Genomic DNA, 72,089 nt, shown 5'->3' on the forward strand with positions numbered 1-72,089 from the left:
CAAACAAACAAACAAACATGAGGTGGAATCTGTATCTTTGAAACATTTTTCTTAAATTTGATTTCTGATTGGAGTTCAGCAATCGTGTTTTGCTTCTTCTGCAGGTTGGCTGGACAGGTAGGGGCCAGGTCTGCTGCTACTTAGCCTGACTTTCTGTCCAAGGTCACGGACCTGTGATGAACTCTTAGGTCTGCGAAAGGAACTGTCTCCAAGCCCTGCCCACTGCCTTGAAGCACTTCAGAAACTTGGTGACACTTAAGAGGATTTCCAAATTCAAGTTAGCTTGTCTCTTCGAGTTTTTACACTTTTTACTTCTCATACCTGGGCAAATGGTTTTGTTTTTTTTTTTGTAAGTGGCAAAATATCTCACAAATGCCGGTGCTTTGAAACATTAAATAAGTCTTAAATTCTTTGGAATTTCAGGTCTAACCTGCAAAGCAACCTTTTCTTAAAGAAAAAATATAAAATATTGATAAATTAAAGGAAGAACACGAAAAATGCCTTTCTTCTAAGTGACAGAAAAGACTACCTTGAAACACCCATTTTGGCATGTACAGATTTTTTGAGGGGGGAGCCTGGCAGTGTTCACAACACACATTGAAGTGCCTGCTAAGAAAAGCTGAAGATACACCCTGCAGTTAAGAGAAGTTCTTGCCTTCAGCTAATCTTAGCATAGAGAACAAAAAGATTGTAACATAAAGCTTTGGCCATTTCCATTCTACTATATACATTTTAAAAACTACACAGTCATAAATTAACACAGTGATTAAATAAGCTCATATAAAATGTAATTTAAATTAAAAAAAAATCACAGCACATTATAGAGAAAAATAGGAACCAGTTTCACAAAAAAAGATTATATATACTTCTTTACCCTGTGGAAACAAATTTACTACGAAAACACAAAAACTTCGTAAGTAACCGTCAGAACAAAAATCATTTCTTATTCCATTCTTGCATTTTTACACAACCCTTCACCCACCTGGGGAACATTTTCAGAAATTAAGTCTTCCTTGAGCAACAGAGCAGTTCTTCTGAGAAAATAAACCCCAAACCAAAGTGGGGGTGGGGAGGGGGACATCCCAAACATACAAACTACAAAATAAATAAGAATTATAAAGTTTTTTTTTAAAAGTAACCTTAACAATTATCAAACTAGTAAGTTCTGCCTTATCACATAGACTCTCTATACAACATAACCCTAAAACTTTATACTATGAGGTATTTGGAGGAATTGGTAAAAGTGATGCACGGCCTGCCTGGGAAAGGGACTTGGTGAAGTTGGGGGGAGCTTTGAGAGGGAACCAGGAGGAGGAGCTTTGGTTTATCAGCAAGAAATTGGGGGAAAAAAGTCATCCTTTGGTATCAAAGAAAGTTTCATTGCATGGTTGCACGGAAAAAGCACCACGGTGATTAATTATTCCTTTTTTTTTTTTTTTTTTCATTAGTGGCCTTTCTAAGAGGCTGAGGTATTCTAAGAGTATAAGGTGAGAGAGGTCAACAGCGGTTTAACACTTTGGTTCAAGCAAGGCACTCGTCCTAGGAGTTTACAAAGTTTGCAACATGTTTGCCTAGAGATTTACAAGTAGAACTAGCAGTAGTAAGAGTAGTATTTCCTAATGTTCTTGTTGTCATTATCGTATCGTTATTATTAAGAATGAAGACAAGTTTACACACTGAGTGAAGAGTGAGGTGGGGACAGGAGGTGGGGGCGGGGGGAGGGGAGGAGTTCCCTCTGCAGACCAAGGCCGTGCACGAAAATATCTTTGGTATTCTTTGGTATCATCAATGTGATTAAAATCACCAATGGAAATCGAGTGAGGTAGCGTCTTTGGTTCACACTATAAATAGTAGATCTTTACACTTTTTTTTTTTTTTACAAGTGGAAGTAGCTATTTCTTACCTTCTGCTTCTTTGTCCTTACTATTTAGTAAATAGTTACCAAATGTACTGTAAAGCTAACCACACCACAAGAATAATCCAGAAGGCCAATCGAGTCTCAAAACGGCCTCTGGTGTTTGAATGCACCCTAAACTAGATAGGAAAGGGAGAAGTGCTTTCTCTTTGTTTGCTAAATGCATAGTTTTCATCCTTTATGTACAAAGAAGGGAGGCCCTTTCTTAGGGAAAATGTCTTTATAGCTCGTGTGAAAATGTCCTAGGACTCTTTGGTATAGCAAAGTCTGCATTTAACCTGCAAAGACCGGTCATTCACCTGGGGTCGCAATAGGAGTGGCATGAATCTGGAAGTAATATAGAGCTTTTTTTTTTCCTGGAAAATTAATTATGCTTTTTGGGGGTAGAGTGAGTGACATGTTCAGTTGGAACTTCTAAATTTCCCCACACATTTTCTTTGGTTTTCTTCTTTTGGGGGGTGGGGGTTGTCTACTCCAGCTGTATCCAGGAACTGGAATACTCAGTGCTTGACAAAAAGAATTCTTTTACCTGAACATTTACTGACGTCTGGGCTCTTGGGGTGTCCAGACATCATAATTCCCACTCTTTCTCTTGGCCCTTTTTCAGGGAAGCTTCTAGTCATGAGAGGACCTGAATGATTTATGGCCAAAAACAGTCTAACTTCCTTTCCACCAAAAAACAAACAAACAAACCCAAAACATGCTATTTGAAATACAGTTTTGGAATAAACATGCCTACAAAGAAAAGAGTGCAGTATCTTTTTAGGTGATTTCACTAAAGAACTGAGAAATGATAGGTGAACAAACTGCACTGTTGAGTGTGGTAGGTGGAAGACATTTGAGACGTAAATTAACGCCAGCCTAAACAGGAATAATGGAAGCATTTTCTATGTGCCAAGTCAGAAGCAAGAAGGAATCAGTCATACATGATGTAATACATGTATTGCTTGTGAGAAGCTGAGTTTGTCCATTAGGATTTCTAAAAAGCAAAGCTTGTGAGTATGCCTAAATAGTCAAGTAAAAAAACTGCTTTTCAGGCTCTGATTTGTGCATCTGTTTATGAGAAAATATATCTCTAGGCCCTGAAATTGCATAATGGGTGCAAATTCAATGCTGGTATGAAAATTATCTTTGGTGTTAGCAAATAGGATAATTGGTTATTAAAAAAAAAATTATGGGGAAATCCATGGCCATCCAGTGGTTAGGACTTCATGCTTTCACTGCTGGGAGCATCGGCTCGATCCCTAGCTGAGGAACAAAGATCCCAAATGCCACGAGGCTTGACCAAACAAAACAAAATATTGTGGTGGGAATATTAAAAGTGTAGCAATATTCCTTGAGACTGTGTCTACACAGTACCAAAATAATTGGCTGAAAATGTAAATTGTGTTGGTCAAAAATGTAACCAACTAATCTGAGTGGGTAACATAGGGAAAATAAAGTGAAAGACATGGTTGTCTGAATTCAACTTTCGTTTTTCCTGGGGTATTGAATTTGGTAAGGTTGTGTGTAGACACAGCTTGAATTTCCCTGCATTTAAAATTCTCACGTTTTAAATAAAAAAGGCTTTCTTCCCTCCTAAGTGATAAATATATTGTATTGTATTGCCCCCCTCTTTTTCTGGAGACAGAAAAAAATGTTCATCAGTTTTTTTCTTTTTCACTTAGGTCATTGACAAGATTATATTTTTAGCAAATCTGAGAGGATGGCCATTTAAATGGTTTCTTTTAAGAGCTGAACTACTATAATTGTGCCATATTTAGAAGGGGGTTTAAAGATGGAATTTGGGGTGAGATTGAAAAAAAGACAAAGACAAAATGTGTCAAGGCAAATGCACAGTTTCATCCAAGGAGAAGTATGTCTTGGTTTCCTTTTCTCATCCCACAGCAGACATGAAGCAGACACAGATGGCTTGTGGGTTCCTCTCTCCAGGTGCCTGCCTCTTCTAGACCTGGACAAGATGCTCATATTTGATCCTAAGAAGTTAGGTTTTGTGTCAAAATGGTTCAATTTTTAATTTAGCATTTAAATGAGTCTCAATAAATAGCTTATTATTAAGATAATATTTAATTTTATATTTCTAGTTAGGTGTGGTGATTAAGAGTACCCAATTCTTTAACCTACTAGTACAAAAGGTATCCACTTACATGGTTACAGTTCAACTGATCCCGAGAGAATTTTTCTGGGAACCAAGTGATTCACTTGGGTACTACTAGAACAACTGTATTACCTTGGGTGGGTTGTTTTGTTTTTTGTTTTTGTTTTTTTTTTTGCCTTGATTTCTATAGCCCTGGTTTAAGTGACTTGAAAAAATAGAAATTTAAAATTTTGTATTTGAAAAATTTCCAGGTCTAGTTTTTAACCTGTCCCTATTAGAGAGTGGAATCTATGTTACAAAATTTCCAGCTTAATGCAGTAGCAAGAAAGAATGTAGTATGTTTTGGAGGCTATGCTTAGTGAAATAGATAGCTTAATACTTATGGAACCCAAGGTCTTACCTTCCACTAGAATTCTTGCTTTCTCTATGCAGTTCCACAATCTCTTGGTTGCACCTGTTATTTTTATTGGTGTCCAAGTCACAAAAATGTCTGAGAATGGCAATCAAATCAGCTCGATTATATTTTCAGAATATAATGAACTAGATAGTTCATTTTAATAATAAAGTTGGTCTGTTTATTTTGTGTGTTTGTAAAGTATTTTAAATAGGTATTTGGCGTCAAATGCATAAGGCAAATTTTAGTCAAATTTACCTAAGTATGGGGTGCTTCATTCAGTGGCATTTTACCAAAAAGAATGACTTTGAACAAATTTTCTAGTTTAGCTACCTGTCCTGTTAAACTTAAGTTTTCTAAGTTTGCAAATGGGTCCTACTTCGAAAGAATCACCAGGTTTTCTCAGCTATGAACAGAGCATGGAGTCATGTCTATATGTTTACTTAAGTGACATTTATAGATCCCAAAAGGGAATGTACCATATGGATGTACGTGTATACTGCACTGACCTCTCTGTTATGATATAAATTGCTTCCCTGAAGCTACATTCTTTCTTGCCAGTTCTGAAAACTAATATTTCAAATGCTTCAAGAGTCATAAACAATAGTCATGATTCTACGTGGTATGTGTATTACAGCTAGATCAGTTCATACGTATAACTTTACATAGTATCTTGTGTAAAAATAGCTTTGGTTATTAAAATCATTGCAATAAAATACCTGCACTATAATATTAAGTGTGTTCTTTGGTACCTAGGTGATTTTCTTTCTTTAATGGATGGACTCTTGTTTCATTTCTTAAAAAATATCTGAACATTCCTTAACAAACAAAGAGAATGCACTGGTTTAGGTGTCATTCAAATTTCTTTGCTGGGTTTGAATCTGCATTTAGGTTGTGGGCCTGGCAGGTTCAAACGCTAGGCTAGTTGAGCAAAATCAAGCTCCTAATCCCATGAACTCAGACAACCCCACATTATGTTGGTTGCACTCCTACAGCACAACCCTTCCTGAAGACCAGCCCTGCCTAAGTCCCTAACCACTGGTGGTGGTGGTATTGGTGGTGGTGGTGTGCATGTGTACGGGTAGGTGTATTCACGCACACACCCACACACAGTACTGAGACACCATACATCTTCATGGCGCGGTGGAGTGGATGAGAAAGTCTGATCTCAAAGGTGTCCACTCAATGGCTCAAAATCACTATGCTCCAAACCACAAGAGAGCCAAGCACAGCGAGGATGATCACGGACTGAAGCTGTGAGATCCAGTGGTGCCTTCCCGCTCATAGTTTTTCTTGCCAAGTTGTCACCTGGCTGAAGTGTGTGTCTCCGAACAAAGTTAGAATGCAGGTGAGCTATGTCTTTGGTTTCTTTGGACTATAAATAACACTTTTTTTTTCTTCAAATATTTCTAAGTATAAACCTGCTATCTTGAGGTCCTGGTCTTTAAAAATTTTTTCTTTTTATTTAAAGCTTTTCCACCGAGGTTTCAGTTTGTGGTTATTCCTTCATGCTTTGGTACAAGTGCTTGATGAAGATGAGTTGCCTGAATTGGAGCCGCCCTCGTCCTGCCACTTGTCCAGACTCCTCCTCCTCGCGTTCATGAAGAAGTTGCTGACGGTGCTCAGCTCCAACCCCAGCTGCTGGGAAATGGTGATTTGCAATTCTTTGGATGGACGCTTATTTTCCTTGAATATTGCATGTAGAGTTCGACGCTGGACATCAGTGAAGACCAACCTGGGCTTTTTGGGTGTGTTGCCTCTATCCTTCCCGTGTTCTTGCTCTTTCCTTTTGCATGCTGCAAAGAGACACAGAGGCTGTTAGAACAGACCAGCTGGGAGACTCGAGAGTAGAAAGGCCCAGCCCATTCAATCTGTTAGGCATTCCTCACAGCCACTTTCTATCTGCTGACCTCCATCATGGGCTGGGAGGGAAGTGTAACAAAGGCATGGAGAATGATGAGGAAATAGAGTTTTGTGAGTAGTGGGCATGGGTCCTGGCTTTGACGAGTATCTGTGTTTTGTTGGTGGTAAATCAATTAACGGAGTATGGACCTTGATTACTCATCTGTGGAATGTTGGGTTTTAGATAGATGAACTTATTATTTGAACTTTTTTTTTGTTTATCACTATCTGTAAAGTAGATGTAAGAACATCTACCTTACTGGATTGTGGTAAGAATATATGAAATGGTATGTAAAAGTTAACGTTAACTAGAGGGCTTCACAAACACAAAGTCTTATCACCTAGAAGTGGGTGTTGCCCTCAAAGCATCTACGGTCTGCTGCTAGTGGAATACTAAGAACATAATTGAGGGTCTAAAAGCCAAATAAAAAGGTATTGCCTTTGTTCCCCTTCTGATTGTTTTTGTTTCCTAGGAAACAAACTAGGAAAGAGTTAGTGTGTAAGAAAACTCCATAGTGTCCTACCATGCCCATCAAACAGTTTCCCACTGATTCTTTGGTGGAATCAGGACTTGGGGAGCAGGGATGAAGTGCACTTCATCATCACTGGGGCTAAACCGTGACATTGGGGTGTCCCTGTGCCTCCTTTTTGTTCTTCACAAGAATCTTGCTGTTGGAGTTGCCCTCTTCCCTCGCCTCATCTCCCACCGAGAAGGCCCATTTCCTGCCCATGCCCATACAGGCAGCTCCTGTATCATGAAGCTGCCTCGTGGCTGCTAGAGCTATTCTGGTGCATCATCCCAATGTGGTCCTCAGGTCCCCAGGGTTTGGTGCTGGATCGGGGTCTCCTCACCTCAGATGCCACACTCCGGTTTCTCAGCTAACTTGGCTCAGTAGCTTCCACCTGCCAAAGGGGCACTGAATTGCTAACGATCCCCTCCCCTCCTTCTCCCGCCCACCTCCCCCATCAATGAATCCCCGCAGCCATCCCCAGATAACCACGCAACTGAAGTGAAAACAGTGCTCTCTGGCTATGCTTTCACCTTTAAGCAAGGGTTGGTGCTGTAATCCCAGTCAGTTTTCGGCCCCTTGCTGCCACCTCCCCAACTCCCACCCCCACTCCCCTGCCGCCCAACAACTGTAGAGGTTCCAGAGCAGCCTCGGTTATCTTCACAGCTGCTAGTACACACTGTAAGGTGTACACTTGCACCACAGCAAAAGGCAGACAGGGCGTCTTCCCGGTGGAGATGGGGCCTGCCTCTCTCTCCTGTCGCCGTGGCCGGCTGCCCTACCTACTGCTGTCCCCTGCTCCCTCTCCCGTCTGTTTGTATTCCAGGCTCCTAATTCCTTACTAGGTGGTTCACCACCTCTGGCTAGGTGCAGCCTCTGTGCTCTCCCCAGTTAGCCCTGCCCTTCAGCCTGCCCCTACCTTTTGTACCCTGCTGTTCCACAAGGTGGATTCCCCAAAAGCTTTAGGAGTCCATTTAGCACAAATCAGTTGAGCAGTCAGAGCAGCTAAAAAGCTATTGGGTACAGGTTGAAAAAGCCTCCAGTCTTCAGAGTGCAATCTGGGAGTCTCCAAGTTTTTTTTTTGTTTGTTTTAATTATGTGCTATTTAGTAAAGAATGCTTTGAGTATTACATTCCCTTATATTATTTCTTTATACATGATATGCACTATACAACTGTGTTACAGACGTTATAAAGCAAACACAAAATATAGAAAATTTTAAAGGGGTAAAATAACATAAATAGATATAGAAATTCTCCTCTACAGTTGAATCAGCTTACTCAGGCCCCAGAGTGCATTTGCCTCACTCCAGGGACCACAGGTCCAATATATTAGGAAATATAAGAACAAGAATTTCAGAATGGACACGAGGGATTGTTGTTTAGTTGCTAAGTCATGTCTGACTCTTTTGCAACCCCATGGACTATAGCCCACCAGGCTCCTCTGTCCATGGGATTTCCCAGGCAAGAATACTAGGGTGGGTTGCCATTTCTTATTCCAGGAGATTGTCCATACCCAGGGACTGAACCCATGCCTCTTGCATTGGCAGGCAGATTCTTTACCAGAGAGCCACCTGGGAAGCCTGGACATGATGGGAGGCCTCTCTTTTATGTCCTCAGTTATGAAAGAGAGATTTTAGGCTAGTCAGGTCTTCTGGTACCTTTTATAACACATTCCATAGATCACTGGCTATGTCCTTTGCCCACCATGACAGAAAGCATCTACATAATGGGAAAGATTTATTAGACACCCAACTCCCTCAGAGCATTGAGCTGTATATACTGAACTAAGTGAGAGAGTCCTTCCCCTCAGGGAACCCACAGCCTTCACTGGACAACCAGATTAAGTCCCTGAAAAAATAAGCTGACTAGACTAAAGTCAAGTCTAGTTAGTTTGTGTCAACCCAAGTAGACGCATCTTTGCATAATACTGATGCGCGCGGCTGGTTGATTCATTCACTTACATTCAAAAACGAATATAACACAAGCCTTTCTCTTAAGGAAGTCAATCTAATGGTTATGTAACCTAATAACTGCAGGAGTATGACAAGAGCCTACAGGATATTATCTCTGCTTGAGGATATTATCTCTGCTTGAGGATATTAAAGCAGGCATCACACAAGAAGGATACTTATGCTAGGCCCTAAAGGATGAATAGGAGTGCTAGTGAAAAAGTGGGAAAACGTCATTCCCAGCAATGGCAACCCACTCCGGTACTCTTGCCTGGAAAGTCCCATGGATGGAGGAGCCTGGTAGGCTGCAGTTCATGGGGTCGCTAAGAGTCGGATATGACTGAGCGACTTCACTTTCGCTTTTCACTTCCATGCATTGGAGAAGGAAATGGCAACCCACTCCAGTGTTCTTGCCTGGAGAATCCCAGGGATGGGGGAGCCTGGTGGGCTGCCATCTATGGGGTTGCACAGTCGGACACGACTGAAGCGACTTAGCCGCAGCAGCAGCAGGGGGAGTAGCACTTGTGAAGGACTCATAAGTGTTAGGAGACTGGTGGTGGAGCAAGGTGCATGCAAGGAGGAAAGCTGTGGGGGCCAGGCTTCACACATAGATCGAGATCAGATATGAATTATCTCGTAGGTAAGGTTTGAGTAAGGCCGCTGTGCAACTGAATTTTAGTTTAGAAAACCCCCTCTGGCAGTGTTGTGGCGGGGGGGGGGGTGAGGTGGAAAGCAGCACTTCAGGACATGTATGCTGACATGTGCTACTTTGACCTCCTTTAGGACACTCATTCTTGCACCTGTTGGAAGATGCTGGTGACTCTCAGCTGAGATCCATGCTGGGAACTGCCCTTGGCCAAAGGTTATGCCATCCCAGAGAGAAGCTGAGGGGCTAGACACATCCAGGGGGGGATTGGGGGAGTAGGGGATGGGAGTATGAGGGCAGAGGTTGAAGACAGTGGAATGAATTGGTTTAAGGCTCCTCCACACCAAACCCTTGCATCTAGTAGGGACAACTCTGAAGCATTATCCAGCTCCAGAGCACCCTGTAGGAGGGGTTGGGTTAATTTTTGCAACTTTGTTAAAGTTCAACTCCATCTGCCTGGTTGTACTTCCTCCACGCCCTTCCCTGCTCAAAAAGGGTTAATCTCCATAGCCCTCTTTCTGCAGGCAAGTCTCAGAGTCTGTTTCTCAGAAAACTTGGCGTAAGCCAATTAGAAAATCAGTGTTATGAGGACCCCAAGATAGACAATGGCAGTTGAAGATGGAAAATAGGAAGCAAATTTAAGAGCTTCTTGGAAGGGAGAACCAAGAGGAATTAGTAACAACACCTTGCTGGGAGGATGGAGTTCAGAACATCTCCTAGGCTTCTGATTGGATGGTAGTAAGGGGGCCATGAGGAATGCAGATGGAGGAATGAGTTTTATGAAAGCAGTTGTCACTTCTATGAGGGACAAATCCATCTGAAGTGCATGTTGGACATCCTGTTAAAGATCTCCAATAGGTGGCTGTCCAGCAGATGGCAGAATACATGGGGCCTGGACCTCAGGGGAGAGATCTGCGTTAGGAATATAGACTGGGAGTCGTTAGGGCTCTAGACACTTCCCTGTGCAGAAGCTGGATTGGCCGAGTAAGAAAGTAGAGAGCTCTGTAGAGTGAAGAGTGGACTAAATTACACAGAACACATACCTATGTAAAAATAAATAACTGAGCATCGGGTGCAGACTCTACTTATTTATCATTCAAAAGGCAAAACTAAGGGAAATCGCAAAGAGATATCTATTTTCAACCTAACTAGGGTAACTGAGGGCTTTCCAGGTGGCTCTAGTGGTAGAGAACACACCTGCCAGTGCAGGAGGCATAAGAGACTTGGGTTTGATCCCTGGGTCTGGAAGATCCCCTGCAGGAGGGCATGGCAACCCACTCCAGAATTTTTGCCTGCAGAATTCCCATGGACAGGAGCCTGGCGGGGTAGGTCCATAGGGTCACACAGAGTTGGACACGACTGAAGCGACTTAGCATGCACACACACAGGGTAACTGAATGACTTCAGTGTGGTCCTTATCACTTGGAAGGACTTGGCTGAAGCTACTCCAGAGCACCCTTTCCCAAATGGCATCAGAGGCATGATATTGTCTCAAACATGAGTTACTTGAAAACATGGCTTGCAGGCCAAGTACTTTCAGAAAAACCTACTATACATAGCCTCTTCTTCAAAATGCATAATATGTGTTTAGCACATATAATTATGTTTCTCAAATTTATTTAATTCCAGAACTCTGTTTGGTAGAGACTGTCTGTCTATGTCTTATGCAATACTAATTCTGGGGAAATGCAGTTTGGAAGTTCCTGCCCTGAGCTTTCAAGCGTTGCAAATGTCACTATGTCAGAACCTGGGAAGTGGGATTCTCCTGGGGCAAGGAGCCTGGCCAACTCATTCTGTCTCTCCAAGGCAGGCTGCCATAGTGCTTGGATGTAAGGGGAGCTCAGTACTCATATGGGTACTGGATGCGGTGACTGTGATTAAATGTGTGTGGTTATATCTGGAAAGAGCTTTGTACAGAAGTTGGAGTGGCCGAATAAGAAAGTAGAGATATCTATAGAGTGAAGAGTGGACTAAAGCTTGCTGAAGGTCAGTGTGTAACCTCAGTGAGGTGCCCAGGAGAAGCAGCCCAGAGAAACAAAATCATGCTTCTAGAAGAGTGTATAGCATTATAGCTGTGAGACCTGTTAAGAGAATATAAATGAGAGCAATGTTTTGGCATTTCCATGGAACTCATGTCAGGGTACATGTTGTTGTTGTTGTTTAGCAGCCTAGTTGTGCCTGACTCTTTTGCGACCCTATGGACTGTAGCCTGCCAGGCTCCTCTGTCTATGGGATTTCCCAGGCAAGAATACTGGAGTGCGTTGCCATTTTCTTCTCTAGGGTATCTTTCTGACCCAGGGATCAAACCCGCATCTCCTGCATTGGCAGTTGGATTCTTTACCACTGAGCCAGCAGGGAAGCCCCAGAGATTACCTAATATACGGTTGAAAACCAGCAATTGGTCCATAAAAGTGTGCAGTGGATAAAGAGAGAGAATGAGAAAGTGGGAATAAAGTCTGACAGTAGGAACCACTGCTTAGGGAACAGTATTGCATGTGTTTTATAGGAAAATTATATTTTTGTGTGGGTATATAGTTTTCACTAAAAATAGAGTAGTTATCACAGAACTGGACTAAAGGGAAGAAGATTCCTATTACATGCAAAAGGCAGTACTGAAGAGGAAGAAGACTCATCCCAAGTCACCTCCATGAAGGTGGGCAAGTAGGTATGTTTGCAGGATGCAGTGGCCAAGTGTAATGGGGCTGTCTCAGGTGACTTTGATCTTCTCTGGGAGCCAGGTCATCTACAGTCAGTACTGTGTGGGAGACAGAACCAGGTGTGGAAGACAGTAAAAGGCAGACAGTGATTTTATGTATCACAAGATTATAAAGAATTGCTTTTTTTAAAGGCAATGCATGAGGACGTGGGCAAAGGACAAGCTTTCATCTCAGGCATGCCTGGGGTCTATGCTTTGCCCAGAGTTGGCAAGAGAGAACCAAAGGTATTTCAAGAAATATGAATTCTGAAAGATGTTGAAAGGCATTCCATGAACAATGAGTTTTGAGGTCAGGCAGTTTGGGAAATGCTGAGTTAATGATTGAGCAAGCTTCTTTAATGCAGGACTTCTCAGATTAAACATGCTAATATGCACTGATGGTTTCTAGCTTATGGGGGCTCTCAAACTTATTTGATTAAGCAATTCTTTACTCAGAGATTCTCTCAGGAATGGTGTTGCTTAGAACCATGTCTCTCAAAATCTGGTTGCCAGACCCATGCTGGTCTATAAACTGTTACTGACCTGTAGCAAGATCAGAAAATTGAGAATAAACAATTAGAAAGTTTTATGGCAGTTTGACATTGCTCCAACATTCTGTGATTATTGTTCTAGTAATACATTTTTTATTGTATTATCAAAACTATTGGTCCAGAACATATGGAAATTAGAGACAAACTTCACTATACAGAGTTGAAGAAGCCCTGTCTTAGAATATACTTTATAAAACATGGTATACAGTGACATCCTAGAATCAGCTGTCACCCAAGCATTTGTGTGTCAACATATCCATTTTCCTGATATAATGAAACAAAGGACTTTACAACATCTAAACTGTTGACTGAGCTGTGCAAAAGTCTGCCAAGAATTTGTTTGGGAATAAGTAAGCACATTGCTGTACACCTGAAAATAACACAATATCGTAAATCAACTATAGTTTAACAATTACAACAAAAAAAGATCTGCTGTGCCATATTCAAAAAAATACATAGGTACAGACATGTGGGCTTGAGAGACATTTATAAAGCCAGACAGAATTATAATACAACTTCTTAAATGAACCTGAGCTCACAGGACACACGCTCAAGTCCCAGCTCTGTGGCCACTGATAGATGTGTGATCTTGGGGAAGTTACTTGTCTTCTAGAGCCTTAGTATACCCAGCTGCAAGGTAGAGGACAATGGCCTTCTTTCCTTTCAGGATTAGAATAAGCATTAGGTAAGATAAGCTATGGGCTTCCCAGGTGGCACTAGTGAAGAACCCACCTGCCAATGCATGAGACGTAAGAGACGCGGGTCAAGGGTTTGATCCCTGGGTCAGGAAGATCCCTTGGAGGAGGGCATGGCAACTCGCTCCAATATTCTTGCCTGGAGAATCCCATGGACAGAGGAGCCTAACAGGCTACAGTCCATGAGGCTGCACAGAGTAGGACATGACTGAAGCAACTTAGCATGCACACAAGATCTGATTGTTGAAATGACTGGTAAAACGACAAATGCTTAGGAGATATTCTAGGTGTTTACAAATTAATTATCTGATCTTTTCTTCTCTGATCAAGATGCAAGTGTAAACACTGAATTTACACAGCAGGTTTGGGTCTTCGCTCTGTCTCTAGCCTGTGGTATAAGCTTGGGCACATCACTTATCTCTTTTTCTGCATCCTTTCAATGAGTAGGCAGAGTTCTAAGGCCCCTGCAGGCTTTAAAGCCCTGTGAGTCAATGAGTAAACCCATGCAGTATCTCTCCTGGTGTCCAAAGTCTTATATTATCTGTTAAAAAATTTCCAAGGTAACCATACTCTGTCTTTTAGAATATATAGCCACTATGGTGACTCTTCCATTTTATCTTCTCCATCCTTTCGGCTTCTCAAAAAGAGAAGGTAGTTGCTCTGCAGGGACACCGTCCAGTTTTGCAAACAGTCCGGATCACATTCTTCACAGTGGCTTCAGACTTATGAGCTTTAGAGATGAAAATCATAACAGCAACAACCACAGACCCTGTGAACAGTTAAGCATTCTGAGCCCTTGAACAATAAGTACTTTATTTTTTTGCCACTTTCTATTTTTCATTAAAATTGTAGGAAAATTCTGACTTTGCTTCTTGAGGTTCTTGGTATATCTGTCCCAGAGTTGGCTGCTTCACATAGCACAGAATTGTGGGTTAAAGAGGACCACCACTTCCTTGGTGGTCCAGTGGCTAAGACTCTGGGCTCCCAAGGCAAGTGGCCCAGGTTCGATTGTGGTCAGAGAACTAGATCCTGCATGCCACAACTAAGAGTTCATACGCTGCAACTAAGACCCGGTGCAGCCAAATAAATATTTATTTATTTAATAAATTCATTTATTTATCAATAGATAGAAGAGGCTGTCTTCTCGGGGGCACTAGTGGATGTTTCAGTGTGAACTTATGGAAAGTACACCAAGGATCCAAGTAGACTGAGGGTGTCCATTATATCTCAGTCTATAAGGGAGGAAGGTTCTGAAAGGAGCACCGCTCTAGTTGTTGAAAGTTTTAGGTTCTGGCTCTGTCATTAATTAGTTGAATGGCTGGGTTAAATCCCTTAACTAAGCCAGTCCACGTTCCTTAACTGTATAATAATGTAGGAATTTGACTAAAAACTTTACAGTTCCTTCTGGGTGCAGCCCTATGACTTGACGTGTGTAAAGAGCTTTCAATGTCACTCCAGGGAGAAGACACACAGTTCAGATTTCTATGTCCTAAGTGGGCACTTGGAGAAGTGAGAGGGTTGAAGTGTTCACTCTAGCTGGCCCCCTCCCTGACACCCTGCCCTCTAGTCTCAGAATATCCCCGTGCCAGCACCATCTTCTCCCTCCTGGCAGGCGGTGGGGAGGGAAGACCTCTGGGCAGAGCACCTGCAGATGGAGTAGCAAAGGGACTGAGACGTGTGTGCCCAGTGAACAGTATCACTAGGTGGGACCAGAAAGCTGAACTTCATAAGCTGTAATGACAATTTGAAAAGGTCTTCCAGAAAACTTTCACTTATCTTAGTTACACTAAGGAGGAATATGGAGAACTGTGTGTGTTTGGTGGGGGTTGTAGACGTACAAACGGACAAGTGACCAAGAAGCCACAGTATCCGCTAGAATAAGATGAGGATGGAGTCAGGTGAAGGATAAGCTGTGTGTCTCTCACTTTAGAGACGTTATTTAATTTTAGAAATAGCTCCGTGAGGTATGACATTTAATAGGAAATTTGGGACTCAACTTGAGGAGAGAACAGTTTTGACCTCAATGTTTGGATGGAGACCTCTAGAGAGGCAGGATGAAAGGACTTGAGGGGTGCCAAGACAGAACCAGACTTGACTGATTCAAATCTGACTTATTTGGTGATCTGCCTCTATGGGGCTGAGGAAGGAGACTGTATGCCTGCAGCTCCCCAATCACACCTGGCTTTTACCCCAAGGGTCCTTATACTATAGCCATGTACTTTCCGCCTCCATACAACTGCTCAAGAGTCTGCTGTCCTATTGTGACTGAGGGGAGGTGGGCCAGGGAGCAGAAAGGGGAAGGCCTGGGATTCCAGGGCACCATGAAACTGCACTGTCATCTCTAGACAGTGTGGCACTTTATCAGGGGCCTGTTAGAAACACAATGTCTTCCCCATAAAGGCTGCTGATAGAGCTGAAAACTACAACCTGCAAAGCCAAGTGCTCTTGAACAGGTGAGCCTGCCATGTCCCACATCACTCGGGGAAGGCCTGGCCTGGAGCTGGAGGAGGGTCCGGGCAGCTGCTCCTCTCCTGCTCCAGGGTCTCCAGGACCAGCAGGGTGCACGGGGAGCGCAAAAACACACACTGAAATTCCACCCAGATTCCTGACCGAGTCAGCAGGGATTTTCTCGCATGTCCTGCTCAGGGGAGCTTGGGACTTCATGGGTAGGAAAAGGGATAAAAAAGCAGTGGGACCAGAATGGGCAAATCCATAGGGACTGAAAGTAGTGGGTGGTTGCCCGTGGCTGAGTAGGTAGTGAGGGGCGTGGAATGCAAGGGTCTGCTAATGGGTACAGGCTTTCTTTTTGGGGAGGAGATAAAAAGGTTCTAAAATTGTGCTGAAGGTTGCATAGTACTGTGAGTATACTAAAAACTACTGACTTACCCTTTAAATGGGTAAATTGTATAGTATGTAAATTATTTTTTAGTGCATGCATGCTATGTCACTTCAGTCATGCCTGATTCTCTGCAACCCTGTGGACTGTGGTTCCCCAGGTTCCTCCATCCATGGGATTCTCCAGGCAAGAATACTGGAGTGGGTTTCCATACCCTCCTCCAGGGGGTCTTCCTGACTCAGGGATCGAACCCAGGTCTTTTATGTCTCCTGCATTGGCAGGTGGGTTCTTTCCCACTAGCACCACCTGGGAAGCCCTTATTTCTTAGTAAAACTATTTAAGAAAGAAGTAGCTGGGCATACATACAGAGTGAGCCCTCTGCTCTCACTGCCCACCTGCCATGGAGAGGAAACCTCTCCTGGACTAACAGGGATGGTGGCATTGCTGTTCATGTGTACTGAGTCCCCAAACACTGTCTCTTGAAAGCTGAAGCTGCTTTTAAAGTAAACTCTGCAAGACAATACACATTTGAGGAGGAAGCATGCAAATAGAAGAGACTTCAGTAAGACAAGAATGGGTAACAACATGGTAAATCAACTATATTCCAATAAACATTTTTCAAAAAGACAAGAATGGGGCAACTATGGAGGTGAATATGGGAGGTTCCTGAGCCCATTTAACAGGCCGGTAGCCACCTTGTGGAGATCAGAGAGTCAGTGTGTGGGCCACACAACTGCAGGATTAGAGCTCAGACTGCAGGAGTGCTGGGTCATCATGTTATCTGCTTTGCTTTGTGTTATGTTACTGTCCTGTGCGTATTTTTTATAAGCCAAGCCCCTCACTGTTCTGGGGATGGGACAGCTCTTAAGCAGCAAATTTACCCTTCCCACAGTATACAGTACAATCTGAAAAGCAACTCCAGTGAATTCTAACTGATACGGCCAAGGGCAGCCTTTACACGGGAAGGGAACACCTGCATGGACTATTTGGTAATGATGATGCCCAGGAGAAGGAGATGGGGCCAGTACAACCTGCTGGACACAGGTGAGCTTTGCTGGTGTCTATGACTTTGTGGGTAGCTCAAGCACCTATGGAAACTCTTCTGGGCATGCGTATGAAACACCTAATACAAACATGGAAAGAGCAGATGTTCCTAGTCAAGGATGATCACTGTACCTTACCCCTGTACCATGCTTTACAGTGCTTAAAACACCTCCATTAAACCTTCCCATGTGATCCCACAAAACTCAGGGGAGGTAGAAATGGATAGTATGTCTTTTTCTGTAAGTGAAGAAACACTGTTAAAGAGGTGAGGTAACTTGCCTATGGGCACACAGCTGGTTAACCTGGGGACCTCCAACTCCACTGTGCCCTGGAAGCAGATGCAACACAGTGGACACATCGTGAAATCTTTCCCCAGGATGGTTAAATAGGGAAGGAGCAGCTGGTGAGGGGAGCCTAGGGAACCCAGAGCCTTGGTGAGTGGAGCAGAAGCAGGTGGCTAGGCAGGCAGCAGGCCTGTTATCAGCCAGACGGGTCTGGCAGAAAGGACTGCATTGGCCCACCCAGGAAAGTGGGTTGCATGCCAAGTTGAGATGAAGGAAGCCCAGGCAGCGAAGGGGATGCAAGACCCACACTGGCCTGGGAGAGGGGCCAGAGTGAGTCTAGTCTCAGTAGGGGCACAGAAGAACACTAGAGGCTGTCTCAGTATGGATATCGGCTCTGAGAGGAAGCAGAAGAAACCTGGGCTGATCCAAAGCAAAGGAAAGATGGAGAGCAGCTAAAGTCAAGAGAGGTCTGCTGCACCAAACTCAGGTTGGAAAAGTTGCCCAACCCTCTCACCTCTCCACCCTGTTTGCTTCTATAACAGCTATTCAAGACACAGACCTGCCTTCCCACCCATCTGCTGCCTGGAGTCCTCCAAAATACTTCCATCAATTTCTCTTCTCTAAAGAAGGCTCCAGAGCTGTAGCCTGAGGTTGGACTTTATGACCAAAGGAGAGCAGAGGTTGGCTGAGCCTGGGAGGGATGGAATAGAGTCGACTGAAATGTACAGCTGCTGACAGTAACTGGTGGAGCCCCTCAATACTTTGAGCCCCGATAATTGGAAATATGTGATATCGATGCCCTAGTTATGATGTTGATTCTGCAAAACGGTCACAACAAATGGCAGACCTGATGAATTACATGCTTACTATGCACTATTATCTCATGCAGGCCCATTGTGAATTGTAAGTCTTAGCTTATCGATCCCATTTCTTTAATTAATAGCCATATATAACACTTCACAATATTCACAGCAATTGAAAGTTATAAAATGGAACTCCTTCAAAAACAGCCTACAATTTTGACTTTTCACTTGGTCATCAGACATTTCTTAGTTTTAAATTAGTGGTTTTCCTTGTTTTCATTTCTGGAAAGTCATCTGCAGAGTCAATTGAAAATGCTCTTCCTCCAATGACACATGTATCATACAGTTGGCCTCACAAAGGTCTCCAGAAAGCCTGAGAGAAAGCCCTTGGTGGCTGCTTCATCATGAGATTCAAGGACCTTGACGTTCTGATCCCAACCACTGTTCCCACCTCACTTCCCACAGCTGCCCAGCCACCATCCATACTAAGTCACATTACTCAGAAGTCAGTCCTAAATCTACAATGAATGTTCACACTTCTATTCCTTTGCTCAAGCTGTTTCCTCACTCAGAGTGTCCTTCTCTTTCTTTTCCCTAACTCAAGGCTTAGCTCAAGCATCTCACTTTCTATCAAGGCTTCTCCATCCCCTGTCTCATCTAGGGAGAACTGTGGTCTCCTGTGCCCATAGAGCTCCCCAGAAAATTACTTATTACCTACCCATCTCTCTCACTAGGAAACAACAATGAGTTCTGTCAGAGTAGACTTCAGATTATTAATCTGGCATACTCAGCATCCTTGTTGGATAAATAAGTTGGATGTGGGCCCATAGAAAATGGGGAGCCATCCAAGACACAATCCTTTGAAAGTCCCCAGGTGATTCTAACACGTAGCTAAGGCTGAGAACCACTATTCTAAATCACTGCTTCTCAAACTTGAGTGCATAATCTTGAGTCATTTGGACATCTTATTAAGATGAAAATTCTGATCTGGCTGGTCAGGGCAGAGTCTGAGGTTCTGCACATTTAACAAGTTCCCAGTTGCTCACTACTCAGTCACTGGTCCAGGATGGTCCTCTGAGTGACAAGGGTCTAGAGTCCAGAGCAGAAACTGTAAGGTGTGGGTCAAATATATCAGCATCACCTGGGAGCATGAAGGGGAGGCTTGTTCAAAATGCACATTCCAGAACCCTATCCTAACCCTACTGAATTAAGATTCTCTGAGAGAATAGGATTCACAAACATACATCTTCCCAGGTTTCCCAGTTAGTTTGGAATAAAGTTGGAGGAAATTCTGTCATTAACTGATAGAACTTCCTAATGCTGAAGGGCAGAGGGGCGGCAACTGTGGAGCTGAAGAGCACTCCCTCTGGAAAATGAGGGTACTTCACACCCGTACCTTCCTCTTCCTCCTGATTATACACCAGGCTGGCAAAGGAGCAGAAACAAAGAACTGGGGGCTTATCTTCTTTTATATCACACTTCCACACCCACGCTGACAAAAGGACCCTGATGAGTCTTCACTGGACCTGTTTCATGTTTGCTGCTGCTGCTGCTAAGTCGCTTCAGTCGTGTCCGACTCTGTACGACCCCACAGACGGGAGCCCACCAGGCTCCTCCATCCATGGGATTCCCCAGGCAAGAGTACTGGAGTGGGGTGCCACTGCTTTCTCCACTTATGTTTGTTGCATTTAGGGTATTTTGAAAGTATTATTGTATACAGTAACATGTTGGTACAAAGGTACATACACATAAACCTATCATAAACCTGTTCCACATATTTCAGGCAGGGCTTCCCAGACTTTAACATGCTTTAGAATCACTTGGAGAGCTTGTAAGAACTCAGATTACTGAGCTCTTTCCCAGTAGGATTTCTAACAAGTTCCCAATGATGTTGGGGCATATGTATGGGAGAAGAACTGCAAATGAATACTACAGAAAAATTGTTTAGCAGGTTTATTTATTTTATGGGTATGGGTGAAGCAAGTCCGAAATGATTTTGGATGTATCACAGGATTGAGCAAATGAGTAACTGTGCATGTGGGTTGGTGGGGTGGATAAGTTATTGGGTAACAGGGTTCTCACTGTAGAGGAAGGGACATACAATTATGGAATGTGGGTAGGCAAGAAAAAATCCTATGGGGATATATTACAGTTAGATGGGGAGGTGCAAATTCATGATTTAAAAAATATGTATGTAAGAATGTTTATGTGTATGCTTTCATGCTCACTCAGCTGTGTCCAACTCTATGCGACCCAAGGACTGTGCCTGTCAGGCTCCTCTGACCATGCGATTTCCCAGGCAAGAATACTGGAGTGGGTTGCCATTTCCTCATCCAAGGGATCTTCCTGACCCAGGGATCGAACCCACTTCTCTTGCATCTCCTGCACTAGCAAGTGGATTCTTTGCCACTGTGCCATTTGGGTTTAGGTGCACATATATATTATGTATGTACGAGTGCATATGTATGTTTGTGTGGTGTGTGTGCATAAATATACATACATTTTTTCCCCCTGGATTTTTCTGTGAGGGCTGGAAAACAAAATCACCCTGGTAGCCATGAGCACACTTCGTACCCAGGCCTTCTTGGTCTCTAACACCATTCCTCACCACAGTAAACCATGGCTTATCAAAGAAAAGGTAGACTCTAGGACTTGGAACATCTTATAACAAAGAATGCCATAAAGTTTAAAGGAAAAAAAAAGATAGGGAGAAGGAGGATGAGAAGGAGAAGAAAAGACAGAAGCATGTCACAAGAACACATGAGCCAAATTAAAGGGGTTCTCATTGTCAAATCTGAGAAAGCTTGAGAGTATCAAAACAGGTATGTACAGAACTGAATTAGAAACCACTGGGAAAGAAGGAATGTGTGAATCCACACCAATAACAAATGGGTAAGTAAATGAGAGAGAAGGGGCTCTTGCTCACAGAAGAAAGCCGAGAGGTGACTGTCAAACAAGGCAGGAAACTGGAGATGGAAAATCATTTTGAAGCCGTAGCAATGAAGAGTAGGTCAGGCAAGAATCAATAGTTGCTAAATCTGGGGGGAATTTTGATGAGTAGTAGGATATTTGCATAATCTTATCAGTAGGCAAAAAAGTGAACTGTGGCTACAGAGGAAACATCTGTACTCTTGGAGATACATTCCTAAGTACATAGGAGTGAGGGGCCATGATGTATGCAATATACTCTGAAATGGCTAATGAAAACATTTCTGTGCATATGAGAGAGTGAAAGACAGACTGAGAGAAATTGGCAGACAGATAGAGAGCATAGGTGCACAAATGATAACACAAATGGGATAAAGTGTTAACAATTAGTCAACTGGTGGGTAAATGGTATATGCTCTTTGTACTATTCTATTTTTGTATCGTTTGAAAAATTTGAAATTTTCAAATAAAATCTTAAATCATGCTTTTGATTAATATTCACATTGAGATAAGTTTGATTGTTAACTCTTTATGAGCTTAATTTTGTGAAAAATTAAAATTAAAAATGTAGTTTATTTATGTACTTTTAAAACCTAGAGGAAAATAAACCAGTATATAGATGGTATCATTTCTGGGTTACAGAATTATGGATGATTTGATTCTGTTATATTGTTTATAGTGTTTCATATTATTCAAAGTTATTAGAGAAAAATTATTTTTGAAAAAGGACAATATTCACAAAAGTTTTACATATAATATTGCTGACTGTTATGTCATTGATTTCTAATAGCACAAACAAAATAAAACAAAAAACCTGAAATCATTGAAATGTCCAATGACAGGAAAGGTTGTTGGAGAGGTTATATAAATTATGATACTTCTAAAATATTAGTCATAAAATTTATGTTTGCCCAATCAATTTATGGAACCACCTAAGTATCCACAAATAGGGGGTTGGTTAAATTATAGCATAGCTGTAAAACACAATGTGCAGAATGTTTTCTGACCCAAACTGCTCCAGGAGTAGGGGGAGGGCTTTGACTCTTTGCCGTCTTGCAAACTGTAAACATCCTAGCTATACAAATCTGCTAAATGAGTAAGTGCTCAGCTCAGTTCAGTTCAGTCGCTCAGTCGTGTCCGACTCTTTGCGACCCCATGAATTGTAGCACGCCAGGCATGAGGTATTTTGGGAGAGGGCAGGGATGGCGGAATTACCAGGGGTTTTTTCTTGTCTCCATTATTCTTCCATGTATTTTCAAATGTTCTATCATAAATTTGGTAACAAGGAATTTTAATTTTAAAAATTGTAACAAAATATGTATGGATCATCCCATTGAGAAAAGATTGGAAAGATATTCACAAAAATGAGGATTACCTATGCTTATGGGTGATTCTTGTCACCTTTTTTCTTGATTAGTAGTAATACTTGTAGAAAGAAGTTATATTTTAAAAGCACTAGATGATCATTAAGAAGTCTATAAATAATATTGCTGGAGAGGGTGTGCAGGAAAAGGAATCCTCCTATACTCTCAGTGGGAATGTATGCAGGTGCAGCCACTATAAAGAACAGTATGGGGGTTCCTTAAAAAACTAAAAATACAGTTACTATGTAATCGTGCAGTCCCACTCCTAGGCATATATGCAGAGGAGACTCTGTTTTGAAAAGATACATGCACCCCTATGTTCAATGCAGTACTATTTACAACAGCTAAGACACAGAAGCTGCCTAAGTGTCTAATAACATGTAGTACATATATACAATGGAACATTACTCAGCCATAAAGAAGAAGGAAATAATGCCATTTGGACGGACCTAGAGATATCATATTAAGTGAAATAAGTCAGGGAAAGAAAAATATATAATATTGCTTATATGTAGAATCTCAAAAAAATGATACAAATGAACTTGTTTACAAAACAGAAATCGACTCACAGACATGGCAAACAAATTTATGGTTACCAAAGGGAATAACAGTATGGGGGGAATAAATTAGGAGTTTGGGGTTAATAGATACACAGTACTATATATAAAATAGATAAACAGTAAAGACATGCTGTATAACATGGGGATCTATATTCAATGTCTTACAGTAACCTATAATGGAAAAAAAAAACCTGAAAAGAAACATATATTTTCTCTACCTTTGCTGACAGTGGCATATAATCTGACCCTCATCATCTATTGCCACCCCTCCTAGTTACTGCCCTGCTGCTGCTGCTTCTCTTATTGGTTCACACTAGGATGGCTTTCAAAAGCACAAGCCTGACAACTTCACGCCAATAGAGGCCACAACTTCCTTCAGCTCCTGCTGTCACCAACTCCAGTCCCTTGGACTGGACAGACACGCAACTATGTCCTGCCTTTCCAGTCTTCTTTCCAGTGTCCTCCCTGCTCCCACAGAACTGTACTCCTACCTACCCCAGCATCATAAGGGGCACAGTAAGTAATTCTTTACCCATACTCGTCCTTCTGTGAGCTCCTATAGGATATGAGTTTTGGGCCCCAGCACTTAGCCCAGCATCTTGCACATAGGAAAAGACCCTGATGCTGGGAAAGATTGAAGCCAGGAGGAGAAGGGGACGACAGAGGATGAGATGGTTGGATGGCATCACCAACTCAATGGACATGAGTTTGAGCAACCTCCAGGGAGTTCGTGATGGACAGGGAAGACTGCTGCAGTCCATGGGGCTGCAAAGAGTCGGACGTGACTTAGCAACTGAACTGAACTTGCACACAGGAGGTGCTCCAATAGCATGAGGGCTAATGAAGGAAAATGGACCTTCTGAATGATGTAATGTAACCCTTGGTGACTTGAATGTGCATGTGAATCTTCTGGGGATCTTGTCAAGATGCAAGTTCAGATTCAGTAGGTCCAGAGGGGAACCTGAGAGTCTGCACTTCTTACAAGTTCTGCTGTTGTACTAAGAACCACACTGAGTAGTAAGGACCAGTGAACAGTAAGAGTTTTTCAGACAGACAAAAGTATGGACATAACATTCCAATAGGAATATTGAATTTTTGAGTGAACTTTTGATCTCAAAAGAGATAAAATATCATAAAATGATATTAATATAATACATGTTATATAATAATATTATGTGTCATTAAAATATATATAACTATAGAATTATATAGGTCATTCCAGAAAAGGGGTAAAATAAATAATAAAGGGGTAAAAATAAAGTCATTTACTCTTAAAGTCTCAATATCAATACTCTTTTTTTAAACTATAGTTGATTTACAATGTTGTGTTAGTTTCTGATGTACACCAAAGTGAATCAGTTAAATATATATATATATACACACACACATACATATATACACACATATATATATATTCTTTTTCAGATTCTTTTCCACTATAGGTTATTAGAAGATATTGAATATAGTTCACTGTGCTATATACATTAGATCCTTATTTATTTTATATACAGTAATGCTCAATATCAATGTTCTAATTCTCAATTTGGAGTTAGAATCACCTGAAAAACTTTTTAATCGGCATGTATTTTCTTCCCACTTCTCTGCCAGCTGCCAATCTGATTTGAGGAATATGAAACCCTCCATCCACCCCTCCCCACTACAAAAAACTACAGCCTTGGAGAACACTTTTGTTATTGATAGAAAGGTACTGTGTCTCTCAGTTGTGCTGGGGAAGAAACAAGCTTCCGGTTGTATAATAACTCACATCCGCTAAATCTTCTGCAAAGGGGTTCCAGCCAGGCTGTGCACAGATGCTGTTGTTCCCTCTGCCTGAAAAACTCTTTCTCTATTTCTGACCAAGTCCAATTTATTTTTTCCCTAGATCTTCAAAACTATCCTTTCATCACATTCCAAACCTTTTATTTTGGCACAAAAATGCAACCAAGAAACAGCTATTTGTCTCTCTTCCCCACTCGACGATGAGTTCCAAAAATGTCTGCTGTACACACCACCCCCAGTATTGAGCACAGTGTTGTTATGCTGGTGCTTAAACGAATAAAGAAAGAACCACTCTCTCCAGGTCTAGTGACGTTTCCTCTTCCACATCTTATGCCCTGTCCATAACTGGTCAAATCTAATTCCTAAGAGGGCTGACATTTAGTACAGGGCTAAGAACTGTGTAAATAACAACTCAAATGTCCTGGGGTTTGTTTGGTCCAAGTTGTTTGGGTTGGGGAACCAGACAGAAATAATATTTTTCCTCCTAAAAGTTAAAATTACATAATATTTACCTCTTACAAATCATATGTATTTAAGATAGGAAGCCCAGGAACAAAGTGAACACAGGTGACATGACAAAAGAACCAGAACAACTACTGTTTGGGAAGCTACAAAGGTGTTCTCTCCTTCCATCTTTGACCTTCTCCTATTGGAGGTAACCACTCTTAGGAACTTGAATTTAGTATTAGTTTTTACCACATACTTATATATCTCTAAACAGTAAGTTGTTTAGCATTGCTTGCTTTTGAGCCTTGTAAAAACAGTATTGTTCTGGTGTGACCTTTTGTAGCTTGTTCTTTAAAAAAAAAAAAAAAATTAACATTGTTCCTAAGACTCAACTATGCTGTGGTGTATACCTGCGGCTCATTCATTTTCATCACAATATACTCCTGCATTAATGTGAATATACCACAGTTTATTCCTGTGCTCCTCATCAGTGGACTTTTGGGATGTTTCTGGTTGTTTGCCCTTAGAAATAGTGCTGTTACAAACCATCCTTGTACTCGTCTTCAAGAGCATCTGTCAGCTTATCTAGGGTATACACCGAGGAGTAGACCTGGTCCAGGTATGGGTTCAGGTTTATAATCCAAATGATCTTTTGAAGCAACCAGCAGGGCATGAACTCCTGGTGATCTGTATCCTCACCAACCACTTGTATTGTTAGGACCCAGGAATTGTATCCTTAAATGGCAGCATTTTTGTACCAGAATGCAGTGCCCCTGACTGGACAGGTGTTTCCTCTTGGGCATCTAATAGAAGAGCCTGATCTGAGACTCTGCCCAAGAGATGGGCCCCAGGGACTTACACCTTGTTGAATCTCGACTTTGGGACACAGCACTAAATTGAGATAAGAGACACAGTCATCATAGTAGTCAATCAATCATAGAACACGGATCTTGAAGGACTCTAAGGGCAAATACTTCATTCTACATTTAAGGAGACTGAGGCCCAGAAAGGTTAAATGACTTGACAAGCTCTCAGAGCTAATTAGTATAAGAACCTGACTCTGGGGCTCTCAATTCTTAGTCTAGGCCTTTTTTTTTTTTTTGTGGTTTTTAAATGTGTTTATTTGGTTTAGTAATTTAAAATGGTATAGAAATCTATTAAATTAAAAATGACTCTGTAAATACTTAAATAACTGCCAATTTACTTTTAAAAGGTAGTTCTTTGATGTAAGTGACTGATGAATTTGATATTTTCAGGTCCTTTCCTTGTGAACTAAACAGAAATAAAACTGAATTTCAATGGGATAAATAGGGAAAAGATGCAATCTCTATAATAATGGTTTTCAATAGGCAAATTTAACAGTTTTTAAAGATAGCAATCTCCCAGGGAAATTAATCTCCAATTTTTTGACTTGTCATCCTCATCCTTGGATCATTCCCCCCAGGCAAAATATAGGTTTGGGCTTAAGAAGCCATTTTGTGAGGAAGTGAGAAAGAGTGAAAAAGTGTTAGTTGCTCAGTCATGCCTGACTCTTCACGACCTCATGGACTGTAGCCCACCAGGATCCTCTGTTGATGGAAGTCTCCAGACAAGAATACCGGAGTGGGTAGCCATTCCCTTCTCCAGGCAATCTTCCTGACCCAGGGATAGAACCCAGGTCTCCTGCATTGTAGGCAGACTGTTTATCATCTGAGCCACCAGGGAAGCCCCAGACAAACTTCAAATGCAGTGAAATTTCAATTCATCCTCCTCTTCTGAGTATTCAGAATTAAGCTGTTGTAGGAGGCTAGGACCTATTTATGGATATTACACATATCCATACAATATAGTCGCAGTAAGCTGATGGTGTATAATCTTAGATGCCTTTACATGTGAATGTAGAAAAACTCTGGAAAGAGATCAATTTGCAGCTGAAGCTGTTATGCAGCTGTTATGCTCTTCAGAGTGTGCATAACAAGCATGGTGTGTGTAAAGGAATCTGTTCTCACATAAGAGGTAGTCAGAAGCAACTGGGGAGCGGAGAAGGACTAATTAGTAGGAAGGGTGTATGCGTAGTGGCTTCGAAAACCTGAAGTGGAAATTTTCATTCCGAGTTGTTTACTTCAGAGATCCCCCCTCCCCCACCTCCCTTGCCTTGATCATCTCTACCCCAAGAATCCATTTACCATTTGAAAATATCTTTTGGTTTAACAGTGTCTGCAGGCTGGCAATAAAAGCTTTCCAAGAAGCATCCCTCTTTTAATGTCAGGATAAAACTCAGGAGCTGCTTATTACTTTGGGGGAGGGGGGGCGGCTTGAAGAGAGAGGCCTTCAAGTAATTTTGCTAAGAATGCTGACCAAAGGGTACTTTGGTACTCCTGGATCAGGTTTTCCTCCCAGCAGTCATTTTAATCAGCACTTCCCCTGTTTAATGAGCTTGTAGTGCCATTACATAATCACCCAGCTCACTGGATTAATGATGAAAAGAGGAACTGATTTTTCCAGTTGCATCATTTGAAGTAAATGTTAACTTTCTTTCTGAGTCCTTAGTTAACCGCATTAGTGTGACAAATATGTCTTTGTCTAGCATAAGTAATTAGAATTTAATCACTTTAACTGCATCTTAATTACCCCAAATGAATTGAAAGGACATTTAATAGCAAAGATTAAATTGCCTTAATGAACGATTTTTGTGACTCCATCAATACTTGAATCGTGCTAGCCACTCCTCTCACGCACTTCACCTTGCAGTGAGCACAGGATTCACTAGGTGGCGCGTTTCGCTCATTTATTTATTTAATTTCCCCCGTTGATCTGTTTTAGAAGACAACAGGAAAGAAAGTGAAAAGAATAGAGTTTATTATGTTCCTTTGATAACCTCTCTTTGGGACTATGAGGTCATCACCAGATGCAAAAACGAAAGCAGCGATTTCAGAAACTGTCGATTCTGAGGATCCTATGGCGATTGCAAAGGGAGATGAGAAACACTCGGATAACTGGAAGCTCGCAGTGGTTGAGGGAAACTGTAAGTTACCCTCTGGACGACTGCCAACATATATACAGAGTTTAAGTCAATTTATTATTTTTTAGTGCAGAGTCCTAAAACATGAGTAACAGGCAAGCTTTGGAATAGCAAGACAGGAACTGATGTGAAGCCAAGAAATATAATTATTGTGCAAGTGTGGATCAGAACACCAATGCCAGAAAGTATGGGAGGTTTGGGCCTTTGGGCCCTCCTCCAGGCTGGGTCCCCGTGGACCAGTCCTACCCACAGAACACATCTAATGAGATGGGTCTTGCCCATCAATAATTGTTTAAGTGAACAAATGGATAAGGAGACTTCAGTTCCAAGGCTAGCTCTGTTACTGCCTCACATTCCCTCTTTCTTCAAAGGAGCAATAAAAGATCTCTCTTATAAGTCTTAATAGAAAAAAAGAAAGAAGTTTCCACAAGTATCTCTCTTTTAGCATCCCAGAGGGAAGACACACATTCTCTACTTTCAAGGCCTTTATTATGCAGAGACTTTCCAGGTTGGTGTTTATGACAGGGGATCAGACATTTCCACATTCTTGGTCCACTGACCTGGTGAACTTGAACCCGTAATTGAGGCACAGGGTGGAGGGTAAGGGGATTCTGGGCTTTGAGTTGAGAAAGTTGTGCACAGGGCCTCAGTGATTTCCAGCTTTGTTACCACAGTTAAATAATTCAACCTCATTGAACAGAGAAGCCGGAAAATAATGGTAACTACCCCATAAACTAGTGGCTCCTAAACTTTGATGCACATTAAAATCACATCAGAGCTCTTAAAAATCACAGTGCCCAGGTCATGCCCTATACTACTAATGTCCAGAATATTTGAGATTTTAGCCAGGAGTAATTTTTGAAAAGATCCCTAAATAAGTTCAAAGTGTAGCAAGATTTGGGAGCCACTGGTACAAGAATTAAATGGTGGCTCAGATGGTAAAGAATCTGCCTATAACACGGGTGAACTGGGTTTGATCCCTGGGCTGGGAAGATCCCCTGGAGATCCCCATGGCAACCCACTCCAGTATTCTTGCCTGGAGAATCCCCATGAACAGGAGACCCTGGCGGGCTATAGTCCATGGGGTCACAAAAAGTCAGACATGACTGAGCAACTAAGCACAACACATATGTGCCCAGCAGAGTTCCTGACCAATAATAGGTACACAATGGACACAAGCTCCTTCCTTATCAATTGACTTCCTTATCACTTGCCAAGACAAATCTGTGGGTTGAACTTCAAGATCTTGTTCTGTTCAGCTGTTATCTTATCAAACTATCTCACCTAAAGGAGAGGAAAATTTCTGGAAGCTAATTTGTTTAGCTTTATGATCATGTTACATCTTTGGGGAGGAACACAATGTGGATGTTTCTATAGCCAGACCCTGTGGTAAAACAAATTTATGTTTGTATCAAAATAATCAGATTGTCCTGTGATTGGCCTGGTCATCTAAGCCAATTCTACAATTTCAGAATAAAATTAAGCTTCATTCAAATTAGCATACTTGTGTTAAAGTAAAAATCTATGGAAATCTATTGATAAAGACAAGAATGTATGATTATGCATTAAATTAATTCACATTAGAAATCAGGTTTTTCCTTTTTACTAAACTCTATAAGGCCGACACTTTTCAGGAAATGACTTCTCTCAAAGGTGCTTAGCCATCTTATTTAAATACAAACAAAATGAAAATAGTATTTAATTAATACTTGTTGAATCCTTTATCCCAAGTTATAGGAAATCTATACTTTAACTATTATGACTTCAATAAGACCCTCCTTCTGTTGGTACCCTAGATTGAGGACCATTCAAATTTGCCAAAAGTGTGGAAACTTCTGTTTTTATAGGGACTGAAATGAAATTAGAAATTTCTCATCCTGTCCATCTAAACTCCTTGGTTGACTTAAAATATTAAACTGGTGTTTAACTATTCCAATATATGAAGTTTACAAAGAGCACTGAGCACTGTTACTTGAAGGGCAAGGCTTCTAACTATGTATTTTGAGGAGCAAGACACCCAAGAACCTCCTTTTCAATTACCCACTTTCACTAGACTTGAGGATTTTCTTTCTTATAAGGAAATCAAGAATAAATTTTACCAATATACTCTGCAAGAACTCTTTCTTCTGAGAACTTTGGGTAGCAGTATCTGTTTGATTAGCTGAATTTGCCATGAATGTGGAAATGATGACATCAAAACAGCTCATGTAACAACCTCCTTAAAGACCTCATAGATTAGAGATGACTATAGATTTTTCCCAGCACGGATCAAAGGGACTGAATTGAACGTTTTAGCTTAATGATCCAACTCCTGTCACACCCATAGGGACTTAAATTCCGATTGTATAAGCAGGTGTGTATGTGCACTCAGATGCATGCAGAAAGCTGCTGGGGAGGGAAGAAAAGATCAACCACCTGATTGACGAGGATAGGTTTGATCTTTTCCATTATTACTTGATTGTGCTCATGGATACTACTGGTAGGGTCTCATGACTTCTCATAAACTTTGAAATATTAGCTGTTAATTTTTGTTTCCTCACCACAACTCTTCAAAGCCATCTTAGCCACTTTTTAAGGGCAAGAGAAACCCAGACGACAGGCCTGACTGGGCCCTGTCCAGGGTCCTGACGCAACACTGGGGCTTCAGGCTGCCAGGCCTCCAAGCGTGCCTTCATGCACCCCACCAGAAGGCAAACAAAGAGCTTCAAGCTCAAAGCCTCAGGGCAGCCTTCCAACTCCGGTCAGTTAGCTGGAAGGCGAAACAACAAAACAAAGGGAATGCTAATCCACTCTCCCTTCACTACACCCTGAGCCCCAATCTCTGATTTCAGACTGCCAGGGTCACCTTCTCTACTGTGACCCTGATATTCTCAACATGCCAGCAGAAGTATAATTTGGATATAAATTCCAAACATGCTATCTTGTTTGGAGAGGTTAGAGTTGGAGTATAATTTGGGGGAATGGCGATTTTGTCTCACCAGTGGGATCATACCCAGGAAGTGGGTAGGACCAAGACAGATCCACTCAGTATCCTTTCCTCCCTCCACTGCACTCTACCAATCAAAACAGTTATCGGTTGAAAATCACATCAGTGTTCTAAAACAAAGCCTCTTCTCTTCCCATTGGATTGAGGCACTGAAGTTTACTGGGTGCCTGGCTCTGCGGCCCGCAGGGGGCGCGCGCAGTTACAGGAGCACAGTCTGGAGCACAATACGATCCCCTAAGCTACTGGGGGAAGGTGAGTCCAGATCGAGGGCATCAGCGAGGGCAGGAGGTTAGCTCCCCACCTGGCACTGAGCACTGGAAGCTTGAAGATAAAGATGCAGCCTGGGATTTGAGTCTCTCTGCTGCTACAACACAACCTTGCTGTTGTTGGCACAGATCATCCCAAGTGTCAGGTACAAAACAGCTACGGCAGGACTGGGTTTCTATTGACCCTGATCGCCCTCTGACTTGGGGCTGTGCCCGCTGGTGGGAGAGCCAACCGCCCTAGGAACAGGCCGCAGGGTTTATTGTCTCTGGCGGCTGTGCTCAATGCCCCGACACCAGGTCACCACAGAACGACCAGCAGATCTCCTTCACTCTAGTCAAACTATCTGCTGTGATCTTCACCACATGCACACTTAACTCCATGCGTTCCCTCCTCTCCTCCCTGGAGTTTGTGCTCCCTAGTGGGGACCGCAAGGGAGAACTATTATCACACGGCCTCTAGGACTCAGACATGGGCTGGGAGAAAGGTACACGCAAAGCCGTCTGGTGACTGGACTCCAGAGCCAGACCTGTTCGGCTAGTGTGTCAGGGGGTCCCAAACCAACTCCCCGGGAGCAAGGCGACCGATGGGCCGGAGTTGGTGAGGGGACTCTGCCTCTGCCTGACAACTGGCTGCCCCCTAGGCCACGCTGGGAGGAGGCTATAAGAAAGGTTCGGAAGAGGCCCTCCTCCCCGGCAGCCAGCCCTCCTCGCCCCCAGGCTGCGAGGCTGACTCGGTCCTCTGTGCCCCACGGGCCCTTTGTTCGCGCCACAGCCGGATGGGAGCAGCTGCACTGCCGGAGACCCGCGGCGCTGAGACGCCGGCCCGGGTATGCGGGGAACTAGTCTATTTGGCACCTTCTCCTCCTACTCTTGGGTCCAGGAACCCTTCTGTTCCTGCATTCCTTAGGCCCAGTCCTGGCTTTTCACTCGGCCCAGAGTCTTTGAGGATTCGGGAAGTGGGGTTCCCAGGGCCCAGCATCGCACTCCTTCTGCTTGGCTCCCCTGGTCCAGGGAAATGAGGGGACAGTTGAAGTGTCACCCGCTGGGATAAATATTAACAAAAAGCAAATGGACTTGTGCGGGGGCCAGTTATCAATCAACCAGACCGCAAGGCCACTTATGGCAAACATGGCCCAGGTTGGCCTAGCGGAGACTTTTCTCATGGCCACCTTCTGGCCAGACTGCCACCCCCTCACCCCCACCCCTGCCCTTCTCCAGGTGGCCCTGAGGCAAGTGCCAGCCTGGAAATAGGAGCAGTCCTGGGTGCGGCAGACCCGTGTGGCTCTCGGGCGCTGCAGCTTGGAGGTTTCCGCACCTCCACCTTCACAGGTGCCTCAGGGCGGCCCTGCCCGCTGGTGGGTGTGCACTTGCAGCCACTTACTGCACTGGCAGCTCCCCTAATGTGGCCAGAGTCTTCTGGAATCTTTAATTGGAGACTAATCTCCTCCAGTCTTAATAGGCGACCACGTCAGAGGCGGGCGACCACCCACCCGCACAGCCCAGCCCAGCCCACTCTCCCCACCTGGGAGGAGACGCAACGTGAGCCTATGCACTGCACTTAAATGGGGCAGCAGCAAGTACTATATTGAGGGGAAAAATATATTGATTTTTTAAAGGTAGTTAATTTGGTGAAAATTTCCTCCTGACTCTTGTCTTCCACCAGCCGATGCAATTTCGTGAAGAGAAAGCGTCTCTCCAAGCAGTCTGCCACCTGCCCGGAACCTGGGGTACCAGGAGGGGCATGAAAAAGCGATTCTCCCGCCACCCAGCCAAGGAACCGACCTCGATGGGCCTTGCCTGGAATGGGGTAGAAACGAGTGTGTGTGTGTGTATGTGGGGGCGGGGGGGGGTCTTTGAATGTAAAGGCGAGCAGAGCTGCAAGTGGCACCTTCCTCTGTGCATCGGACGGAGCTGGCAGCGGGGAGGGGGGCGGCGACGTCCCACAGCTGGGGCCAACATGTCCTGCAATCTGTTTTAGGTCACCTGCAGTCAGAACCTACAAGAGATCATTTGAACGGCCCAGGAATCTGCCGCCCCCCCTTTTATTTTCCGTAAAAGAAATGTTAACAGGACGGTTCGCTGTTAGTTGGTGTCTTAAAAACAAGTCGTGGTTCTTCCTGGATTGATCCCGGCTGGCTCCGCAAGCACGCTCATCCCAGCCAGCCCCACCCCTTTAATGAAGTTAAAGAAAGGAAAATGGAAGAGACGACTCTCCATCCGGGTCTTAGGATGCAGAGTTCGCTGGGGGTTTGGCGCCAAACGCCTGTTCCGCCGGTGTCCGATTTTCCTTCCCCACCCCCACCTCACCGAGGATAAGGCCACGCGCCCCGACTCTACACTAGCTGCTGGGTGCCAGGCAGCGGCCCCTTGGATAACTCGGGTCCCTGAGAGCCCTGGTGGGTACTCCGCCCGCACCTCCCCAGGCCTGCCCACGCAAGGAGGTCAGAGGACGCTCCTGCAGGACAGAGCTCTCGGGCGTGTTGCCAGGGCTCTGGGACGTCTCTGAACCTAACTTCTCAGTCAGTCTTTCGAGGGGGAGATGGGAGGCCCTGGGGAAAGAGAGTCGTTGAAGTCCTGAAGAAGCGCCTTCACAAGGTAGGGGGTGTGGAGCGAGTTTTCCTGAGGGGACGGCTTTCTCTCCTTGCATTTCCCTAACCCCACTAAGTGAGGCTTGTGTGTACACTGCCTGGGTAAAAGGTCCTGAAGCCCGACTCGAGGCTGGCCTGGCGTGCGCGCGTGTGAAAAGGCACTACCTTGGGCTCCCGTAGAGGCGAAGCAGTCAGGGAGAGGAATAGGCTTTTCGGCCATTCCTTCTAGAACTTCAACTGTCCTGGGGTCTCGGTCCACCCATGAGATAGGGGGGCGATCTGGTGGCCGCACACACAACTACAGAATGGAATTGCGGGAGCCCCAGAGGGTACCCGGTCAAGCTCTTTCTTGCCCTCCCGTCCCCTTACCCCAGCCTCTCCAGACTTTTGGGCGAAGGCTACACGAGTCCTCCTGGGGACTTTGCTTGGAGCCTACGAGCGCGGGGTTGGGCTGGAAAACCTGGCGGGGGCAGAGGCTCAGGCGGCGAGGCGCTTTAGCCAGGCCACAAGCGCTCACACGCCAGGAGTGCTTTGAGTCCTCTCCGGCTCTAGTCGCAGGCTCGCGGGGACGCCGGCACCTGCTCCCCTCTAGCTTCTCATTGGCCCGCACGATGTGGGGGAGGGGGCCCTGGCCTCTCGCTTTGATTTTAGACTGTGAAACGGCTCAGTGCCCCCGGCTCTGAGCGGATTGACTGTCTCTCGTACTCCAGGGACGAATTAATGGAGAACGATCAGTTAATTAACAAACCCTCATTCCGGCTTTTACCTTTTTCTTCGCCAGGACTCTGGCGAGGGCGCCGGGCTAAGATGGGGTGGGGAGCGGCAGTATGTACCCAAGAGTCAATCAACTCAAGCCCGGTCTCATCAAACCGAGTCCACCCTCGGCTGCCCTTGGCTCTACCTCTCCGCTTGTCCTCCGCCCTAGAGGGTGGCTGAATCTGCTTGAAATCTCCCGTGTGATTCAGGCTGGCGTCACTTGTCCCCTCCGCCAGTCGGGTGGCCAGAGCCTTCGCCGTATCTTGGCCTAGAGAGGCTGGGGGAGCTGGGCGCTGTGTGTATGCAATGCCACCGAGACCTTCCCGCCCAACTCAGAAACACTAGTGCCTCGGGGTTTGGGGCCAGGAGACCTCTGCTCGAAGACTAGTTTTTTTTTTTTTTTTTCCTTTCACACTCCCACCCCCTGCATGGGATTCAGACGAAAATTCATGTGGAAGAATAAAACAAAATGAGAAGTGCTAAGCGAATCGGCAACGAAAGCGGTCTCTGGGCTCAGGTAGAAGCTCCCTTATTCCTTGGCCGCCCTCACCTGGACCTTGGCACGGTCTGCCTCCGTCTCAACAGTCGGTCACCCGCGCAAAGTGCGTGCTAAATCTTAGGAAGCATCTGCGCCACACACCCACCGCCGCGGTTCCCTAACCATTTGCTGGAACTCCCAGAGTGCGCTCCCCACTCCCCAGACCCCTGCCCTTCTCTGTGCCACTAGAGTGAGCGCCGGAGTGGGGAGTCAACGCAGCGAGTTCAGATAAACATTGGCAGGCAGCTCCTGCACGCTCCAGCGCAGCGCCCACGTATGTGCCAAGGATACTGGTTGGCAGCATCTGCGCGCAGTTTCACGCACGCTTCGCCTCTCTCTCCCCAAACCCGAGTGCGAAACCCAGAAGCGACGCACAAATCGTATCCATCCAGGTGTGGGGATTCCTCTCCTCCTATGGTTGTTCGAGCTTCCTGCGCTGTCTCCCAGAACAAATGCGCCCCCGCAATCACCCAGGCCGCGCCGCTCAGCTCCCGTAACCTTCCACAGCCCAATGCACTGACTCCTGGAAGGGGGTGTCTGCTCCCGAGAGCCACGCTCAGGCTCTTCCAGGCCTAGGAACCCCCCTCTCGGTGAAAGAAGGACGGGATGAAGCGTGCACAGAAGGCTGTCCTTCTCTGCCTCCTTGGGTCCCTTTAGCTTCCCCAATACCTTATCTGCTCTCGCGCCTAACAACTTGGCCGCTCACCTGCTAAGCGGAGCGCAGACATACGCTGGAACTCCGGCTCCTGCAGCCACTTCCACATTCTCCTGAAGGTCTCCCGGCCGGACTTGAGTTTGCTCCAGGGTTTGGGGTTGCGTAGCAGGTCCGAGAGGGTCCCTTGGGAACGGCAGAGCACCCTCTGCGCGAAGATGGCCTGTGGGATGCTGTAGCGCTTGAGCTCGGTGGTGATACGCTGCGCCACCTCTTTGGTATTGATCTCTTCCATCTGCCCTGAATTACTTCCATTGCTGACCTGCGCACCGGTTACCGAAGGGTTGGGCTCCCGGGCCGTGCCCAGGAGTTGCCCGTGGCCCTGGGCGTTCAGGTGGGCGTGGGGGTGGTGTGGAGGAAGGCCGTTGATGGGAACCATGCCTGCCGAAGTGGGCGTGAGGTGCTGCTCCCCGTGACGACCGAGCATGGCCGGGTGGTGGGCTTCGAAGCCGTTGGGGGTGAGCATTTTGTCGGTGGGCATGGCGGCACCCGGGTGGGCATAGTGTGGGAGCCCTTGCTGGGAGTTGTGGATGCCGCCCAGACCGGAGCCGGAAAGGGGCGAGAGGCTCTGGCCCATGCCGGCCACGTCCTTGTGGTAGGGGGTATAGAGGTTATTCATGGAGGCCAGCCCGCGCTCGTCCCGCATGAGTGTGAAGCTACCGCTCACGTTGCCTGCCAGGCGCTGGTGGTGGTGCGGGTGGTGGTGGTGGTGGTGGTGATGGTGATGGTGAGGGAACTTGTCCGAGACGGTGGAGATGGGCGGCAGCGGCTGCAGAGGGGTTAAGGTGGTGTAGGTGGTGGGCATGCTCATACCTGGGGGAGTCTCGCAGGCCATGGTCATGGTGGGGTGCAGGGGGCCGGCCAGGCTGTGCTCGGGGGCCCGGTGGTGGTGGTGGTAATCGCCGCTCCCGCCGCCGCCGTCCAGCAAGGACGCCATGCCCATGGAGCGCGGGTGCGCCGGGGGCAGGTGGCTGCCGCGGTGCGCCACCGAGCTTCGCGCGTGGGGGCTGCCGCCCAGCAAGTCGGCAGGGGCCGGCACCGGCTCATGGCTCACCCCGTGCAGTTCCCCGATTGCCTCCATGGTCAGCTGCGCGTTCATCGTGATCTGGGCGAGCGGGCGGCGGACACAACATCGATGAGGCCGGGCAGAGGCGGCGAAGGGCGCACGCAGTCCGGTTTTCACATCGGCTGCTGGTGACTGTTGCCTTCCTTCCTCCCTCTCACTGTGGGGCTCTGTCTCCCTCTCAGTGTGTCTCGCCTTCCCTCTTGTCCCCACCTTCCCCTCTGCGTCCTCTTTTTTTTTTTTTTTTTAAATATTAATTTCCAAAAAGGATCTGCGCCGTTGGGCGAGCGCGGTGCCCCCAGCCCTCCCGCCCCTGGCCCCCTCTCGCCCCTCTCCTTCTTAGAATTGTGAGGCCCCCGGCTCCCCTGACGCAGCCCGCGCGCCTTCCGCGGCTGCTGCCTGTCCGTGCCGCTGGCCAGCTCCAGCCATGGCTCGGTTACTGTTGCAGACTCTGGCCGCTGTTCCGCCGCCGCCGCCGCCGCGGCCCACCCTCCCGCCAGCCGGGCGCAGCGCGCAGGCGCGCCAATCGGCCCCGCCCCCTCGGTCCCCGCGCTCTCGGTCCGTGACGTCCCCGTACAAATGAAGGTGGGGGGCCTCCACGCCTGCCCTGCAGCGCCGGGTGGCGGGGAAGCGGCGGGCGCGTGCGAGTGTCTAACGTAGAGCGCGACCTGGGGTTGCTACCCCGCGCCGGGAAACGCGTCCCCCTTGGCTCCCTGCCTCGGGTGGGCTCTCCTCCCAGTCCCCGGCCGCACTTGCTGGGCTCGCATCCCGAGTGGCGCACGATGCCTAGAGAGCCATCGCCCCTCTCTCCAGTTGCTGCCTCCTGGTGAAGGTTACCCAGGAGCCTCAGCTGGTGTCATCACTTCTTCCACCCTGGCCTGTTTCCCGGGAGGGCCTCTGAGAGTCCACGCTCTCCCCAGCTTCAGGTGTTTGACCTTTTGCCGGGGAGGGGAGCAAATATTTTAAAGGCCTTGGTCAACCCAGTGGCTGTTCAGCCGACAATCTCTGTGATCCCTAATACTTTGCCCACCCTTCCTCTTCCATGCTCTGCGAAGAGGCGCGCTTAGTGCCAAGAGTCCCGGCCGGGCCATACCTCTCCGTCCTCATCCGCCTGGGTCCTTCGGTTCAGCTGATAATAAGCGGTGCGCCGCTTCGTGAATGACTGGCGTGTGTGTGTGTGTGTGTGTGTGTGTGTGTGTGTGTGTGTGTTATAAGTGCCCTGGATGGGTTCCTGTGTTAACTCGTGGGTTCTGATGGGGCCGCAGAGGTTCGTGCTGTTTCTGTGGCTTCTTCATGGCCCTCCTGGTAAAGCACCCAGAGGCCGCTGCTTGCGGAAGGACTGACGCCCGCAGGGTGGATCAGGCGCGCCGGTCTCTGCTTGGCCCGTAGGGACGCACTCTTCCCGGCGTCCCTGCGAGAAACCTCCAGATTTGAAAATCAATTCAGCTTCGGGAGTAATTGTTCGCTTTCCACAATCGCGCTCCAATCCGGAATCGAACCTGGTCCTTGAGCCTGGTTGGGGACGCGTGGGGAAGCCCCCAGGATGCGACGTATTCCCGGCTGCCACATGCCGGCTTTCTTTCATTTACAAAAGAAAGAAAAAAAAGTCCGTAACAAAAGGCAGAGCGTGTCCGCTTAGGTGCTTTCATTCCTCAGAGAAAGGACAGATGTGCCCATTGTCAGGCCCTTGGCAGTTACGACCCGGTCAGTGCCGAGCCTCAGCCCCGGGCGAGTGGTACTCACAATGGGGGAACAACTCAGAGCCTGGGTGTCTATCTGGGTTGGGATATGAAATAAAGTGTTTGTGACCTGAGCAGAGCCAAACTCCAACCGTACATTCCGATCAGAGCCCATCACCGGTGTCTCTCCTGGGAATGTTCCCAGACCCTAGGAAAGCTCAGGTTGGTGCGGTGGTGATAGTGGTGGTGGCTGAGTCCCTTAGGCAAAAGCTTGGGCTGGCCTATCCATGGGGTGAGGGAGGAGGTGGGGAGACGTCCCACCAGCTAAGCATAAGCAGGCCAACCTCTTTGCCCAGGTCCCTACCACACCCCAGGAAACATGAAGATCAACGTAGGTCAAGACCAGTGGGTTCACTCTCTAACTTCTTTGAAAGCTGTCCTGTTCAGAGATGGGTTAACCTGGTTAGTTTCATCACCACAGACACTCCTATTTTGTCCAAACAGTGCCTATGGGGGTCCATCTCTGTGGACTTAGCATCAGCTTGAACAATGAATATTTAGGATCTAAAACGTCCGGAGGGTAAAAGGTCTTTGGGAAACACAGACTGACAAAAAGGAATTCAGAAAACAAAAATTAATTTTAAAATTACTCGTATCTACATCTGTCTATTTATACATACATACATACAAGCAAAAAACATATTTTCTGCCTAGTGGATCACAATATGTTGGCGGCAAGCTGAATTGCTGGTTCCTTAATGTTTCTGATCTCATTTCTTACAACACAGAGCATGTAGCTCTGGTATGAGACCAAACAATGGGTTAACATAGAAGGCAGACTTTGAGCTAAACCGTTTGCCTCCCCTTTGCCTCTCCCCCTTCATTCTAATCCTCCTGAAGTGATTGATTTGCCCTTATGACAACTCTGTTCCCAAAAGGCAGTTTGTTAAAAGAAAGAAGTAAATACCACCAAATGCACAAATTGTTCATGGTTTTCTCTTTGTGTAACTAATTAGGGACTTGATCCTAGAAACCTTCCCTCCTTTGAGGCTCCTGGTTGAACCTCTAGAGTCTACCTGAAGAGGGCTGGGATCAGGTGAGCTTAACTCTCCCTCCCCCGACCTTATGAAAAGGGGCCTGGTTCAGTGCTGGTCCCTAAAGGAGGAGCCAAAGTAAAAATCTGGATAAGTATTTATATGGTGGACTAAAGTGTGTACAGGACTTGCTTGGGGAGGAAATCTCCTTAATTTTTCTTGGTCATTTATGCCTTTTATTTAACCTTAGTTTTCCTGGAGTTGACTGGATAGCAGTGATTTCTCAGAAACACTTTTATTCTTACTCAGTGTCTTGGAAAACTTTCCTGTTACTAAGAATGTATGTTGGGTGGGATGGGTGCTCTTAGGCCTAGTTAAGGTGAATGCATATCTATGTGTGTGCGTGTGCATATGTGTGTATGGGGGGAACCAGAGGACTGGGATAGCTTCTTGTCATTTTGTCCCTCTCCACCTCCCACTGCCCAGCCTGGCACCCATCAGGTGCACTATGGAGGAATAAAGAACCCAAGGATGGGTCTCTTGAAATTACCTGATGGGTTTAATGTATGTGATTACAGGATGTGTACAGTTCTATATAATAGCCAAGAAGCTTGAGGGGAGGGCTCATTGTTAGTTGGTTAGATTTTGAGTAGCTGCAGGAACTTAAAAAAAAATGTCAGTCACGACTCTGTTTCATACACTTATATATTCAAGAAAAAAGGAAACAAGCCTATGGACTGGATGCTTGTTGCTGGCAATATTTTCAGTGTGGAAACAAGGATTTCAGACTACTTATTTTGTAGTTGGAGTACTGCTTGGTGGCGGTCAGGCAGGTCCAGTCCTTCCTATGCTAGGTGGGCTAGAGCTTGCCTGGTGACCCCAGAAGGCTTAGAAAAGAGAATGAGAATTTCCTCCAAATGCTGGCCACACTAGGTTCTTTGAGAACCTTCTATCAGTTTCAGAGTTGCTGCTTTAGTGTTCTTTGTGAGTAACAGAGATGTGGCATATGACTCAGTCCCAGTTTTCAGTACCTTTCCAAAGAACTGTTTCCAGCCCCTCTGAGTCATTAAATGTTTACTTCCTGTTTGTAGACAGCATAAACAGCAAAGCTGAGTGTCAGGGTGGATTCCCTCATCCAGGGCTTCATGGCAAGGCTGGTAACTCACCAGCCTTTCTGATGCCTGTAGCAAGTCTAGAATTAAACTCTAGGTGAGGAACCGTTTCTTTGGTGTTGGGTAGAGTTAGGCACTTGATAACTGTGGGTGAAGGATTTGATCCTGGGTGCTTCTAGCCAGGTTCTCCTGTCTTCCTCTCACCTCTGCAGAATTTTTTTTTTTTAATCCAGAAAATTGCTACTGGCTTAGAATAGGACAAATTCAGAAGAGGGTGGCCTGTGATTCCCTATTGACAACCATTAAAAAAATTTAGTCAGTGGCTTCTCTCCACTTTATGAGGGCCAAGGAAGTGCTAATCAATTATTCTAGCCCTCTTCATCAATCTTTGACCTTCATATACTTCTTATTCATCTGTTGTTAGTTTTTTCCTTTTTAATGTAAATTATGTTTTGCACACTATATATAGTGTGAGTTCACTCTCTCCTTTGTGGCATTTCCCACCTACACTTTCCAAATCCCAAAGAGAAGATGCTCTGGTGTAGAGCTCTTTGACAGCTCCTGCCAGCTCAGCAGACTCTGGGTTATAGGAGATGCCCAGGTGGTCCAACGTTCCTCTCCCCATTCTTGGGCAATTGGGCCACCGGATAAGCTAGAGGCAGCTTTTCCTGGACTTAGATTCATTCCAATGGCTGCCCACTTTGGCTAGGGCTTTTCAAGATCTCTTTCAAGATCTCTAAGAGCCCTAAAGGGAGAGGGGCTTCTTGATGCCCTGGGGCTTGGGATGGGGTCCAAGGCTCCCAGGTGGAACATACTGTTTTCAAGACCCTGCTATGGATACAGCCAGCAGATTCCGGGGCAGGTGACCTTCTCTGGCCAACCCTTCAGTGAATTTTCTTTCCTAGTCTTTGTATTGTTGAAGTATATTACAAAGGAGACCTATCTGGGCTGCAGGTGTGGTGGGGCAGTGACTTTACCAGAGTTGGGGCGGTGGTAAATGCTCTTCCAGTGCTTCCTTTCTGGGGCTCTATTCTAGGCTAGCCGGTGAGTCCCTGATGTAGAGAACGACAGGGCTGGAGACTGGGGAGGACAGGGAACAGATCAAAGCGACCCAAAGTGAGGACAACTCTGAGCAAAAGGACTGGAGAGAGGGCAAAGTTGGCTCACAATGATTTCCAGGTAAACCCAGCTTCGGACCTGGTGGACAGGAAGCATGGAAGTCGAGGGTGGCAGTCCAGCCCAGAATCTGAGGTGGATGGGTGTGGACTAGCCCCCAGAGCGTTGGGCTGATTGCAGCCTCTGCAGCCGGGAGCATGGCCCATTTGGTGAGCTCCTCCGCAGCCTTGCAGTATCATGCCGACCCACTGGAGAGCAGCTGCACTTGGGAACGAAAACTCTTTAAACAAATCATTTTGGTGTCTAATCAATTAGTGTTTGCGAAGTCAAGTACCATAGATTTAACAGAATAATCGTTACTGCCCTTGTCTTTATTTGACCCGCAGACACCTAGAAGATTTAAAAATGAAACGCTGGTGTTGGTGTTCTGGGCTCTGCATCCCTTGTCTGTGCCTCCCGCCCGGGTTGCGCCTGGCCATGTGTTTTCTTGAGGCTGAGCCGCCTTTTCCCCTCCCAACCTTCATCTTTCCTTTCCCCTTCACACTTTCTACACGTTCCCTTCTCTCTTTGCCCATCCGGCCCTGTTCATCTTGTAAGTTTTGGCCTTCTCATTCCTTCATCCCTGCGGCTGACAGGAGAACCAGCCTCGGCTGTGTGACTCTTGGGCTCCGGGCCAGTGTCTGACCCAGCACCATCCGAGCAATGGTGCCCAGAAGTCTTTCCCCCTACAGTCCTTACCCTCTAACCCTTTTGCCCCCTTCTGAACCATCCAAGGCCCAAGGGGTCCTTTGCAAGTCCTTTAACATGAGTGCAGCTTGTAAAAGACCTTCACCTTCACTTGCTGGGAACTTCATGTCACAGGGTCTTGCTCCTTAAATACAGTGACCCAGGGTGCAGGAGAGGGGATGAGAAAAAAAAGCAGAGTGTGTGGTCTTAGAACCCCTCCCCCCAAACTGCGGGGGAAGAGGGGGGGCAAGGCGCCAGGGCCTGTGGGGAGTGGGCCTGCGGTTGGGTTGGGGTGAGGGGATGACTGGGGACCGTTATGTGGGGGATGTCTGCTGTCTCAGAGGCACACTTCCCAGGGCTGTGCCAGCACCCAAGATCCAGAGCCAGGACTGGGAGGGTCTCCAGGTGTCTCTCTCCCCAGTTTGTATCTTTTTTTCAGGTCTAACTGGTGTGGATGCATCTGTATGTACTCGTGTAGGCACACCAATGTGCTCCCTGCCAGGCCTCAGGCCACCGACTGGGATGTGGGAGTTCCCAGCCTTAGGTCGAAACCCAAACGGGTTGTAGGGATGGTCGCCAGGGCCAATAGACCCGGAAGCCGGTCTAGGAGGCTGTGGGAAAATGCCTGGGGCTGGCGAAGAATTTTTGGTGTCAAGAATGCCTCCACCTCTCCAGATAACCCACTCTAGTATTCTTGCCTGGAAAATCCCATGGACAGAGAAACCTGGCAGTTCATGAGGTTGCAAAGAGTCAGACGCAACTGAAGTGACTTAGCTTGTATGTACATTTCTGTAGTCACTTACACAGCTAGAGATTGAGCCTGACATACCTGGGTAGTAGATTGGTTAAATAAGCCTGTAATTCTAAAAGGAGCAGGAGGAAGAGCAAGCTGGGGTTGAGGGTGCCTTCTTTCTGCACTACCCGCCCCTGTGGGCTCCCGGATGCCCCTATCTGGACCTGGATGCTCTTGAGCCCCTGGAAGTGCTTCGCAGTCTTGAGTCTCCAGCACTCACCTGAGAAAGGTTGCTCCCAACAATAGATGATTATAATGTACTTTACTAATGCCAGTATTTCTCTGTTTAACATACATTAATCCAAATAACAAAAAAAAAAATCAATATTGCTAACAATATTGCAAACAAATTCTAGTCTCTCTCACACAAACCCTTGTCTGATTCTCAGTCACTTTGACCTGCTTAAATTTTGTTATCTTTCCTAGCCCAGTAGTAGCTCCCAGGTAGCCTGGAATCCAGAAATGACTTTCAATAGTTTTTCTTTAAAAATTCTATTTCCCCCTCCTCCCAGGGGGTGTTGTAGCGGGGAGGACCTGGGACACTCCCTGAGTCCCCTTGAGAACTCTGAGTTTACCTAAAACTTTGTTCCTTCCAGTACCAGTGAATGTCCCAAGTCACTGCCACTGACTAAATTTTTTTGTTTTATCTAACAACCCTTCCCCCTCAAGCCCCCCACAGGGCAGCTCTTTGCTCCTCTGAAAACCCCATAAGCCTCTCTTCCAGCCAATCTGCCCCCACCCTTGCCACCTTTAAACTAATCATAGCCAGTGGTTCTTGGGAGTTTATTGTGATTCTTATTTTGATTACTATTTTTTTTTAATTGGTGTTTTCCACCTGGAAGGAACAAACCCGAGGGGCTGGCTAATGAAGGAACTTAGGTTTGCAAAAACACTGTAAATAATTTAGTATTGTATTTCAAGGAAAAAAAATAGCTTTCTTGAATCATCCCTGCAATATAAATTGCAGACTTACAGTATGGTCCTGGTAAGTCTAAATTTTTAAAGGAGCAATATTCAAAGAGACATAGATGTCTGTATTAATTATTTATTCGCCGGTGCCTTCCTTCGTTTCTAACTTATTATTAATTAGGCGCCTCTAGTCTTTCGCAGAGCGCTCCACCGAGCCGGTTGCAGCTTTAAATATGAATTAAAAGCAAATCCAAGCTACTGTAATGCGAAAATTATTCCGTGTCTTGCATGGCAGAGATGAATAGCCGCGTGGATCAATACCGTGAAACTCGGCTCCGAACGACAGGGTTATTGATAGCTTATATTAATGATGTTAATGATGGAAAAAGGAAAACAACGGCCCACCCGACTTAGAAACTTTTTAGCCGCTGAAACCCCGCAATAAAAACGGGAAGGGGGCAGGAATCGGGCTTAAGTGTAATAAGAAAATTATTTATGAAACCGGATAAATGACTTCAGAGCCTTGATGCATTTGAACCTAACGCTCTCGGCTCCTGGCGGCCCCGGCTCCAGCTGGGTAGACCGCGAAAACCCCAAGCAGCGGTGAGCTGGGGGCTGGGGGCGCTCCGCCAGCCTCGGCAGCCTCCGGTTTGCCGCCCGCTTTCCCCTCCGTCCCCGCCGGGAGAGCCCTCTGGGGCGCCGGTCGCAGGCGCTTTTGGAAGTGGGATGGGGCAGGCGCTAGGCTGGTTCCCGTAGTCCCGGAGGGGACAGTGAGGCGGTCAGCTGGGCCCCGTAGCATGGACTTTGGCCCAATTTCTTCACTAGTTCTCTTGGCAGCTGCTCGCAGAGACTAGTCCAAGGTTTCGGGCTTGAGGAGGACACAAGACCAACTCTACACTGCTCCCCCTCTCACCCAAGGCTCTTTGAATTCCCCAAACGCAAAAGGGTGGGTGGCTGGTGTCTGAAGGGTGTGTAACACTTTGAATGAAGATAAATTGCTCTAAACAGGGCAGGAAAACTGAGAAAGATGCCCACTCTCTTCCTACGTGCCTTAGCGGGTTCTTTACCAGGCACGAGGTTAGCTGGGCCTTGGCATTGAGCTCGGGGCAAGCGACGGATCTTTGAGGCTGGGTCTTCTGGGTATGGGGAGCGGAATGAGCACGCAGGTTTGGGCTCCATCCTCCTGCAATCCTGCCTGGACGCCGCTCCCTCCCCCACGCTGGTCCCAAATATTGACGCACTCTCCCTAGCCCGGGGCCGCTGAGTGACCAGGGCGGGAAGGGAAGAGGGGCGGGGAGCGATAGGTTAACTGCTGACCCCAGAGGACCGCGGCAAAGGTCAGAGCCCTAGGGTCACTCGAAGGCCCGAGGTTCCATCCCCCTCCGCAGGGCATAGAACCATCAAGTCCGCTTCCCTTAGCCAGGGTCCTAGGCCCTTGGAAATTGGTGGTGGGTGGTGGAGTGGGATGGTGGTGACCTCTGCCATTCACTGAGGGGGCGGGGGAGGGGGTTGCTGGGGGGAGTTGGTGGATGGTAGGATTGCCAGTGGGTCCGCGGTCGGCGCGCCCTGAATCCAGCCTTTTGGATTGGAGTGGGAGTTTGGGGGATTTTAATTTATGCTGGCGACTGTAATTTATTCTGCATTTCAGGAAGGAGGAGAAACTACCCAGAGCTGTGAGAAAATTCCCATGTAGTCCACAGAGCAAACAATTCCCTCCGAGGGATGGGGTAATTTTGTTTTTTTTAATTAGGTCTTTTGAAATCTGTTTTTTCCTCTTTTCCTTTCTTCCTCTCCTTCACCATCCTTGTTACTTCTCTTTCCCCCTTTTATTTCTATCTTACTCTCTTCCTCCCGTTTCATTTCCTTTTCCACCTCTTTTCATTTTTTTTCCCTTTCTTCCTTCCTCTCTCCAACTCATTCCTTTCTTCTCTGAAGCTTTCTCCCCTCATCCCCTCCCTCTTTCTCTTCCTTCTATAGCTAGGTGGAGGCCAGGCCCACCTCCCTGCACCTCAAGACTTTCACACGAAAGGTGCCAACACCATTTGGCATCAGCATCAAATATCACTTTGTTTTTGACAAAGGAAAGAAAGAACACCAGAATTCAGAGAAATCATCCATGTCTCTGAGCCCATTAGCAGGAACCTGCATCCCTTGCCACTTATCTACTGGGCTTTTGCAGTTGTCCAAGGTCGGCCAGCTCAGGGTCATAACCCCTTTCCTAAACTTGGGGCTGCTTCGAGAGTGTGCTCTCCTTGCTAATGCTTCTCACAGTGCTGTCTGGGACCAATAACATCAAGATTTTGGGGTTGTTGGTTTTATTTTTATTTATTTGATTTTATTTTGAAAAAAATTGCAATGAAACTCTGAGGCCATAACTTCTAAAAGCACCAGCTGAGTCTTAAACCTGTCCTAGGGCACCAGAGGTTGAAACCATTGTCTCGATAACTAGACAAAAACCAAACTTCCTGCCACCCAGGCAGAACCCCATTTTAGCTATCTCGCTTCAAAGTCCACAATCAACTACATGTTTCAGATAAGCACCTGCCCACTGGAGTGTAGTCTTAGAGCCACACCATCTACCAACAAACGGCTCTTCCTCAGAAAGGAAATAAAACAGACACTGCACAAAATCACTTGATTCTGGAAAAATCAATATCAAGATTAGGTTTATTGTCTGCTTATATGATTAAAAATGACAAAGTGTTGCCTTTTATTTTCATAAAAAGACAGAAGTCTCAACAAAATAATTTACTATTGAGTTCTTGTTTCATTTGCCTGGCAAAACCTGGAGGAGGCCGAAAAAGCAGTTAGGAGGTGCAGTGGCCCTTGCTGGGCATGGGTGAGCTTGCCATCGGAGGATGTGTGCTGCTCTGTGTTCGAGGAGAGTAGTTTCCTAATGTCCAGCTTGCCCTAACGCCAGGCCAGCTGGGTAGTTCTCAGTTCTTCCTCATTTCAAAGAAATGCTTGATCATCTGTCACTTGCCCTTACTTTCTTTAGCTCAAACCTGGCTTCCAGATTTTTTTTTCCCCCCAAAATAACTATCAGGATCAGGCCGCTTCAGTGGCTGCACAGCTCTGGCAGGGGCAGCACCAGGGCCTTGCTGGCTCCCTCAGCCATGGCCTCCCAGATCCCTTTCCAGCCACTCTGGATCTTAGATCCTATCAAGCACTGCTCTGCCTCTGTGTGCATGTGCGTGCGTGCGTGGGTGCGTGCGTATGTGTGTGTGTGTCCCCGACCCACTACTTGGCCCGATTCAGGCTCCCTCTCTGGGGAGGCTCTCGGGGTTCCAGAGTCTGAGCTGCAATCAGGAAAATGGGGTTTTCGAAACCACTGTGGGCTGGATTCTCCAAGTGTTGCCGGCGGTGAGCGCATTCGAGGGACAAGAAGGCTTTGGGCACGCGCGCTGGTTACACCACTGCCGGGGTTATCTATCTACGTTAAAAACAAAAAGAAAAACAAAGAAAAAAATCCACTGTATGAATCCCAGCTTAAATACCCCTCCCCTATTTCGAAACCCCTAAAAGCCCACTTGGAATCTACTCTCATCTCTAGGCTGCTGCTCTTGGGCAAGAGTCCCGCGTGCTCAGAGCATGCTCCCAACCCGTCACTACCTTGTTCTAGAGCAAGAGTGGCTCCCAGACGCACAAGGTTCATGGAGCGCGGTCCCCGAGAGAACAGTTTTACGCTCATTTAGCACCATTAGGAAAATAAGTACCTAGACGGTCCCTAAGAGCCCCAAATCCGCCTTCGGATTTGGAGTTGGAGCCGTTTGGCGGGCTGCAAGCGCCGACTCATTTCTTAAACGCATTAATTTGCTCTCCGTTTGTTCTGGAACCTAGTGGAAAACCTGGTGGTTGTGGAAATGAAACCTAACCAAACCGTCTCCTCTACCGAGTCCTCACGGGCATAGCTTCTCCAAGACCGTCCTGGCCTCCTCTTGGGGTGGAGGGCTTACGGTGTAGCGAGCATGGATTACGTACTACTGGGAAACGTGACAAGCACGGCTGGGCGCCGACGGCGGGCTAGCGGTGGTCGGGCCCCGCTCGCTGTCAGGCTTGACGTCTTTCTCTTCGTTGCCGGGGTGCCAGTTCAGCGCACCCTCGAATCGGGGCACTTTTCACGGAGACGCCCGAAGGGAGACCGAAAGGGCGCCTGAGTCCGGACAGGCAGATCTGAGGAAGCCACCTTGGGAAGGCGGAAGGCAGCCCGAGGGTTGAGACCTCGCCTGGCGCCTGCTTGGGGGCAGCTCTGGACTCCTTTCGCGTGAAGGCAATTCAGCCACTAGCTTCTCGGGAAACAAGTCTGGTCTCTCCTTTCCTCTCCCGGACCCTCTCTCCAGCCTCTTTTCTCTACCTTCCTCCCTCTTTAGCCATGAGTACTCCGAAGCTGCTAGCCCTAGGGTCAAAGGTCAGGCCTTCACTGGGGGCTTGGGGGCCCAGGCGGCAGGGTTCGCCTTCTTCGTGCACTGGCGGGGAGCACGGGAGTCGCCTGGCCTGTCATTCGGGGCTGGACACCCATTGCCAACCAAAGAGAAAACAGGCATTGAACTCAGAGCTCCCTCTTCCAGTACTTAGACCTCTTTGATGACAAGAAGAGTTGAAGGGGATGGTAGTTTAATTTAGAAAGTTGTATCCAGACTATAAAGTCACTCATCTGGATATTTTAGGAGTCATTTTTTGGGGGGAGGGAGTGGCTAATGATTTCCATAGGTGTCTACATTGGGGTGGTTTTGAGCACAGGACTGACTGACCTTAAGAGCAGGCTTTTGTTTCCTCTTTCTCTTGCCCTAACCCTGGTCAGAGTTGGAAAGAAGTTGCCAGAAGGACTCCAGGAGAGGTTAACGAATGCCCAGCTCTCCAAGTAGGCAGATCTGTTCCAAAGGGACCGACCTTTCGCATGAGTGGGGGCAAGGCAGGCAGAGTAAAAAGCAGATCTCTATGCACATTCACGTGGCTTCATGTAATGAACACATCTCCATCAATTCCTGGAGGCAGAGGGCTCAATTACTTGGGTTTTAGCCGAGGAATGTTCTCAGCCTCAGCTCTGACTACAGAGGAGCCCAGTAGTTAGAATTCTCTCTCCAACGAAAGTGATGGTCAATAGAATTCTCGGTATCAAATGAGCAATAATTTGCTGTGGCTACATGCTGGATAATGAAAGATGTTAGTGGGATCAATAAAAAATGAAAACACTTTTACTTACATCTTGAGTTACTGTTTTAAGTGAGCAAGAGGGATGCAACAAACCCAAAGCTAGGCTGAGATCCTCTGCAGACCCCCTCAGACTCACAAAGCTCTGTTACCACCAGCGTCTTTTTGCTGCCAGGACCTCTAACTTCCACCTTCTGTGCTCACAGGCAAGTGGGTTATTTATATCAAATTAACCCCTTGGAATCTGGTAATAGTTTAACTGTCAGGATTTTACATTTTTTCTTTTTTCTACACCTTGAATTAATTTTAAATTGTTTTCCATCAGAACTAAACTGGTTGTGGTTTACGGAAAAAGTGGGAAAACATCCCAAATCTGATTTGTCCACTGAAATGCTTATAAATGTGCACTTGACAGACAAACCCAGTGGGGCCTGTGTTCTTCCATTGTGTATGAAGAAAACACAAGTAAAAGGATAGACTAAATTCCTTTCAATTTGTTATTTGTGGCCATGAAATCTGGAAAATTCAGACATTAAAATCGCTTTTTCCCAAACTAGTTAATGCCCTCATCTTCATTCTTCTGTTCAATGTGTTTTTAATTTGCATTGGGTTTATTTACACTTTCCAGGCAGCTTCTCTCACCATTCAATCCCAAACACTTAGGAACATATCTGTTCCTTAAGAAACCTATTGCAAAACCATCCATAAAGCACTATATATATATATATATTTAAGATACAAGACTGAAAAATATCCCAAGTGCTCTGCGTAAAACAGGCTCAACGAAAAAGCTCCTTGTCAGACAGCTTCCAGCACCCGAACCGATATAAACAAAGAACATTGGGAAATGTGTGTTTGGTTGCTTCTGCGGATTTGAGAAGCCTATATTTTCTCACCATTAAAGGGCAGGATGGGTGGGTGGGGACAGACACGAATTTAACCGCCGCTTTATGCTTCCTGACCAGAGAATCTGGTTCTTCCATCGAGATAATGGTCAGTGCTGCAAGGACAGTGGCCTGAGATAATCCCGAGCAGGTTTGTGTTGGATTTGCAGAGACAACAAGCCACCTGGGAGATTTAGAAAGCAGGAACCAGCCTAGGGAAGTGTAGACAAGTTCTAACTCGGGGTTTTCCTCAGGTCAGTGACCCTGGCTATCTCCATTTCTACGACTCGGACGGATGCAGGTGCAGTTCTGCCGCCGCATGCGGCTTCGCGGGAGAACCGCTCGTAGACCGCAGACGCGCGCTCGCGTACCCGCCGCCACGCTTGGCACGCCCGGATATTTACACCCTATTTGGGAGGCCTCCTCCCCGCCCTCATTTGCTACTTTAAATTTGCCAGGAGGACCTGTTAGCGCCGGAGCTGGGTGGGCAGGGTGGGAGGGGGGCGCCCTAGCTCGGCTCCCTGACCGTGACGCGGCTTCTGCCCTCCGCCCTCGGTTCCTACCCTGTCTGCGTGGCTACTGGCTCAGCAGTGGACCAGCGACGCCGGGCCCCTGGAGCCCCTGCCCCGGCCTGTCCCTAACACCCACCTCCGCACGCGCCTGTGAGAGAGGCTTACCCGGGTGGGCGAGTCGCGGCGCATTAGCGGATTTCATGGCATGTTGCTTCTGTGACAAGTGATCAGGTTCGCGTTGGAGGATTTGCCCCCTAGGAGGGAGGAAACGAGAGTCAATCTGCATAATTTCAAATGAGAAAGAAACCGGGAAACTGGGGAGCCTAACTTCTAGCCTTCTAATTCCTCCCTCCCCGGGATCCTATAAGCCCCCCCCCCCCCGGAAACTGTAATTCCCCTCCGCTCCCGCCCCAGAACCAGTGGACAGTAAGAAAAAGTGATCCGCATAAGTCGCAGGTGATACCTTTTATTGCGCTCATTTTAAAGACAGGGACCGGATGGCTCCCTCCATGAAGCCTTTCTCGGTAGCTCGGCCCTGGGCAGGTGGGTTAGCCAGGCCACTTCAGGACCCCACAGATTCCTGAAATGTCGCGAGGTGAGGGGTGTGGAAAAGAGCGACCTCGGGCTTCGTGCCAAACGGCCCCCTTCGGCGCCCCGGTCTGAGCTAGGCGCACAAACCCAAATTCCCTCTAGCGCCTTCGGCTCCATCTTTAAGTCCAGGAAAAGATCAATTCTCCCTCTCTCTCGCACGCACACATTTGCAGCCATAAATAAACAGCTCCCAGCTAAATCAGGAACCCGAGAAGAGAAAGAGAGAAAAAGAAGAGAGAAGGATGACATCCAAAGCACGGGTCTCGCTTCTCCCGAGCGCCGGAAAGCTCTTTTTGGTCCGGCAAGTCTTGCATTTGGGGTTGCAACTTGCATTTGAATAGCTGCCGGGGCTTGTTATGGACCCGGGAAAGCTCTGAAAGGGAATCACTATGCAAATTGTCCCAGTTACAATCGAAAGGTTCGATCTCCAGGAGCTGCCTGACGGAAGTTGATGTCAGCTATCTGTGCATTAGGGTTGCATTACCGCCTTCGCCTGCCTCCTCAACACCCCCGCTCGCGCCTGCCGGGGAGGCTTTTTTTTTTTTGTGCTTATGTGTATATTTTCCCTCAGTAATTAAAAATAAAGGAAGAAAGGGGGGGGAAAAGGGGGGCTTAAGGTGGCGATGTAGTTGGCTCGGGCCTGCGAGGCCCAAGGGCGGAGGGGAGGAGGTGAGGTGCAGGCGGGGAAGGGGGCGGTGATGGTCGTACTTTTGCAGCAGGTGTTGATGGTGCGTTTGAAATCAAACATTTAGAAACGGTTTTTTAGCGTTTTGCAGGTCTAGGCGGCGGCAAGGGGGTGGGAGCGGCAATGTCTGCCTCACTCCGCCTGCTTGATCCTACAATGCCGGCTGCAGATCAATACCTGCTCACTGTAATCCCAGTAATTGTAGGGCTCGCAGCTTTTATTTTAAAGAAATAGGACACTAGGGCGCGGACGAACGGCTGAGGCAGCGCTGCTGTTCTCTGGTGCCTCCAGGAGCCTTTTGGGGCTCCCATCTATTACCCTAGAGCCCTGAAAGCTCTTTGCAATGGGGTGGTTTTGGGGCACCAGCGCTCGGACATCAGCGTGGCTCGAGTGGCCTCCGGCCGAGAATGGCGCTCGCCCGAAGGCGCTCTTGGTGACTCAGGGCAGGCCGCGTGCGGTATGGGATCGGTCTTTTCCGGGCCTTTTCGCCGGCTCAGGAGGGTAGACCCACCTGGGGATGGGCATCTTGGGCTTGAACGCTGGCCTGTTTGCCTTAGGCCGCACGGACTCCAGACCTCGACGCCTGGGGCCCGCGGTTGTTGGAATACGGGCCTTCGACACTGAGACGTTTTGTCCCTTCTCGGCTGCCTTCCGGGGCCCGAGGCCTAGATAGGGCCTGGACTGTTTGGGGCGCTCGGCCTGGGAGGCTGGTTAGGGCACTAGGAACCGGCTATTCGCCCATGCTACCACTTAGGCGCTTGTTTCCTCAGGGGGCGCGGGGCCACGCCTTTGGCCGAGACCCACCAAGTCCGCCGCTCCCGAGGGCCTCCTGCTGCCTCTGCTGCCCGCCCCTTGTTGGCTGGGCCTGGGCGGGACCGCTGGGGCCTGGGGCCGCAGCCCCTGCGCGGCAGGCAGCCCGCAGCTTCTGGCGCCCCCGAAGATGACCATCTGTCATTCAATTAAGGTTTCAGGGCAGCTGATGGGGGAGCCAGGGTCAGCGACCTCAGGACAAAACGGCCTGCTGCCTCGGATAGGAGAAGTTCAAATGTTAAATGCAGAACATTGTGCCCACTCGCAGTCCCGGCCCCTACCCGGCCTCAGGTCCGGCCGGTGGACAGCAGCGGGTTGAAGGGCAGCGGTCATTAGCACTTAGATTTCAGCTCTGGGCCGGGCTCCTTCTGTTGGGTCATTTTGACCAGAGAACCTTTAACCCTTTCACGCCAGCCCACCCTCTAGGGAAGGCCAGCTTGTCTGATGGAGGAAAGAAAGAGGGTGATCAGATGCACCCATATAAAGAGGGGTCACATTGTATTTCGGGTCACTTCTTAATTGGAGAAGAAAACCTACAAGACAGAAGGAAAACAGTTCATTATGACCAAAACAAACTATGAGGTCTTAATAGTTTTATTTTCTAGTTTTTAGTTTTGGAGAAGTGCATTCATCAGGTATGATCAGGGAACTAACTACTGGGCCAGTATGGGGAGAATGGATTTGTTAAAAAAAAGTTCCAAACTTTCCACCCATATTTAAGTGTATTTACCCAAACGTGTGTGAGAGGTGATGAGCTTAAGCCAGCCACACACAACTTCATTTAAATGTTGGTGATGAAGTCTCCACTGCAGCCAGCCTCATCTACAGTTGAAAATAGATCGTACTGTTGGTCTTTTCCTTTGGGAACTTTCTCATAATAAAATGAGATTAAAAATAATTTTAATTGAATGGAATTCATAAAAGACATTAATTAGGCATTCACAGGCTATGGGCATTTAGGTGTTAATATTCCTGGCTTCCCTACACGGACAGAAGGAGAAGCAGCCACATACTTAGCAGTTTTCAGTGGAAGATCCAACTATTCCTCTCAATTATTAACCATGAAGCCTGAAAACTGTTCTATTAGCAAGATATCATCTAAAGGCTTGGAAAACTAGGCCTTTCAGCAGGCTAGTTGGTAATAAAGGAAGGAATTGGGGCTTCTGGCTTCCAGCCCCACTTCTCAAGATCAAACTTAGCCTTTACTTTTTGGAAGTAACTATCAAGAAATCAATGAATCAATCAGACATTCAGCATGGAAGCACCTTAGCAAATTTTTCATTGGATAACAATGAATAATACATGGCCCTCCAGTATATTGACTGTGGTAAATGGTCTTTAAGATAAGGTGCTGCAACAAGTATCTTTAAATAAAATCAAAATAAAAAGTTTACCACAATCATAATAAATTGTTCAGTCATCCTCCTATTGACTCACATAGCATCTTTCTTCAGGGGCATTTGGAGTTATTTTTTCCCCCTTACAAACAGACCAGAACAAATTGATGAATTGAGCTTTCACTATGCTAATTTAGACATTATAAATATTTAATTAACATCCCTAATAGCCAGTCATAGAGGGCCCGGCTCTACTTTACACTATTCTTAATCTAAAGTAAATGCTTTTCCCATTAATAGCTTGATGCCATATTAGCAGCTTCCTCGGTAAAAGGGCCCCACTTAGACTAAAAGGAGGCAGCATTGAGTAGTCTGCATTAGATAGGGGTTTATCCTTGTTTGTAAAGAATCCAGGGAATGGTATCAACTCTCTACAAATTCCACCTTTCCCAGTTCTTGCTTAGACTATTTTAATAGGGACAACCTTGCAATTTTACTTTTCTAGACAAGGTAATATTTTGAGTTTGTACTAGAATAAAAATGAATTTATTTTAGTAAGGTTTATATTAAATAGTGAATCATAGGTAGTGGATGACAAGTTGCCAACTGTAGAATTATTAGTCTTTTCAACAGAGTGGGGCAGGGAAAAGAATTCTGTACTAGGAGTCTTGTAACTCTCACTAGTGATGGGACCCTTGGGCAAGGCATTTAACCACTTTGAGCCTCAGTTTTCCCTTTTAATGAGTCACATAGTACCTATGCCACAAGGTTACTTTAATGATTAAATGGGAGAATATATGTGAAATTACTTGGCATATAGTAGATACTCAATATTGGGTTAATTTCTAAATGACTGCCAAATATTCATTAAGTTTTCTCTCCCCTTATGTTTATTCTTGTCTTCTGTAAACTATTTTCTTATCATAATCTAACATTATCTTTGCAAATGTAGTTTGTCTCATCAATTCTTGGATCTAGTTTTTGTAACGTGAAGTGGGGGAAAACTGGGAGGCTTAAACTCTGACCAGGACACAATTTAAGAACAGATACTAAAATTTAGACTTTTTAAAGCTCTGAGTCATAAACTCTGATCATTGAAATGTCCTTACACAACAGTCCTTGTGTGGTTTAGATAGATTCTAGAAGTAGCATTATATTTCCCAGGGGGTAGGAATCAGGCCAGAACTGAGAGTTCAAGAAATTAGAAACTCTCCAGGCTGATCCAACTCTGGGACTAAAATCTGCAGATGCCAAATATTAGAGTAAAGAGCTAAAGAAAGGAAGTCAAGAAATTAGAAACTCTCCAGGCTGATCTAACGCTGGGACTAAAATCTGCAGATGCCAAATATTAGAGTAAAGAGCTAAAGAAAGGAATTTTCAGACACAATTTAGATTTAAAACATTAAAAAGATAAGCCATCTTATTCTAAGAATGTTTCTCAAAGAATGTGAAGAAAAATCAAATTGACCTGTTGGACGTTGCTGGTTACAGAGACAATATAAACCCTGAATTATTCTTATTTGCTAGAACAAACTAAATACTACTGAATGTAATATAGGCATTTATATTGATAAAATAGATAGTTAGTCTAGATAGAGTAAATATCCTAGTAAAATCACATCATTTGGATTTTTGGTATAACTCAAATTTTCCTTTTTATTTTTGGTTAGCAGTGGAAAATCCCAGATAGAAGGCTCAATGGGAAAGGGGCAAGGCATTGGCTGGGATGACTTCTTGAGGAAAAGACAGTAGTCAGGAGGTATAGGTAGGTAGACAGCAGAGCCTGAAATTGGAGAGCTTTTTTCTCTTCCTTTTGCTGCTCTTTCTCCTCTCTCTAGAGGTCTTTCCTACTGTTGCCCACCCAACCTCACTTTCTCTTTCTGCTCTGTGATAATCCATTAAATAGAAAGGGAAATACTTTTTATTGTCCCTTCCACTAGACGTTTTGTCAGGCTTCCCTGGTGGCTCAGTGGTAAAGAATCTGCCTGCCAATGCAGGAAATGTAGGTTCGATTCTTGGGTTGGGAACATCCCCTGGATAACCTGTGGCAGCATGAGAAGATGGGGGTTAGGAAGGCCAGTATAAAAATGACAAAACAGAAAACCAAACCAAAACTAGTACTTATACTCTTGGTGTATCAGTTCAGTTCAGTTCAGTCGCTAAGTCGTGTCCGACTCTTTGTGACCCCATGTATCGCAGCACGCCAGGCCTCCCTGTCCATCGCCAACTCCGAGTTCACTCAGACTCACGTCCATCGAGTCAGTGATGCCATCCAGGCATCTCATCCTCTGTCGTCCCCTTCTCCTCCTGCCCCCAGTCCCTCCCAGCATCAGAGTCTTTTCCAATGAGTGTATATGAAGCCCTAATTCATTAAATGATTTTCCAAATCTTCATTTTTCTGATTTAATCAGAGAGAAATCACAGTATGAAATTTTATCTGAGGAGAATGTATAATTTTTTTCTGTTTACTATTACTTTTGGTTCATTTCCCCTTCTATTACAATAAATACCCCTTAGCTTTGCCTTTGAATCTTATTGCTCTCAACTGAATTTGATTTGTATGTTTTGGGGGGATAATCATTGCCCCAGGACAGGAAGCTTGTCTTTAGGGCAGTGTGAGCTGGTCATATTAAAATGAAACACAAAGCAATTCAAAAAGCTTTGAAAAATAAAGTGGATCTTTACTATCTGTCTTCTTGAAAGTGTCTTAAAATTTGAACTACCCTTTTTTACTTAGCTCTTCATAGGCAAAACTTCCTAAATTTCATCTTTAGATGTCTCTTTATTCTTGCCCCGGAATTTCCCCCTTTTTTCCTCAGCAGTAAAACTCCTAGATTGTTGGGTGTAGCAATGTGCCCAAATGTGCAGCTGAATCTCCCCCTTTCTCTTGCAGTCAAGGAGAGTGGTCCATGAGTGGTAAGCATGTATCACATGGTGGGACTTCCAGGAAAGTACTTTAAAGGAGGCTGAGTCAGCTGGAATGTGTGAACCTGGTCCTTGCCCTTCTCTTTATCCTGATGCCTGGGTCATAGACTTGATGGTTGGATCTGCAGTGATCATCTTGCAATAATGAGGCAATTTTGAGGATAAAAGCTATATGTTAAAGGTGGCATGGCAGAAATATAGAAGCCTGATTCCTGATGATCATTCTAACTTTAGGTTTTCCTTTTGAAAGAGGCCCTTATCAGATTTAAGTCAAGGTTATTTCAGAGATGTTACTGGCAGCTGTATGTATTTCTGAGTGATATTACCTTCACAGACTTTGAAAGTAAATTCTAAAATCTGGTAGTCTTGGCAGGGGTATACTGACATTATTAATCAATCGAAAGAATATAACATATCTTAATTTAATTTGGCAGTCTGTAACTTATCATGGACTATTGGTTATTTTCTTTGTCTTGTTGCATACAGGTACATTTTGGTTTCTTGTTATTTCTCCTAACACTAGATTTTATTGTATGTTCTTTCTTTCATATGCCCTCTTTTATCTGTTTCGTATATAAAATGTATTTGGTTTAAGATTTTTATAATATTTTCTTATATTTCTTAAACCAAACATTCATTATTGGTAAGCTGTAAGCTTCCAATTACTTTATTAGTTCTTCAGTGATGTCTGAATATTTACATTTTGAAATATTTACTCTTAAATGATAAATTGCTTTATTTCTTCTTTACATCATTATTGGAACCTTATGAAATATGTGCATTAGTAGGTTATAGTATTAATTAATTTTACTTTAGAGAGTAAAGGAAACATACCAAAATATTTCTTAATAAAGCAGGTTTTGGGTATGATTGGATTGGGGAGATGATGGGGAGACCCAGACCTATGCTATACAAAATGCCTGTTTACCCTGGCTGACATGGGCTATCCCTGAGGCACGCCTGCACCCAGGTGGTGCTTAAAGTGATGGAGACTATTATCCACTTACTGAAAAAATAAAACATTGGTTAGTGGGGGGCTCTCCTAAATGACTTTGTCTTCAAGCCACGTAATTAAAGGTTTCTCTTATGTTTGAGTTTGATATCTATTACTCTTGTGCTCGAATTTAATTTATTCCTGACTTCTTTGAGACTTATAACATTATTTTTTTTCTGTTATGATATATTCTCTTCTATTTGGATTTATTGATGTAGATAGCAAAATCCCCCAGAAACTCGTGTTCACGTGCCTTTTTCTGTTGTTGTTTTTATTTCAGCGCTGGAGCATTTGGCTTCAAACCACTGACTTTTGTTCTTATTTCTGAGCCAGGTGCCCAGCCGTACATTACAACGGCCAGTGTCTTATGGCTCAATGGATCCAAAGTTTCTAGAACAAAATATTAATACATGAAAATGCTGAATCTCTTCCTTAAAATGTATGTTTATTCCCCTTTGTATTTTAGAAATTCATAGCTTATAGTCACTGAAAATGGAAGCAGAATAACAATAGAGTTAATCATATAAGAGAAAAGAGAGCAATAAACAATTTGAAATAGAAATACTACTTTAAGTAAAAAATAAAACCAAGCTATGATACTTGTTAAATTTGTTATAAAATTCATCATTTTCATTTGGACAAAAAGTAAAATTTCAGCAACTTCTGTGGATTATAAAGCAGGAATCTAACAGACCCTAGGTTCTTAGGGGACTGAAATGAGGAGGTGACTCTGCTGGTGGATTGCTGGGTTTTTATCCCCACTCAAACCACAGTAGCTCTATTTTATAAAATACTTTGGGTATGAATTAAGTTTGGGTAAAGAATTTATTTACAAAAGCAATAAGAAAGCATTATTTGGTACTGTACCTCAAATAGGCATACATAATTAGTATTTTCAGCACCTCTGGGTAATTTAGTTCTTCTCATTCTTAGTGATTACTAACAAATGAGCAAATACAATAAAAATTCTCTTCTAAAATTAATTTTAGCATTCAAATAAGAATAAATCTTAACCTATATTGATAAAAATATCCCACTTGTTTTTATGAGTTTTTATTTTGTTTTGAAATGTCAAAGATCACTAACTAGATTTTTGACTTAAGAAAATTAATGATTGTCCCTTATTAACATGGGTGGTTTATATATTTCAAGACTTTCTTTTGCCATAATGACAATACAAATGCAATTTTGCTCTATGGAGACAATCCGAATTGTAATAATAACACAATTTTCAGAGGGAGAATGATGCAGATGTTTAAAAATGGTTCTTTAAAAATGAATGTAAGCAATATAACATTATAGTTCTTAAGACTTTTGTAATATAGGGCATATATTTGATGCTGACTTAATATTACTCTGAAGGATGAATTGTAGTCTGAAGTTCCATTGATTTAATTTACATTTAAGTTGAGGCAGTTATGACTACTTCATGTATCATGACTTTTTCTGCATGTTTCAGTTGTCAAAGGAGAGCAACGGTATCTGCCTACTTGTTTTGAATTTTATTCCTGATGCACAAATAAAGCTATGCAAATGTTAGATTTTAAAAAAGGATAATTATTTGTTTTAGTTTGTGATACAGATAGTATTTACCTTCCTTCTCCTGACTCCAAGAAAGTTGACATATTTGTGCATGCTAAGTCACTTCAGTGGTGTCCAACTCTTTGTGACCTCATGAACTGTAGCTCTCCAGGCTTCTCTGTCCATGGGATTCTCCAGGCAAGAATACTGGAGTGGGTTGTCATGCCCTCCTCCAGGGGATCTTTCTGATCCAAGGATCAAACCCACGTCTCTTATATCTCCTGCATTGGCAGACCAGTTCTTTATACCACTAGCACCACCTGGGAAGCCCAAAAGTTAACATATATTTGCTCAAATCAATAAATGTGTCTGTTAAGATGGACTACTTAGATAAAGAATTGCAGCTGAGCGCTACAGTGGCACAAGGTTGGAGACTTGGGTAGATCGGATTGGACCACACAGGGTCTTGTTGTCTACATTGTATTCCAAAGGTGGTGTGAAGCCCCTAAAGGATTTCTAACAGAGTGACATGATCTAATCTGTGATTTAAAAGATTCCTCTGGCTGCTCTGAGAGGAATGAATAGTAGAAGTTCAAGAGTGGATGTTGTGAATAGGGGGCTATTGCAGTTTAGGATGACTGAGCGACTTCACTTTCACTTTTCACTTTCATGCATTGGAGAAGGAAATGGCAACCCACTCCAGTATTCTTGCCTGGAGAATCCCAGGGACAGAGGAGCCTAGTGGGCTGCCATCTATGGGGTCGCACAGAGTTGGACACGACTGAAGCGACTTAGCAGCAGCAGCAGTAGCAGTTTCAGGTGAGAAATGATGATTTGGACTCAGGTGGCGGCTGTGGAGAAGGATAAAAATGGAACTTTTGAATGCTAATCCTTCTCAAACGCTTCCAAAAAACTGAAAAGAAGGGAACCCTTCCAAACTCATTTTATGAGGTCAAGATTCCAAGTCTACGTAAAGACACCAAAAGAAAACTATAGGCCAATATTCCCTGATGAACATTGTGATGTGGTTTATAATAAGAAATATATATTTGTCTTCTTCCCCATTTCTGGTACAGAGCTCCTAAAACCTAGACTTTGCGAAGTGTGGAGAGCTATAAAAATGTCTTTTATTATGTTAATGAAGACACTTTTGCATAGCACTTAAGGATGGGGGCTGGTTGCCAGGAGAATCAGCCATGTGATTAGAGGGTTGGAACTTTCATCCCACCACCTGACCTCTGGGGAAGGGAGAGGGGCTGGAGGTTGCTCAGCTGCTGATGGCCAAGAATTTAGTCATGCCTGTGTAATGAAGTCTCTATAAAAACTCCAAAGAATGGGGTCTGGAGAGATTCCAGGTTGGTGAACACATGGAGGTTTGGGGAGAGTGGCACCTTCTCAGAGGGCATGGAAGCCACATGTTCTTTCCCGGTTCCTAGCTCTGTGTATCTCTTCTATCTGGTATCTCATTATGGTTTGAATTTATATTCCCCTAATAGCTAGTCATGTTGATCATCTTTTCATGTGATTATTGGCAATTTGTATACCTTCTTTGGAGAAATGTCTCACTCCTTTGCCTGTTTATTTCAGAAGCAGAATAACCCACATTTAAAGACAAATTAGCACTGGAAAAAAGGAAAGGAAGAAATTTAAGATGTGTCTGACAACCTAAAATTATTATTTTTGTGCATCTCTTCCATCTGGCTGTTCTTGAGTTATATCTTTCTATAATAAAGCACTGATGTAGTATTATGTTTCTCTGAGTTCTTTGAGTCACTCTAGCAAATTACTATTACCAAAGGAGAGGGTTGTGGGAAAGTCTGATTTATAACCAGTCAGTTAGAAGTACAGGTAACAGCCTAGACTTGTGACTGGCATTGAAAAGTCTGAGGAGTAGTTATGGGAACTTTTAATCTAAAACTGGTAAATCAGAAGCATAGAATGACTATTGTATATTAAAAAAAAGGTAAGCAATAGCCAGTGCAGGTGAGGATGTGGAGAAAAGGGAACTCTTGGTGCATTGCTGATGAGAATGTAAATTAGTGCAGCCACTATGGAAAACAGTATGCAGGTTTCTCAAAAAATAAAAAATAGAACTACCACATGATCCAGCAACCCTATTTATGGGTATTTATCCCCCCAAATTGAAATCAGGATCCTGAAAAGATATTTGCTTTTAAAAGTTCACTGTAGCATTATTCACAGTAGTCAAGAAGTGGGAAAAATGTAAATGTTTACAGACAAGCGAACAGATAAATAAAACATGGTATATACATACATATTACTCAGGCATAAAAAAGGAAGGAAATCCTGTCTTGTGCAACAATATGAATGAACTTGAAGGACATTATGCTAAGTGAAATAAGTTAGTCACAGAAGGACAAATACTGCAAAATTCCACTTATAGGAGGTGTCTAAAATAGTTAAACTCATGAAAGCAAATAATAGAATTGTAGTTGCCCCGGGCTGGGAGTTGGGGAGACAGGGAGTTGCTAATCAATAGGTATAACATTTCAGTTATGCAAGATAAGTTCCAGAATCTGCTGTACAACATTATACCTATAGATAACAATATGGTATTTCTATACTATATAATGTTAAGTGGGTAAATTTCATAAGTGTTCTTACCACAGTTAAATTATAGAAAAAGTGTAAAGTAACATGAATAAAAATAAAAATGGAGACTTTTGGAATGTGATTCAGAAGTGGAGTTGATAACAACTGTAGATGAAATGAAAGTGGAGAGGTAGTTGCTCAGTTGTGTCTGACTCTTTGCAACCCTATGTAGCCTCCCAGGCTCCTCTGTCCATGGAATTTTCCAGGCAAGAATATTGGGATGGGTTACCTTCCTTACTCCAGGGGATTTTCCCCATCCAGGGATTGAACCTGTGTCTCTTGCATCTCCTGCATTGGCAGGTGGATTCTTTACCACTAGCGCCACCTGGGAAGTAGTAGTGAGGGAAAAGAGTTTAAAAGATAACTCTTACGGAGAAGAGAATCCAGATGGCAGACTATGAAGATGCGGAGCTCACCTCCCCCCACAAACACGTCAAAAATGCATCCACATGTGGAACAATTCTTACAGAAAACTAATTGGAAAGTGGCAGAAGATCTCCTATACAACAAAGCTGCAAGGAAGATCTCTACATAACCAAGTAGGATGGGGAAAAATAGGCATTAGATCAGGACCTGTGCCCCTGGCAGAGATCTATAGGGAAAAGAAGGTCCACACAGGGTGGACCCTCACCCTTGGGAGGGAGCAGCTGACTCAAAATCTGGGCATCACAGTCCCGGGGCCCTGCATGGAGAAGACAAGCCCCTTGCCTGCTGGGAAATCCACTGAGACAGATAGAAAGGCTGGAGAGCCTAGCCTCACTCATGAAGAGTGTGTCCAAGCTAGCTTGCTAAGGATCAGGGCAGAGAGCCTTGTATTGGGTGGCTGCACTTCCTTATTGTACTTCCCTACCTGAAGGGGCAAGTGCCCTGGCCCCGTTCACTCCACACGACAACCTGGTGTGAAATCAGGGCAAAGATTTGGTCTAGCTACACAGAGACAGACCCAGATGCCTGGGATGTGATTTGGGCAGAACTGCTGAGGCCATTGTCAGTACATGCACGGGGGTGGCAGGTTGAGACCGCTAGGCATTGTCAGCATGCACACTGGGTGAGCCACAAGAATGCATGGTGCTTAAGTGCTGAATCCCCGTGCACAGAGAGAGCGCACTGGCCCCTCCCACTCTGTACTGCAGCTTAGCACCAGATCTGGAGCAGACAGGTCCTGGGAGACGTCTGCCACAGAAGCAGTCCAGATCCCAGGTGGTGGCACAGACCCCTCAGTTCCTATAGCCACAGGGTCCCGATTCCCAGCTGCAGCTTAATCCACACTACAGCCTTGTACTAGATCCAGGACGAACAAAACAGAGAAAGGGATGCAACCTTGGGCCACTTCTGAGACGAATGGTGGATGTCTACACAGACAGTGCATAGGAGCTCTGCGACTACATGGGCCTCACTTGTTTCAGCAATTCCCTCCTTTGGGAAAAGGCAGGTACTCAAGGGCAATGGAGACTGATTGAACCCAAACCTCAGGGCTTCTACTCCAACAACTGGGGAGCAAACTCTACCTCAAAAGGTCTGTGATAGCCAATACCCTACCTCACATTCAGCACAGGGTCTAGTCACTACAACACCAATCACACCCCCTATCAAGGGGATAATGGCCAGCACACTTTGGGGAAAGATGTGGCTGTCATCCATACCAAAACCAGTCCTCACACCCAAAATACTGGACACATACAATCTATGTGACCCCGTGAACTGGAGCCTTCCAGGATCCTTTGTCCATAGAATTCTCCAGGCAAGAATACTGGAATGGGTATCCATTCCCTTCTCCAGGGGATCTTCCCTACCCAGGGATCAAACCTATGTCTCCCATGTCTCCTGCATTGCAGGAGGATTCTTTACTGTCTGAGCCACCCAGAAAGTCATTTGTCAAAACCTATAGAAGGTTCACCGTCTGGAGTTGGACCTAATGTAAACTATAAACTTTGGATGATAATGATGCATCAAGGTAAGTTCTTTAATTGTGACAAATGTACCACCCTGGTTGGGGATGTTGATGATGGGGTAGGCTGTGCTTATGTGTAGTCGGAGTATATGGAAAATCTCTGTACTTTCTTTTCCCTTTTGCTGTGAATTTAAAACTCCTCTAAAAAAATAACCTTGAAAAATAATAGCCACAGCAATAATTCTAATTTTTTTGTAATGCTGCAAACATATTTCAGAGACCTGTATGTAAGGGTATCTATATTCATTATCTACATTATGTATCTATCATATATACCTATCTATTTGTCCTTATATTTGTTTATCTACCTCTGTGTTAGTGTAATGAATGTTTTCCTAGTTTGCCTAGGACTATCCTGGTTTCAGTACCAAAAGTCCTGCATCCAGGGAACCCATTAGTTCCAGGCAAATTGGGATGATTGGTCATTACACTTTGTGTATATACGAGTGTAGATAAACATGTGATCCCTATTCCAAGGGATCTTTAAAAATACAGCAGACAGGCATCTATTTTTGCCTACTTTTAACTAAGACTGTTTTTACTGATATACACAGGGTATAGGTTTATATTCTTAAACGATGTTTAATTTTGCTTCACATGTTTTCAGAATCTTATATGTCATCAAACAATTGCTACTCTTTTCAACACTCTAGGAAATCTCTTGGGAGTTTCTTACAGTATTATTACCTTTTCAAATATAGTCTGTTCCAACTGTCATATCTTAATGTCCCTCCTGCCAAGTTTCAGTTACAAAGAAACACCTTCCTGTGTAATCACTTCCCACAACTATTCCTAACATTCACAGAAATGTTTTCTTGTCTTGTCTAGATTTTCTTTTCGGTTTTTAACTTTCTTCCCTAAATATTCTCTTCTTTTTACATCTGCCTTCCCACTTAGTCATCAGTATGAATACTCATATTCTTCAAGAAGCCTCCATAGTAATAGGTATGTTGTAGGATCACAAAGGAAGCATTCTAAGATGTGACTGATTTGGACTATTTATTTGAGATTTACAATATTTGGACTGGGCTTTATACTATTCAGGGGAAACAGTTTGTCATTCTAATTGAAAGCACAAACAAAATGTATGGAGGTGGAAGGAAGGGGAGTGAAAAGAGTGTTTAAGAAATAGAATTATATTTTCAAGTGTTCAAAGTCTACATCATTTAACCCAGAATAATGCTGTATACTATTTACCTCTTTAATGTAGATCCAGTGATGCTTCTTTTGTCTGTTTTTTACACACATACACATACACATAAACATGTACACATGTACATATTGGGGTTTCCCAGATATGTATGTGCCAATAGTAAAGGATCCATGTGCCAATGGTAAAGGATCCATGTGCCAATGCAGGAGACCTGGGTTTGATCCCTAGGATGGGAAGATCCCCTGGAGAAAGAAATGGCAACCTATTCCAATATTCTTGCCTGGAAAATTCCAGGGACAGACGAATTTGGCGGGCCACAGTCCATGGAGCTGCAAAGAGTTGGACACATCTGAGCACACAGCACATACATGTAGTATTTGAAAAAACACAGTAATAGCTACTTATTTCTAAACAAATGAAAGAAACATTTAAAATAAAAGCAATATAGCTGAAGTCAATATATATAAATATTAAAAATTCAAAACACCATAGGGTATGAAAAGAAAAATAAACCTCTTTCTCCATTATTCCTCTCCTCCAGGAATCATTCTTAACAGCTTCTCATGTAATCTTTTATACATTAAAAATATTTTAAATTCTTCCATGTATATGCAGGCATATGCTTTAAAAATATTTTAAAAATAATACACAAATAGAGCATGCTGCTGCTGCTGCTAAGTCGTGTCAGTCGTGTCCGAGTCTGTGCGACCCCATAGACGGCAGCCCGCCAGATATAGAGCATACTAAACCTATTATTGTTAGTCTTTTTAAAATTTGTTTCATTTGGTAATTTATTTTAAACATATTTCCATTCTTTTGTTTTTTATAATTTTATTTTTTATTGATATATAGTTGGTTTGCAATGTTGTGAGCAAAGTGATTCAGTTATACAAATATCTATTTTTTTGAGATTCTTTTCCCTTATAGGATATTGTGAAATATTGAGTTATTTTCCTGTGGTATATAGTAGGTCCTTGTTGGTTATATGCTTTATATATGGTAGTGAATACATGTTAATCCCAAACTTCCCCTTTAGTAACCATAAGTCAGTTTTTTATGTCTCTGAGTCTATTTCTGTTTTGTATATAAATTTGTTTGTATCATTTTTTTTAGACTCCACATATAAGTGATGTCATATGACATTTGTCTTTTTCTGTCTAACTTGCTTCACTTAGTATGATTATCTCTAGGTCCATCCATGTTACTGCAAATTCCATTATTTCATTCTTTCCATGGCTGAGTACTATTCCATTGTATATGTATATCACACCTTTATCCATTCATCTGTCCATGGACATTTAGGTTGCTTCCACGTCTTGGGTATCGTAATCAGTACAGCAGTGAACATTGGGGTGCCCACAACCAGTGCCTGTGTCCCCAGTGTGAGCCACAGCCATTCCCCACCTCCCCAGGAAGCCCTTGAAGACCTAGATAGGTCTGGCTGAGATGCCTATGAAATTACTGCTTTTGCCCTTGTGTGTGAGATTTTGTGTGCATCTTTTAAGAGTGAAGTCTCCATTTCCCTCCTTTCTGTGGAGATTCTATAACAAAGCCCTGCTGACCTTCAGAGTCAAATGCTCTGGGGGTTCATGTTCCCAGTGCTGGACCCCTGGGCTGGGGAGCCTGATGCAGGGCTCATAACTCTCACTCCTGTGGAAGAACCTCTGTAACATAATTATTCTCCAGTTTGTGGGTCACCTACCTGGGGGTATGGATTTGATTATATCATGAGTCTGTTCCTCCTACCAGTCTCTTTGTGGTTCCTTCTTAATGTCTTTAGTTGTAGAATATCTTTTCACACTTTTTAAATGATAGTTCTGCAAGTTGTTGTGATTTTGGTGTGCTCATGAGAGGTGAGCTTGGGATCCTTCTACTTCACCATCTTGGCTGCTCTCTGGAAATTTAGAAGTGTTGGTGTTGACCCCTGCTAAGTTGATTGGATAGAGTAAAAAAGGGAAGATTGCAAGTCAAACATAGTATGGGTATGAAGGATAGTGCTCAGCCCGGGGTGCACCAGTGGGTCTCATGCGCTGGCTGGGGCTATCCTTTCCAACACTGTATGAGAATGCCCGTTTCTCCAACCATCATAAAAAAATTTATATATTCAGTAAAAAAAACTTTTGCTATCCCAGCCCAAGAGTTTAATTTTTCCACAGCCTCATCAACACTTCTATTGGCAGACTTTAAATTCTGCTGATCTCAAGTTGTGAAGTAGTATCTCATTGTAATTTTTATTTGCAGTTCGTTTAGTGAAATTGAGCCTCTTATTTTTCTGCATATATTTTAATAAGTTAAAATAAGTTAAGATCATCCTATATACACATACTTTCTTATAATGAAAACATAACAATTCCTCTTTGTTACATGCTTTTCATAAATAATCTTTAAATGGCTGTATAGTGTTTCAACATGTGAATGGATTAAAACATTCTGTCATTGGTTAGTAAGTCAGGTTGCATCCAGATTTTCACTGTTACAGATGTGGCTCTGAATACATTCAACTAGAAAGCCTTTTATGTATTTGGGATGACTCCATTAGGTTAGCTTTCCAGAAGGTGACTTATTGGACCAAATAAAATGCACAGTTCCAGAGCTCTTGCTAGTATATTGCCAAACTGCTCTTTAAAACACTTGTACCAATATTCTCGCCAACCAGCAGTATATGACTGGAACCTGGAACTTAAAGGGCATTGCTGATATTTTTTTCCAGAATCTGGGGAAAGTGGTTCCAAGTACTTTCCATAAGCGATTCAGAGTCTGTCATGGACTAGAAGACAAAGAGAAGAAATGGGCACTTAAAAAAAGGGTCAGAGGCTTGAATATGAAAATTTTTTTTTGTCTAAAGGTGAAGATTGCTCTTCATGCTTTAGCAGGGAGGACTGACTGCAGGAAGGAGGGACAGGGTGACTCGTCACTGACCTTGTACAGCTGCTCAGAGGCTCTCTTCTCCTTAGTCTTTCCTCTGGTGTATCCATCTCTGAATTTTTGCTGTCTCCTTTTTTTGTGATTTTCAAGTAAATGATGATATCTGCAGATAGGAACATATGAAAGTCAGAAATCATTTTCAAGAAATTGCATCTTTATTCTTGGAAATAAGACAGTATGTTATGTATCATATTGTATGTAATACTCAGTTAGATTCAACCAGTACTGGGCACCTGCCACATCCCAGGCTAGTCCCTGGGGTTCCAGTGGTGAACAAAATATTTATGACAGTTTATAATCATTAGCATGAGTGCTATGGCAGTATATTCAGTACATATACACTATGATAAACATACTGGTTGTAGAGAGTAACAAGTCATGTTCATATTAGCAATAATACTAAGATTAGTATAGTGACTAGCAGTGCCTGAGAATTTGTTGTTATGGAAAGTGTTTTTTAGGCATTGCTGGAAATGAGGTGTTATAGTATAGATGGTTATTTTTCCCTTAGTTTCCAGATGTTTCATAGCAGAGAAGTCTTGCAGATTGGTTGCTTATTAAAACTGGCACAGTGCCCTACAGGGCTAATATATTAATAAAAGCAGGGCCCTGCCCCTCATTAGCATCCCCCAGGATCTGCCGCTGCAGCATGGGTCTCCATTCTGCCCCTAACATTTCACTGAGTGCCTCCAGGAGTGGGGTTTCAGTGCTGCTCATACATCATAGGTGACTCTTTAAAAAGGGATCTTAGAGATGGCAGGATAATTTAACTGCCCCATGTAACATTTGTAGCTCCAGAGGCTAAAATAATGATGAAAGCAATGCAGCTATGGGGTCCAGAGCAGGGTCTTTTCACCAGAAAGGCTGAAGAAGGCAGTCCATGTATGCTGTGAAAGGGTTTCTTTTAAGTTTTAAAATCTTCTTTGAATGTTCATGCATTTGCTAACAGATCATGAAGAAGGAAAGACACAAAAGTAGCTAAACAGGGAGCCATGGTGTCTTGAGTTAGTATGACAGAGTGAGTGCTTTCCTTGTATGGTGGAAATTGGAAGAAGGATGACATTTTCCACAGACTTGTGCAAACGTGGCCATACAGCTCAGTCTGGGAACCTCTTAGCTATAAATACCATATTCTAGTTCTTCACTGAAAGGCCTTTCTCAGGCGATATCATATCTTGAACAGGCCAGTTTTTATTCCATCTATGCACACATTTCCAGCAAGTACTTACTGATATAATTTATACAATTGTAAGATTTAATGATAAATTTATTGCAATGTTTCAGTTTATGCTATTTGGCAATACTTTTCAATAATAATCCTGGATAAAAAGCTGAGAGCTCACATTGTTAGTGAACTGATAGAATTTATACACTTGGATAAAATTTCTCAACATGAAAAATTGTATCTGATCTATTAATTTTATAAGCATATTCATTATTATTACTATTATTAAAAGTAATGAATTCAACTTGGCATTGGATCACCATATAATTAGAGGAATAAAATTCTCTTTATGAATGCTGAACTCCTTGGGAATGGCTAATTTGACTACTCCAGCTAGTTCTATTATTAATTTCAGGGTTGTTCAGTTCAGTTTCAATTAAAGTCAAACATTTATTACTTTCAATTTAATTGAATTGAATTGTTATCTTTGCATAGGTAATGTGGATAATTTATGTACAAGGTAATACATGCAATGGTAATAAAATTTAAACACTATGAAATGGTATACAGAGAATATAAGACTCTGTCCCACCACTGACCCTGTGTACCTGTTCCCTCCTCAGTGCCAACTACTGTTATCAGAGGCTTTCTGTTTTTGCTTTTGTTTTGGTCCATGTATGTAAGTATTTCTTTTGAGAGAGGTATCAGAGATCAATCTATTTATATCTCTATATATCTCTATCCATATTTTATTTTACATAAATGGCAACATAGTATAAATACTTTCCTGGCTTTGCTTTCTACTTAATGTTATATCTTGTTTATAGTTTCATGTATTATTTTGAATGGCTGCCTAGCATTTCATTGTAACCTTGAAACATTTGGGACATTTGCCATATGCCAGGTAGATGTTGCCTGAGAAGCAAAGATGAACATGACAGGTCTCTGTCTCCCACGGCTCATGTTCTGATGGAGGAGAAGGTATGTACCTGCATAGCTATAAAATTTATAAGCTATTGGTGTACTGTAAGAATGGTATAAGGAGAGTTAAATGAATGAAGGAAGAGATTAGCTATTTAGAAAACATGAAAAGTTCACCTAGAAGTGGGTTAGGGACATTCAGGCAGGAAGGAGTGGCAAGGGATACATACTAAATCTATTCAGGACATAGTAACCGTGGGATGTGTTTGGGACATCAATTTAGTGATGTAGTGGGAGCCTTGATGGGAAGATGGGAGTAGGGATAAAGCCAGAAAGATGGTTGTTTGTTGTGTAATCACCAAGTCGTGTCTGACTCTTTTGTGACCCATGGACAGTAGCCTGCCAGTCTCCTCTTTCCAAGGGATTTCCCTGGCAAGAATACTGGAGTGGTTGCCATTTCCTTCTCCAGGGGATCTTCCTGACCCAGGGATCGAGCCCATGTCTACTGCATTGGCAGGCAAATTCTTTACCATTGAACCACCAGGGAAGAAGATGGTTTGGTTTAAATGTCAAAGTGAAGAGCAAAGCTGTGTGTGTGTGTGTGTGTGTGAAGTGGGTGGAGATGGAGGAGAGAAGGCTTTTTTGTGTGCCAGAGGGAGGGAGGGTCTGAATTTGAATAAGATTTATGGAGGAAGAAAGGAAGAGATGGATTCCTGAGACATCACAGAACCAGTTTTTCTTATGAATAAGAGTTGGCAGCTTTGTAACATCATTAGCCAGTCTAAATCTATTCCCTGATGAACTTGGAGTTTTGAATGCCTAATGAGGGCAATCTGACTGACAACCCATTTAGAGTAATATACCTTAATAGAAAAGTCAAACACACTTATTTTAATAGAGACACACAACACCATTACTTTGCAGAAGAAAAATAACTGTGAGGTGGCATCCTTGCCATGCAGCCATCATAAACATAGCTGATTGGAAAAGTCACTGAATAACTGTGTGTGATTCTGAATTGAAACAGGGAGCTCACTTCTGTGTTCAATCACGGCCACTATTTGCAAAGGTGATTTTTACAGGCCAAGGTGCTAGAAAACCTTTAAAGGGCAAAAAATGAAGGAAAATAAAATGCTCTGGATAACCTTAAGAGCAAAGTATAACTGACACTTTGCAAGCCAACTTCATTAGCCTGTCTCCAGCTTCAGCTGTGATGAATGGACATGTCTTGTTTTTCTTCATTATTTGGTATCTCTCACAGTTTCAGCTGG

General features: G+C 44.6%; 1 protein-coding gene across 1 annotated transcript; it reads right to left on the reverse strand.

Annotated features, from left to right (window-relative positions):
- Positions 1 to 5,913: 5,913 nt before the first annotated feature.
- On the reverse strand, positions 5,914 to 37,347 carry ONECUT1 (one cut homeobox 1). The gene is made up of 2 exons (XM_068966360.1): positions 36,243 to 37,347; positions 5,914 to 6,203 (listed from the first exon to the last, which is right to left on the reverse strand). Exons 1-2 carry the CDS (start codon positions 37,345 to 37,347, stop codon positions 5,914 to 5,916), a joined length of 1,395 nt encoding a protein of 464 aa, XP_068822461.1.
- Positions 37,348 to 72,089: the final 34,742 nt, after the last annotated feature.

Source organism: Capricornis sumatraensis, chromosome 2 (genome assembly GCF_032405125.1).
Source record: "Capricornis sumatraensis isolate serow.1 chromosome 2, serow.2, whole genome shotgun sequence".
Taxonomy (NCBI): Eukaryota; Metazoa; Chordata; class Mammalia; order Artiodactyla; family Bovidae; genus Capricornis; species Capricornis sumatraensis.

What these genes read in the sequence shown, in the direction of transcription:
- ONECUT1 (XM_068966360.1), bottom strand. Translation starts at nt 37,347, where the DNA reads ATGAACGCGCAGCTGACCATGGAGGCAATCGGGGAACTGCACGGGGTG. An exon ending in GTCTGCGCTCCGCTTAGCAG is followed by an intron (nt 6,204 to 36,242) that starts GTGAGCGGCCAA and finishes GTCTCTTTGCAG; the next exon opens with CATGCAAAAGGAAAGAGCAA.